Here is a 70,542-nt window from a genome sequence, read left to right as displayed (position 1 = left end):
TGTGTCTATGAGGTCCCTGTGCTGTGTGTGCTGGGTTGCAGCCTTTTCCCCTTTCATTGCATTCATCACTGAGGTAGGAATGAGCCCGGGCTATTCGACTGTGTCTTCCCCTGAAGTAACAGAACAAATAGCTCCCTTGGGCAGCCTTTGGGAGAGCTCCCTGGAAAATGGGAAAGGCTGGAAACAGCTTTTTTAACAATCCCTGCCATGGCTCCACCGCCAGCCTCTTTGACTTCATGATTTATTTCTTTTCAGGGGTGAGCTAGACCATGAAATCACTTTGAAGTTTTGCTCCTGAGACAAAACATCAGGAAAGTATTAATACAACCATTTTTTTCTGTGATAGAGGCAAAAAAGAAAACCAAGGCAGAAATAAGAAGAGCTCCTGCAGAGTTGTTTACTCTAGATTAAACTGTCCCAGACTCTCCAGATTTTAACAGCTTTAGCTGAGGAACAGACTGAAAGTGATTAATTTATAAGGTGACAAATATAACTTGCAGGCAAGAGGCAATTTGACTGTTTGGCTGAGAGTGAAGAGGCTGTAAACAGGTTGTTTCACCGTGTGAACAATATATTTGCTTTCAAGTTGGGAATAAAATTCAGAGGTCTGGATACCCTGAGTTTTGGTATCAGACCCAGAGCCTTTCAGTCATAACTTTGCTGATCGCACTGATGGTCTTTTACCAGCTGATGGTCACTTACAGCTCTGCATGGCCCGAAGGTCACATAACCCCTCGAGAGCTGCCACAACGAGTGACTCAACCAAAACTCTGCTGGGTTGTTCTGCTCAGGATGGGGAGGGGGGTTCACACACACATTCAGAGGGAAGGCACAGCCATGTTGCTCATCCCAGGGGATGCAGCCATGTCTCTGCACCCATCTGCAAATGCCAGGGGCTGGGCTGGGGCTGCATTCTGAGTGCAGGCAGTTACCTGTCTCGCAAGTTACCCACAGAAAGCCAGATCATCTCTCAGGACTAATGACATTAATTGTGCCTGGATGAAAGCAGACACACGCCGCTTAATTTATTCTTCCTGTATTGCAGTTGATTGCTTGTTATTCTATTACCCCCTCACTGGATAGATCTTGTACTCAATTATTACACTGATGACCCACCTTTGCTGCTAATGTGACACTCCTGTTTCCTCTTCACTACAACAACCTCTGAAATAACATAATGCATCAGTTCTGTGCAGCGGCACATGGAGCTGGGCGCTCTGTGGATCTCATGAGCTGATGCCGAGTGATTCTGGCAGCATGAGACACCATCCTTCTGTGGTATCAGTTTAATGAAATATTTTGTGAGTTGGAGTTGTCTCTGCTGCTGTCCCCAGGCCCCATGTTTTGTGCAGGCATCAGAGGCCTGAGAATTATTGATCTGGGTAAGTCGGGGAGTTGTGAACAAGGTTGTTCTTTCCAAAAGAAGGAATGATCTTGCAGAAGATATATGAAGGCATTGGCTCACTCCTTGTAGCTACTGCAGCCTTCCCATATGTTTTCATGGTAAAATTAGCTCTGGCTCAACTAAGATAGTAATCTGAGGAAGGCTGAGGGCTGTAGAAAACACAAAAAGTTGGCAACCCACAACTGGGATGTGGGATGCCTTTGTAGCCCAGCAGATCACATGATGAGGTGCAATACAGAACAAGAGTTGAGCTGTCTCCTTTCAAATCATGTAGACTTGGAAAATCACTCCTTCTCCCCCGCACCTGTGACACGATACCTTTTGTTCATCAAGATGGGATACTGGTCTGCCACCCAGGCCCTCGGTTTTCACCTTCTGCATGGATTAACCAGGCTCAGCAGGGAAGAGGGTCAAAACACACAGACTGAATGAGTCTCAGAGGAGGCATGTCTGCAGAGCAGATGTTCATTTTGCCACAGCGATTTGCCTTCAGAGGACACCGGTCTTGAGCTGTTCACTGAGCACCTTGGGTCCAGGATGGCTTCCTTCCTTTGTGCTCTCTGTTTGTCTCTAATGCCTTCAGTGTCCGGCAGTTCCTGTGCACTCTCAGTGTTGCTATGCCCATTCAGCAGGAGGAACATGCTAGAAATTGCTTTCTTCCCCCCAAAATGTGCCTGGGGCTGCCTGGGACAGAAAGGTATGGAAGAGTGAGAGGTTGGTCCTCCACAGAAGGGTGCAGGGTAACTCTGACCCTGCTCCTGGCAGACCAACAGTCTGTCCCCTCAGCCCGAGTGTACCTGCTGCTCCCAGGTATAGTGCAAGAAGGGCATAGATGGTTTCCCCTTCCTCACTGCCTTCCTCATCACTAATGTATTTCAAAACAAGGGTTTTCGTAGTTCATTTCTACCAGTTTCAGAGAAAAATCCTTGATCAAGGCAGGGATTCAATAGCTTTGTTTGTATAACTCACTGCAAACAGGCTTCCAGAAGCTGGGTTCCAACTTGTCTCCTAATAAAAAACTTTCACAGAAGAAGACTGGTTTGAGGGAGGTTGCTGAAAACTAGTACATCTCCAGGTCTGAGCAATGTTCATTTTCTCTCTGATAAAGCCAATGCTCAGGATGGTTTCTGGGAGCTGTAACCATTGCAGGGCCATTGGACAGACCCCATGCAGGGGTGGGGATTGTCTGCTACCCTGCAATGGAAAACGTAAAAGCAAATTATTCTCAAAAGTCAGCCCCTGAATGGCAGTTAAAAGCTGTGCTGGGGTAGATCCTTCCAAACTGCAGCCAAACCCCATTAACTGAGCCTCTTTCTGCTGCCTGTGGCATTTGTCAGCTCTATGAATTCACAGTCAAGGGCTTGCTCTTGGCCTTCAGCGATGACTGCCTGTCTGGCTGCTCAGCCCCTGGGGCATCCCTACTACTCTTCCAAACTTTCTCCTGTGGACCAGCCAATAAAACATCCCTGGTGCTAACAACTGATCTTGGAGATGTTTTATTCCTCCTTCACATAATGTCCTAGTTTCTTATAAACACAGGAAGATGCAGCCTCCAGTTCTGCGTGGTACAGAAGTGCCATTAGGGCAGCTGGCGCGAGCGCTGAGCAGCAGGCAATTTAGGATGATAGTGTGCTAAAACAGTTGAACAACCCACAGTCAATTCAAAAGCTTTCTGGCAGCTCTCCGTTCATTTTGGAGATTTTTATCTTACAGAGCTATATAGGAATGGATTAGTGGAGATAAATTGGATAGTAACTCGGCATAATGTGTCAGCAAGGCTAGATTATGGCTCTCTGATGCTCTGTGATGCTTGGTCATGCTGTCAGAGGTTTCTCCTATGTCCTGAAAAAGGCTTTTGTGAGGTTTTTCCCAGAGCACAGGGGCGAGAGGGGAGCAAGCAATGCCCATGCTGAGCTTTATTGTGGTGGTTTACTGCTGTTATGCACCCAGGTGCTGCCCTGTCCTTGTCCGGCTATGCTGGCTGTTGGGACCCCAAACTTCTCCACGGGCATTGGAAAGAGAAAGGGGGTCTGTTAGAGCATGAAGAGAACTTCAGGCTTGGTACTGTCTGCAAATTTCTAGCTGGAGATGTTGATCCTTCTCCCTGGCTGCATGCAAAGCTGAGGAAGGACCCCCTATGAATTTATCCTGTTTGAAGTCCCGAAAGGCAGCAAGCCCTCCTGCGTGGGCAAACCTGCTTTGGCACTTCTACAATTCCCTCCTCTCTGATCTTGTCCAGATGCCACCACCACTTGTTAAATACAGCAGATTTTGCATCTTTGTATCCAGCTGCTTAGCATCACACAGCCTTGACACCACGAGTTCACGGTGGAGGATATCTGTGAGCACATTCCTTTCTGCCCATAAATACAGATCTTTTTCCTTTTAAATCCTGACTATATGAACTCCATTCTATTTACTCCATTACCCACAGGCAAATTGTAAAATGATAGCCCTGTACTTTGTCTGTGAGGCTGTGCTTTAAGCAGTCTCTGCAGCTCAGAAACTCTTATTAATGCTGTGCTATGAAGGGAAGGGTTGGAGATCAGGGAGCCTCTGATTACTCAAGATAAAAAGGATAAGAAATCCTCCAAGAGGAATGTACTAAAAAGGCTCCCCAGTCTATTAACCACTGAGATTGGGGTGTGTACTGAAGCTATTCTGTTTAAACCTTACTTGCCACTCTAGGGGATTTTGCTCACTTTCCTCATTTAACCCACTTACTTTTGTAGGCAGACAGGCAGATGGACAGGGACTTATCCCTCTCTCAGTCCTTACCACATTATCTTCTGACTTCCCTCTGCCTGACACCATCATTTTGTGGCCTCTGACTGCATTTCTTTAAGGTGTTCAAAGTTGTTCTTTAATAGATAAATCCTCCTGCAGCTTAAACTGACAAATCTGAAATAGTCCTGGCTGGAGCAGGGATTAAGCAGCAAACCACTTATTTATTTTCTTCTCAATGCTCAAATCAGACCTTTCCTGCTGTTCCTACGAGGTGTTGCCTGTCCTGCCCCTACAGCCCCATGCTCTTCAGAAGGGCATTTCTGACACCCACCCACCCTGGGGATTGAGAGAGAATCCCCTGACTGAGCAGGGGATGCTCTGGGGGAAGGCTGGGGACCACAGGGGATAGGGGAAATAAAATGACCTCATCTGTCCACAACATTTTCCAACATCATGCTTTTTATCTACTTCCATTAAAAGCACTCACATATCTGGATGGAAACATCTTTGGGCATAGTTATTTTATTAATAATGCTGTTTTTTAACAAAAGACACTACATCTGAACATTAAATTGTGCTCACTGTACTTCTGGAGAGGTTTCGGAAACCAACTAGCAGTAATCTGGCCTCTGACTGTAATCAAAATGGGAATCCCCAGAAAAATCCATGAAAGATGGTATCTGGGGTCTGAACTGGCAGGTAATGGAGTCTTCAGAGCTAATAACTTCATGCCCTTTTGTTGACTGGCAGCTGCAAAATTGAATGTCTCTGGTTGTTGCTCTTGGGAGCAGAGCTTCCTGTGGCTGTTCCTCAGCAAACAGTGATTAAACTGTAGCTTTATGCTGCCAGAAAAAAAAAGAAGAAGGAAAAGAAGTAGCTTTGTAAACAAGCTCTCAGGAGAAGCCCTCCAGCTTGCCCTGCTCACCTTGTACATTCTCAAGATGAACATAACCCTCCTTCTTCCAGAATCTGAGGTTTACTTAAAAATTTCCGGACTGAACTGGTTGTTGTATTTTTTAAAAAATATTATTATTTCAAACAATGCTGGGAAACTCAGTTTTCTTTTTCATTTTGCTACTGTTCAGGTTCTTATTTTTCCACCTTGACTCTGATCTGCACTGGCAGAGGAGAGAAGCGACAGGGTACCTGGAGGCCTCGCTGCACAGGACAAAGATTTGGGCATCACTCCTTGTCCAGGCAAAACAACCTACACCCCAAATGGGAACTGCCTTGACCTAGTAGGGTGCTAAGAAATAGCAAGTCCATGTGGTATTGTTCCTGACACATGGAGTTATGGCCTGGATGCAGCCATTGCTCCACTCTCAGCTGCTGCTTCCCTGTATTTGCCTGCTGAGTAAATCTTTGGACAGAACATTTGAAAACGAGACACCCCTAAACCCCTAAAAACCATAAATGAACCATCACCTTTTTTTTTTTTTTTTGATTTGCTATTCCCTTACTTGTTTCTTCTCTCTTCTCCATTTTCACTTATTGGTACTCAGGGTCAGACATAACTGCAATGGGTGCAACACATGAGCCACCTCCAGCTGGCCCCTTCCCCTGCTGGGGCTCTGGAGCAGGCGCTGGCTGTGAGATCAAAGCAGATGCTGATAATAGAAAACGCTGAGATTAAATCCAGAAAAATCACTCATTTTCCTTATGTCCTTCAAATAAAACCCACTCCTGTTGAACGGGGGCTTATTATTGCAGCATCTTGAGAGGAGGGATATTACCGTATAGCTAATGTGATGATTTCAGGTACAGTTACTGATGCCTGATTAAACATCTCTGGAATCGAGCAGACTGCTTGGATTGAATGGGCCATTTTTCTATCCTGCTAACAGCAGATTCACAGAAGCATGTTATAATTAAAATCAGGATAAATGTCATCACTAAACTTTGATGAGAAGAGCTTCTGGCTTTGTGCATACCCAGGCATGTCAGGTGAAATGCAGAGGACAGATTCAGCATCTTCCTCTGTTTTGGCACAAGGGAGCACACTGTAGTTGTGCTGCATTAGAGAATTTGGGGTATAAAGTATAAGGTAATTGCAGAACTTGAAGGACAAGACTAGATCAGTTGCTATTGCCTGAGTTGATGATAGTGCCTGCCATGCCCTGGGTTAAAAGAAGCTGTCACAGGAGGTGGGTCGTGGGACCCTGAGTCACAAGTCCTGCTATGGGATGGACTTGAGCATTGTGGACAACCCTGGTCTTTGCACTGATGTAGGATGAAGAGGGTTAGAGGGACTACAGAGTAGACTGAAGTGATGCAGGAGATGGGAGAACTGCCTTATGAGGAGACAATAAAAAAGCTGAGATTCTTAGCAGGGAGAGGAGAAGGCTTGAGGAGAACGAAATTATGAAGGTTTTAGGTAAGGTGACTGCAGACTTGTTCACTGCATCGCACAGCACACTCACTGGAACTAGCAGGATACCAAGTTAAACCAGGTACAAGGTGGCAGGGATTTGCACAGAGGTAGGACATTTGCTAAACATGCTGTCTGGAGATTATGGAGTCTGGCAGGGTCAGCAGGATTGGTGCAAGAGCCCGTGTTATTGAGGCTGTCCTCCAACGAATTGCACAGGGCAGAACAGCACAGAACACAGCACTACCCTGCTGCTCAGTGCTCGGCAAACTCTCCTTGTTTCCCAGTGTAAGCTATTCAAGTAAAGGCTGTAAAATTCCTGGGGCTGCTTTGCATGTGGGATGTTTGTCATGATCAGCGTGGGGTGTCACTTAAAACCTGATTCATCCAGATCCCCCTGGAATGGCACGTTTAATATGAATTATTTTTTATCCTCCAGCAATTTTCTGACTGCTCCTCTCTATAGATCTGTGAGTTATAGAAAATGGCATATATCTTCTTTCACACAGCCAATGTGGAAATTAAACATCTTGCTTCCTCAAGGGACAGAATTTCCCCCAGGCAGGAGCCCAGGTAGCAGAGCTGGCAGGCTTGTTTGGTCACTTCTGGTTGCAGAGACACTGCCCTGGTCACAGCCTCTTGGTTACACAGGCTGTTTGTGCCCGTCAGCTCAGGTAGCACCCCTCTGTTCAGTGCAGCTGGCTCCCACCTCTCTTTCCTTGAGATAAAAGCCTGCCAGGGTTGCTCCAGAGCAGTTCCTGCATCATGAGATACCTGAAACTCTTTGTAAAGGTGAAGCCCCCAAAACTGTACAGATGAGGCATAAGAAAGGGATTCCATCCACACCTTCCTGACCCACACAGCATGGGTCATTTCCTAGAGCTTTTCCTCTTAGAAGTGTTTTCCATAATTTCTCTGGGTTTTCCCCCCCAGCCTCAGAACCCTGGCTCAGTACCATTTCGTTTTTCCCTCTCAGGTTTCCCTCTCTGAGCAGGATACACTGCCCCAGCCCCTGAGCATCAGGGAGGTTGCTGTGTTCCAAAGGCCCAGCGGAGAAGGCAGCCCTATGTCTGGACTGTCTCTGGTGCATTTGCAAATTGCAGTAGACATGCATGGAAAAATCCCTGAGCAGGACCAAGGCTATGGGCTGAGCGATGCCTGGCTCTGAGTCTGGAGCAGGACCGCTGGCTGCTCCACAAGGCTCAGCCTCATGCTCCTGCATGGGTTGCTCAGGGCACAGCAGCCACGTGGTACCAGTGTACAATGAGTGCCCGTGAGTCCCTGCATGTGTCCAACCCATTTCCTTGCCTCTGGGAGTACACAGGTTTGCAAGCACACGTGTGAGCCTGCATGTCCAGACTCCTCACCCCATTTCTTTGTGAAGAAGCCACTCAAGAGGTCTTTCCAAGTAACGTTTCCAATAAAGAGACCTGCGTAAATGATGCGTAAGGCTTTTATGAATCAAGTCCTTAATCAGAACGTCGGGTTTCTGAGCACATCCTTCAGGCCCTACAGCCCTTTAATGCATTCATCACATTAAGAGTTAATTTACAACACGCGGTTTGAGACGAGCACTCGGCCCTTCGGTGAGGATCCGCCTGAAGTGTGAGCCACGCGTTAACAACCCAAATGTATTCTGCTCTCAGGAAAAAAAAATTACCCCTGATATTTTTGCCCTTCAAGGGAGACTCTGGGCTGTGGAACAACATAGCAATGGTGTGACGGGACCACCACTGCGTTCATGAATTTTTAGATGCCTGCAAGAAATTATCTATTTTTCTGGACCCTTGCTGGGCTCAATCAGTTCCTCTGTGGTTGGTGACAATTAAAGGACCAGTATGATGCAAAAAGGATATTTTAGACACTGTTTGACACCAAGGCTCCCATCCCATTAGCTTTTGTCTCTTCCCTACCTCCCAGAACATGCCCCTTCTCTCTCTTTGCCCAAAAAGGTTCAGCACGTTCAATATGTTCCCAGTTTCGAGGAAATGGCCTTTCATGGCCAAAGGTTGTGTGGTTCTATGCAGAAATTGTAATAATGTTGGAAAGAGAAGAGTTCATTGCCTAACACTATCTGCCCACGCAGGATGCTGGGAAGTCTTGGGGCTGGACTGTGGAGCACTGTGGACTGTGCAGCGTGGGTGTCAGAAAGGTACATCTTCCCCTACTTCTCCCTTCTCTTCCCCTCTCTATTTTCTAAGTAGATGACAAATTTAAGACCATTTTTCTCTTTTGAGACAGTGCTACTCCGGAGCCAAGCAACAAATCTGCTAGTGAAATAAAAAGGCCATGCAAAGGCTTTGTTAAGCAACATCTTTCCTGGGGAGATCATGCAGAGCTTTGCAAAGCTGTGCAGATCCAGAGGGTCACAATAGTAACAGTGTATTGTTGTCCCCATGTCCTCGTTTTTCTTCCTTCTCATAGGAACAGGTCAAAAACTGAGACACAGGGGACAGGAAGGGAGTTTTCAAAGCCACACTTCCAGCACTGGAACACTGTCCCCCACTCCTCAAAACCACGGCCCCCAAGTATTGCTGCATGGCACACAGCTCCCTGTCATATCCCAACTGCAGACGTGGGTTCCACTGTATTTAATAAAGTCATACCAGGAGAAAGGAGGTGACAATCAGCTGTGTCCCTAATAGAGATGGCCAGAAAAGCTTTGCAGTTTTGGATGAAAAAAGGCTATTTTGATTGAAATGAAAATCTTTTTTCAAAACATATCAATTTCAGCACAATATTGTCTAGGGAAAAGAGGCTCAAATTATCCTGTATTCATATGCTGGCATTGGATAATTTCCATTTTTCATCTGTTTTGATTCAAAAACAAACCCACAGTTTACAACATGAGTATACCTCTCATATAACTTTAAAGATCATAGCAAAAAGAAGCTTGAAATAGTTTTTACAAGTTAATAACATTGGAAAGTGTAAAACATCATGGTTATCTACTTCAGAGCTGGAAAAAAAAAAGAGGAGGATTTATGGAAATTTAATGAAAAAAATATGGGGTTCCCACACTGCTGCTCTGCTAAGGGACTGTCATGAGGAACAGAGGAAACTTGGGCTCACATCCGTCACCTGCTTGGTTTGGACTGGAGATTTGGATGCCTCTTCAAAAAAAAAAAAAGCCCTACTTGTCTGTCATGGGCTTCTCTTATTTTGTCCCACTCAAATTGTTTCACTTTTTTACAAGGTAAATAGAATAAACCTGTTAAGCTTTGCCTGGACCCTACTTAGAGCAGCATCCTTCCATCAGTGTGTTTTCCTCTGCCTTGGCCTGACTAATTTTCAACAGCTAGAAGATGCCATTGCTTTTTCTAGGTAAAATTTGCTCTATCCTCCAGTTAAAACAAACCCAAAACATTCCTTGGTATGTAGTTTCCTTCCCAGCCTCTGCTCATTCCTGTTGTATCTGCCTTGATGTCCCTTGCTCAGAAGAAAGCCCCTGACTGTGAGCACCTTCCCACCGTTGCCAAGCCTGGCTCACAGCTGGGGACGTGTGCTCTCTTCTCTGTTGTGCAGGGATCTGGGCTAGTGTAATGCCAGCTACTGAACGTTTCCTGCGTTTATAGTGGGTGGTGAAAGCTGTATGGTGTTATTGAGAAAGCTTCAATTTCCCAGCCTGTGCAAATACTTCTTTGACTTTTCCAACAGACCAGAGTCAAGTTCTCTGCTGCACAACAGGCAGACAAATAATCCTCATGCAATTTATTGCAAATCTCTTGATCCAGTCTTTGAATTTGGGAGCCTTATATCATGTAAATATATATGAAAGCCTGTTAGCTCCTTTGATCATATTAACCTGCTGCTGTTCACAATTAGTTTAAAATCTTTGCCTGGAAAGCTCCATATTAGCGTAAGAAGAGGCGCAGGGGAGGCATTCAACCTGTCAGAAGAAACTGATTCCTGAGAAGATGAAAATTTTATATGGTTATGTGATTCAAACACTATTCTCTCTAGTCCAATGTGGAAAACAAATCCACCTGTGGCACAAAGAGCTCTGGGATGTGACTGAGCCCTCTGCAAGGCTTGTCTTGGGGCAAAAACACTCTCTGGCTGTGGGAGGACACAGCGTACTAAATATTGGGGTGACAGATGGCGACAGCACAGAGGAGAGGATGAGGTCAAGGTCTTCATATTAAACAATTTATGATCTAAATAGACAAAGGTTTAGGAGAAATAAGTGTAATGTCGTTCCCATTTTAAAAATCTTATCAGTGGCTGGTATAAAAAAAGTTCCAGGGGAAATGCTGAGTTTCCAGCTCAGTATCTTCCCTTATCCATGGGATGATCATTCCCTCCCTGGAGAGACATGGTTTTGTGTTCTTTGAAAATTTGAAATCCCCCTTATCCATGGGATGATCTCTCCCTCCCTGGAGAGACATGGTTTTGTGTTCTTTGAAAATCAGCTCATCTGATGTAAGATTTTGTATAGTGCAGTTTCACCTTGTCTGTTCATTGTATCAATTTCACTGCCTGGAACACCCCGCTCTGGAAGTCCAAATGCTGCCCGACACCATTCTTTGAGTCAGCTATTGGGGAAGCTCACTATCCTTGTGAGATCTCTGCTGGAACCCATCTCCTCTGTCCCACATAGACAATTGATAATTTATGATTTTTAACCTCTTCAATTAGGTGAAAGGATCAAGGATCAATGGCAGCATTGTTTCTCCTATAAAAGGCATGGGAATTAGTGCTTCTGCTTGTGGATTTTTGCCTTTGTCTTGATCTTACTGCTCGAGGTAACTCAAGCTGCAGCTTCCCAAAGGAGATATAAAAAACAGCCACTTCTCCACTGTGCAATAGCAGCAGTGTCTCTTATCTGCAAAGATCATTTAAGTGGTAAAATACTCCATCTGAGCCAGGCACAGCCAGGTTTCCTGTTTAATTAAATGTGAGGATGAGCTGTAGGGGGAAGGGAAGAAACCTAACCCTGTTCAATAAGGGTATTCCAGAGGGAGCTGGTTAAAGTTATCCGTAAGACTAATTAGGCATTTTATTTTCTTGTTATTTCTGGGTCTTCTGCATGGTATCAGATGTTTATAGTGGCTATACTCCAATCACCAGCAAAATGAGATGAAGGGCATCCTCTAAACACAATGCTGGAAGAAAGTTCACTATACCACGTCTTTGTCTGAGCAAGACCCGGAGAGATCAGCATCTTTACACAGGTCCTTGGTCTGTCAGTGCTGCCAAAATACAGTGGCTCTCTGAGTTTCGTGTGTCTGGCAGTGCTGACACACTCTGGTATTCCTGGAAAAAGCCACACTGCTCCACACTGCTAGAAAAATCTGTTGAGCTCCTTGTTCTGCCCTCACCCTGCTGTCATCCCTTAGCTGACAACCAGTCCACACAATTAGAGTTAAGTGCTTGCTTTCTCAAGAGGGAGACGGAGGCAGACAAGAGAGCTACACATGCTGCATGTTTTGTATTTGCACATATGCTGATTTAGCCCTTGCAATGGTTTAAGCAGAGCAGTGAAGAGGCTCTTATGGCCACTCTGAAGGACCTTGTTGGCAAAGGGACGTGGCCTTATTGAGCCATCTATGAATTGTGTGGGGCAGAAGTGCAACAAGGTGGCGAGAGGAGAGTGTGAGTCCACTTTCAAACCTGACTGGAGTTTGGGAAACCTTCACCTGAATGTGATATCCTGGTTTGCATCAGAGTACAAAATTTTGGTTTATAATACCCCACTCAAACATTTTGGTGTACCGAGCCAAACATTCAGAAGTGGGAGGAAATGGGAATACAGGTCATCAGTTACTCGGCACCCGGCTCTTTCAGGGGATGTGGGACCTCATCGTAAGCAGAAAACATGCACATTACAAATTAAACCCAGTTTCAGACCTGTTCTTGCCCTTCTAGATGCAAACACAGTGTCACACCAGGCAGTGAGCAGCAGCAGGGACAGAGGGGATGGCTCCCCACAGTTGCACACACTTTTGGCAGAAGCAGTACCACTTTGTATGGACTGTGGAAAAGCTGTATTCCTTAGACATCCAATAGAGGATGATACTGGGAATAATGATGGCATCTGAGCATTGCTGTGCTTGTCTCCTAACTGAACTGAGTGACGTACACTTTTTTGGCACTGTGAGGGACTGTTTGCTAAATGAGGCAAGAGCCAGGCATTTCCAGGCTTGTGATAATTTGGGGAATTACAAAGAAATAAATTATTTAGCAGTAGAATACAGAAAAGAGGAACAGAGGATGCTAACACTTGAGATACCTGTTCTCTGGTCCGCTGTTAGTAATGATCGTCTAACCAGTGATAATTCAGGAGCACCCCTTCACCTGATTGAGATGATTTTCCAATTAACCAAACTTTCAGGTTGCCTCCCGTGAGCTCTGTAGAGAATTCACTGATGCATTATACTGCTTGTCATTTCTACCTTTTCAACTCACCTTGCTTTCTGTTCTTCAAAAGCCAGGAGAGCCAGGAACAGGTTCATACCTGGACATGTTCTGTATCCAGGAGAAGGCCAGAGAGCTGCTTTACAACAGCTGTGGCAATAAGAAAGAAATGAAGGTAAAGGGAGCTCTGCTGATCTCTCTGGGGTTTATCCTGAGTGCTGGACCCTTGCAAATGCTACTGGATCAATGCCAGTCTTAGGCACTGCTGCAGTAAAGAGGTCAGGTTCAGGGAGAGGATCTGCTTGTCTCCAAGCAAGCAGGCACCCACTGAGCTCAGCTGTCCCTTGAGCTCAATCAGCTCCTGCAGGACTACAGAGAAACCTGGCTGTCCAGGTGAAAACTAAAGAAACCCCCTGCCTCACTCACCACAGTGACTCCTTGCTGTTGGATGCAAATCACCACAGCCTCATGATTGGATCTTGCTCTGAGCACAACCTGTTCTGTGAGTACCAGCTTATCTAACACATTTTCTTCCCTGAATCTCAGAGGCTTACACATGGCTTTTCCAATGCAGCCTGCAGGATCTTCTGTGCCCATCAACGTACCCTGGCTGAGGGGATTGAGGTCTCCACACAGGCTGAGTTAGTACTGAAAGAAAACAGGAACTTTTCTGATTTGCAGATGTTCAACATCCTGAACACTGATGGGAAACCTCCCTAAAAATATAAGGTCCATCTAATCAGGAGTGCTCATTGGATTTCTGGGTGGAGCTTTCTGAACTGTGCAGTCCAGAATGTCAAAAGAAATGATCAGGTTAACATTTCTAAACTTAAGAATTTACTAAAATCCCCTTCTTCTCTGTTGCTTGGCTTCCCCTGACCAAAGACTAACATGCAGCCAGACTTTCTACTGGCATTTATCTTCCTGAGACTCAGAGAAATAAAATTCCAGGAACTGACTTTCACCGTTTTCTTTAATACGGACTCAAGCTATCCCTTCCTTGGGGTCTGTGAGGGTGCTCCCTGCGGTGACCTGCCTGGGCAAAGGAGAGTGCTCAGGACAGGAAAAGAAATAACCATAAGGAAGCAAGTGTCACCCAATGAAAAATGTTGCTCTCTTCTGCCAATCTTTAACTTTCCAATGAAACAGCCATCTCTTGTGCCCTGCTGACAGGTGGCCCTCAGGCAGTCTGCCTGTGTCATGGGCTCATGGGGCTGGAGTGGGGATATTGCTTAGAATGTGATCACAGAGTGAGGACACCAGTTGTGTGCTTGGTCTACAGTCTGCTTTCATCATTGCTGAGAGCTTACACAAGTGGCAGCAGCAGGGAGAGGAATGTGTCAGGGGTTCCTCTCCTCGGGCACTTGTGCTTTAGTGAAGATGTAGTCATGCGGAGTGGCCTCTCAGCATGAGGCATGTACCTGTTACTGAAGCATTTTGTTCTCATTATTTTCTGAGCCTACTTCGTCTGAGACTGTTTCTTGTGCTTCTGAGGAGCTGACAGGAGCCTACCCACTCTCATTTAGGCAGGAGAGCTCCTCTATAAGCACCCTGAAGCTGAAGCACCAGCTCAGGGCCCAGCCTTACAGACCAGGATTGTATTCATACCACAAACAAGCAGCCATGTAAGGAGGGTCTGGAGAATATCCTGGATATCTAATCCTGGCTAGATCTGTGCCAAAGATAAACTCACAGCCCACAGTAGCATCTCTAGCCCAGGCAGCCTTTACTAAATGGATCCTGGAAGGCAAATAAAGGTGGCAGGGAGAAGCTGGAGGCAGGGAAAGACCTCAACTATAAGATCAGAGCTGTCTTGGTATTTCCTTTAGGTATGGAAGTTGTAATGAAATTTTTCTATTCTTTCATCAGTGGGTTTTGGTTAAAAAACACTATAGGTCACTGCTGAAGACACAGTGAGTAACAAACACTCAGAGAGTAACAGACACACAGACCTTGGAGAGTAAATGATGCCTCTGCTGGACTATTTGCTGTAGTGGCATTTAGTAACATTTCTCTCACTATCAGACCCGTCAGAAGAACATCACTGCAAAAATACTGTAAATCCCATTGACCCCAGCAATAGGACTTGCAGGGTTGGGTGTGTAGTATGGGAAACCAGAGTTTGAGAGAGACATTGGAAAGCCAGGCTATAGGTTGCTGGTATGCTAAAAGTCCCATTACTATAACCTTTGTTTCTTGGGCATAATGGCATGCTTCCCAGTCATGACCCCTCCTTTCCATTGGCTCCCAGAATTTTAAACCATGCCAGGTACATAAAATGCTCTCAGATCTGTGTACTGAAGTGTCTCAGAGATGAATTGCCACGTGCAATTACTGTGATGGATAACACAGCAAGGTATTGAATGGGGCCCTGGAGTCATTCAGGACCTACATTCGCCCCTTTTGTTCAGATGGAAAATTAAATGATTCTTAAAATAATAAATGTGCACCCTGGAGAGAAATACTCAGCTGCTCCCTCAAGAGGTGCTGTGCTGTTCTTGTGTTGAGCAAGGAATAACGAAGGTAATTGAAAAGTTATTACTTTGGGGGCAAATTTATCTTGGCTTATATTGCCTTGCAAATAGACTTGGCTGGTGAAGCAATCCAGGTACTGCAATGAGAGAACAGCCATGCTTCAGAAAACCAGGCCATCGCATCTGGGGTCAGATTTTGCATTGTCTTGTTCTTTGTGTGGTCACAAAGGTCTTGACCTAATCCCAAGCCACAGCTGGTTGTAGGGTGCTGCCTGATCCAACCAGAGTGAACCTGTGCAAGCTGACCACTGCCATCTGGGCTGGGACAGGCTAAGACCAATGCAGGCCAGGCCACGGGGCAGAGCTCACTATACTGCAGGTGACTGGTCAGGGAAACAGTGTGCTTGGATATAAACAGCAGGATAAGTTCTGTATGGGAGAGGTTGGCCCTGGTCAACCTGTTGGCATTATTGAATCATGTCAAGGGAGGCCACAAGAATCTGGCCATGCTTCCTCTTGCTGGTACCAACCCTTCTATCTCTTCCATGTAATTTTGTCTTCTCTGTGGTTGCAGCCAAATCGTGGATGTGAAAGCGGGATGAGAAGACCAGCTGGTGTGGGGAAGACTGGCTGGACCATCTGGCTCAAAGCTCAGTGAGCTGGAGAAAGCCTGTGAGAAGCCACTGAGATGGTGGAGGCAAATGTATGAGGTAGGGTGAAAGGGTTGAATTTGTTTGAGCCTGAAGATGAAAAGGACAAGGAGGATCTCACTGTTCACTTCAGCTACTGATGATAGAATGGAAAGGATGGAGTCAGGATGTCCTCAGTGATGCACTGGAACAGGACAAGAGACCATGGGCACAACAAGGTACGATGACATAACACCTTCATAACATGCAGTGTGGTCCCAAGACAAGGCAGCAGTTGTGGGAATCTGCCTTTGGAAATATTAAGAACTCAGCAGGATGAGACACAAAGCAACATGATCTAACTTTGATGGTGACCTCTTTGTGCAGGGAGCAGGACCAGAGACCTCCGGAGGACCCATCCTGCCTCAGTTGTGCTGTAATTTTGCTGCTGGTTTGAAAAGAAGAGAAAGTAAACCTCGCTAGTTCTGCAGAGGCGAAGAAGCTGTGGGAGCTACACTCTACCTCACTAGAAAGTTATGTCTCACACTAAGGTACAGCTGATAAAATGCTTTACTGGTTGTGCTAAGGGTCTTAAAGGGCTTTTCTTGTCTCTTAGATGAGGAAATGGCAGTGACTTTGTCCCCTACAGCTCAGAGTAGGGTGGGAGTCTCCTACAGAATGTGCATTGATTCCTTGAGATATTTTCAGTGGTAGTGCAGCAGTGGCTGGCTGAGCATCCAGCGTGCGACTGGTCACCCCTGCCCTGCACACCATGAAGGGAAAAAAAGCAAGAGAAAAACAAAAGGGAAGATAGGTCCCAGGTCTGTCTGGGACCTGGCCTGGCTGCAGGGAATTGGAAAGCAACACTTTAAAAAGGGGCTTTTGCTTATTTAAAATTTGTCTGGCTTTTCCTGTTTCTTTTTAAAAATTAATTCAAATGAAATTGAAGTTTTCACATGACAGTTTTCTGTTTTTAAAAAAGCTCTCAAATAATTAGGCTACTCAAAGTAAACAGGCTGTTCATGCTTTATTACCTGATGTGTGTTATGGCTCCATTAAAGCACTGTTGCACTTCTGCCATTTTCCGTATTTCAAAATGCTTTAAAGATGGGACTCAGATCATCAACATCAATTGCTAGCCAAACAGAAATGAACCTTCTAAAAGGGAAATAATTTTATAGCTCTAATTTGATTAAGTAGTAAAGCACATTGTTTCCATCTTAGGTGGACATTATAAACATAAGTAAAGTTAATATTTATTAATCTTAATGTGCAGGCCAGGTAATTACATAGCCCACAGCAGTGGTGAGGGCTGTGCGACTCTCACTTGCTCTCTCGCTGTATGTTTGCACACCCTTTGGGTAAACAGGAAAGAGAGGAGGGTTTGGTGCTAATGAGATGAAATTGTCTTTCCAAGGAGCTCTGGATTTGAATCGTGTTCTCAGGACTATGGATGCAGCTGGGAATTGTGTTTGGTGAAAATGGCCAAAACCCAGGGGTGGATGAGCAGCCCTGGAAGAAGCTGTGACTTACACACACAGAAGTACATGTGTAGGCATGCACACACACAGAGACACACACATGCTCTCCCTGTGGGTCATTTCCCACCCCACAGAAATTTTTCCACACTTCCAAAATATTTTTTTTATGTTGTTCCTTTTAATTCTTGTCCCTTTCCTTGCAGTCTTCAAGCAAGCCCAGCTGAGATGAGCATCCTAATGCTGTGAGCAGGACCAGCACTGCACTGTCACCAACATGAGCTGTGGGACAGACATGCTGAGGCATTGCTGGAAGCTGAGACTTGAGTCCAGGAACTTCTGGGTCTGTTTCTGCCCTGCTGTGACTCTGCATGTGCAGAGCATGACACAGGGCCAGAATGAAGGGGGGGTCAGGGCAGAGCCATGCATGTTGGCTGGCAAGGAGGAGAGGCTGTAGAACAGTGGAGCTTTAGCAGGCACAGGAGGATTGCCTCTACTTGGCTGTGGATTCAAACCCATCTCAGGACAGCTGTGTCTGAAAGCATTTGCCTTCAGCAGTTTTACTTGCCACATGTCTGTAATTCTGCTTGCTTCCATCACTGCAGTGAGCTCCTGTCAGCACCTTTGCTGGTGGACACTGGGCTCTTCCATAGGAAAGGTGCTTTTACAGGGCAGGTGGAGATACACGTGTGGGAGAAAGGCTGTGACAGTTGCCCAGGGCAGATCAGACCCCTTGCTTTGCTAAGCCAGAACCATGCAAGGTGCAAAGAACTTTCACGTCTCTGACTTGCCTATGCCTGTATCAAGCCCATTCAAACCATGTGGGCTTCCCAAGGCAAGCTGAGTGTTGCCTTCAGCCAAAACATCATGGCTGTTTGAATACCAACCTGCCGGGCCAGGGCAAGATTGGTCCCACAGCCCTGCAGGCCAAGCCAGTAGGTACTAAACTTGTGACCTCTGTCTCAGCACTGACCCAAAATAACATGAGCTACTTCCAAGACCATTTGTGCTGGGCAGAAGCAGATGTAGAAATTTTCTAGCCTCCTCTCAAATAACTCAGTTGAGAAGAAAAGAGCCTCAGGGCATCACAGGTCTAACATTTGATTTCCCCACCAAGCCTGCTCAGCATCTTGCAGGATTTGCCCTTCTGCATCCTGCCTTTTAATTGCTGACTGATTGTAATATAGGATTTTATTTTCCCTATAATGACTCTTGGGGCCCCCAGATGTTCTCCTCAAGTGTGGTTGCGTCAGCACTAGAGATTGAATGACTGATACCAGCAATTTTTACAGCTTGAAAGAAGAGAAATATGTGAAGGGGATTTAATTTAGCTCCAATATTGTGTCTTCATCTTCAAGACTCTACAAGAAAATGACACCAAAAGGTTATTTTACAATGAGAGGAGGGAGAATTAGCCCGAGAGAGGGAGAGATCACCAAGCTAGCTTTCTAATATCAGTTCATTACAGAGAACACATTTGCGCAGCCACTTTGCTGCTGCTGTTAATTTAAACCTGGATGATTAAAAGCTGTAATTGCACCATTTTAAATAAATGTCCACTATCTTGATTATTATATTTTTAATTAGTGTGACTCTGTCGAATGTTTTTATCCCTCTGATTGATTTGTTTATACTGTATTTGTTTATAATTTCTTGATCTCCCTGACCCTGCTATCTCCTGAGCACACAGTTTGGTCGTGATTCCAGCAAATGGAAGGAGACTGAACCAGGAAAGAGCAAAAGGTACCAGGTCAGCTCTCCCTTATGAGTTCTTTGCAGCTCTCCTTCTTTGCCTCCTGACCCAGCTGCTCTTCAGCTCTTTGCTCTTTCCCAGGGCTGTGAGGGAGGATGAACAGCCTGGAGGACTGGCTGTCTGGGAGGCAGGAGTGGGGAAAATTGAATTGCCATCCAGCAAAGCTCAGGCTGTGGTGCTGGCAGGAGCACCATCCTGTGTGTTAGGACCCATTCCTTAACCATTGCTTCACAGGCAGGAACCTGATCCTCTTTCTCTGGGGTAAGATCCAGAATAAGTACCTAGACCCACACTGGCCCATGATATCCCATTACATGCTCTTCTCTGCCAGGGGCAAGGAGATGCAAGCAAGAATGGCTTGTAGATCATCATCTTGATGCTCAAGGCACTCCTGATTCCTGCTCAGGGGCTGTGCTGAGGAGCACAAGTGAGAACATGCTGAGAATATTCCTGTAGGACTCCAGGGCATCTCTGCTGATGTTCTTATCTTCTATCACATGTAATATCTGCAGGACAAGGACTGTCACTTGCTCTGACTTTGTTCTGCACCCACTACAGGGGGGCTTCTGACTGCTGACAAGGGATCTGAGGCACTCTGATAACATGATGCATCATGATGCATAGACTGTCTGCCAGGCAAATATTGCAAAGCTTCCAAACACTTGACTTTCCTCTGTTTTCTACAGTGCCTGAAACTCTTAGCTAATGGATCAGGCCTTCAGCATTGTAGAAAAGGAGTCTTCCTGTGTCCCCTGGCTACAACATAGTGTGTGGCCTCACCATATTAGCTCTGTCTGCTAATTAATGGCTTTTTCTCTAGCAGTGAGCCAGATGTATCACTGCAGCCTCTGTGGGGTGGGAGGACAACATGGTGAGAGCATATGGTCAGAGAGGCTTTTGCAAGAGGAATGAGATGGGTGGGCAAAATTCAGTGTGGTCTGAGTGACTGTACATGGACAGCCTTCTCAAACCTGTACCATCAGCCATGTTTTCATCGTGAATCCTCTAGCTACAGAGCCAGAAAATAAGGTAGAAACCTCACATGGCTGTATCAGAGCATGGTTTCATGGGTACTGGAGCAGCCTATGGACAGGTACAGCACTGGATAAATGGGGTAGGTGAGGGGGTGGCCTTGGCTTTATAGCAGCATTAGAGAGAATTATAGTCTTCAACAAACAAGTCATTTTGGCCATTCAGAAAGGGTAATTACACTTTGAGATCTCAGGGTTGTAATTTTCTTGTTGGCTAGCAATCAGCCTGCATGTTCCTTTTTTCTTATTTTAATTAAAAATATTGGTTTGCCATGTTCACCAGGCGGCTAACTCGCTCTGCCTGAGCACAAACGCTTAATAGCATTTTGTAATTGACTGAATTGTCTATTAGTAAAAAAGCCTTGTAATTTAGTAAGCATCGTTGAAGTGCTTACTTTTATACCTGACACAAAGCTAAGGACTCCCACCTTAAGAACTCACAGACAACAGGGGTGTTAAAGACAAAACAAGGCTATTTTACATGAGAATAGCAGGTACTCCTTGGGAAAAGTGGAGTGGATGGAAGGGGCTTGAGGCATTGGCATTCTGCAGTTGTCCATAGCAACTCTGCTCTCTCGAACTCTTTCAGTCTGACAAGTGGAAGTGGCTTTGAAAGTCTATGTCTTATTGATTTTACCTAAGAGAAAACAGAAGCCTGTACAAATCACTTTCCCTAATGAATTTCCTCTTGCAACCTTTGTCTTTGGCAGCTCTCTGGGCAAAGAGAGGGAACTCACACGGTTGTTCATTCTGGAGTTTATTATTCATTAGCTGGTGGTTCACACCATTTGCCCACTGATGTGAGTGTGGAGGAGGCCTGGATGATTCTGAGGTCCCAGTGCTATTTCTGCTGGTGGTTCCTCATGCCCCCAGTGAGGTCACTGTGCAGCCCTGGAAAGGAGGGAGGAAGCATGGCATTGGCATCCTTCAACTCTGCCCTGGGTACCTCTCCTCCTGCTCCTACAGCTTTTTCATTTGCCCTGTGCTCGGCAGTAGGACTGACTGTGTTTTGGAAGTAAGCTTCCACCTTGGAGCCAGCTGCATTCTTAGTCAAGGTCAGGTTGTCCAGAATCCTCGCTTCTTTCACCTTGCAACAAGTTTGCAACAGTTTTCAGGGTCTGCAGCGGGAGTTTGTTTGTGTGCTGCCTCAGTGCTTACTTTGAGGAAGTCTTCACAAGCATGCGGAAATCCAACAGAGTTTCATCCAGATTGATGGTGTTGATGGTGCCTGGGAGAAGACATGTAGTTCTCCACAGGTATTACGCCAGCAGGTCAGAATATTTACCTAGGCTGCCCTCAGCAGTCAGGCTGCCTTGGATCACCCAGCAAGGCACAAAAAAAATCATCATCTGGTCAGATTTTTCTAACACCCTCTTCATGAGGGCATTAATCGCCATATTAGCTTCTGATATTTCTCTATGTCTCCATCCAGGAATCCTAGCATTAAGGTAAAGAGATTGTTTATTACATCCTTAATCCTTAAGCACTTCCACTAAGGCCTCTTGAGCCAGTTTCTTCTCCTGGAAGACGCAGTTACAGGACTGGATGACACAGTTACATCACAGAATGATTTGTTCCTTCCCTCATTTCTTATCTGCTTCCTGTTGCTGGTTGATAAACTTGACTGATTGAAAGCAGGCTACAAGGAACTCATTAATGTGCCCAAACATGGCTACTTCTTTGTTCCTCTATCTGAGGATCTCCTCAATTTCTTTTATTGCCTGGTTGTGGTGTCAATATCACCACTGCTAATGTGACAAATAAGGGAATTGATGGCGAAGGTGACATTATGACATGTGTCATCATTTTCTGGGGAGATAAGTAGGGTTTGGAATTCAGGTTTCATATCTAGATGAATGATATCCTTCAGTCTAGAGATGTGCTTTCCAGAGATCAGCCTGCTCACTTGTTCACCTACATATGGAGGCAGTGACTGGAAAGCCACATCTGCCACACTGAAATTTCCTCCTTGAGAGCAGGTGGGCCCTAGCTTTGAGGATGCACCTCCTGCATGCTGGCAGGAGACTTCAGATGTTGTGTTTGAATCATGCTGAGGTTTCTCACTGAAACACATTGTTGAAGAAACACTTGACCTGCCAGGTTCCTGTTTTGCAATATGACCCAGCATCCTCATATGTTCTTCAGGAAGAACTCCAACTGTTCTGAACAGGACACTTCCTTCCTCTGCCACTGCCATTGCTGCTTCAACTGTGAAGTTTCAGAAGAGCTGAGTGAATAAGAAGAGGATGAACAACAGCAAAAAATACTGGGGGAAGAAAGTTTGCATGGAAGCAGTTTCTTGCAGGTTGCCATTAGTCACTGCATTTAACCCCAGGCAGAACACTTAACTTACTTTCATGCTATTCAACTTTCTTCTAGCTCATTAAAAATTGACAACTTCGACATAAGAAATGCCCTTTAGAAATTAAAAGCAGCACTGCTTGCATCCTGACGTAGCTCTGGTCCACAAAAGTGCTGCTCCATGGAAAGCCCCTCTTTACAAGGCCCGTGACTCCGGCTCATCTCCCTGTGGTGAGGTCGTAGCCAGAGCTCGGAGAGCCCCTGGCACAAAGGACCCACATCCTGAGCATCTGCTTTTACACAGACCGTGGACTGGGCAATCTGTGCTCTTTGGCTCTCTCTGCTGGCTGCAGCTCACCCCAACCCAGGGCTTGTGCTCTGCGCTGTTCCCCCACACTTCACCCTGACAGGAACAGGCTGGCCTGGGGGGCAGAGACACAGGGAAAGCAACACTGTGCTTAAGCCTCTGGGAAGAACCACAAACCCTGACAAGTACAGGAAGTAAAACAGGGAAGAAAAGAGGTGGCAGAGAAGATTTATAAAAGAGCCTTGCAAATGTGACAGCCCATTTCCAGGGGGATCCTTTTTCTTCCTAAACCTTGGTCCTGAGCATTGGGAGATATTTTCTTTCAAGGCAGAGCAGAAAACAGTGTAAAGGAGCAAATGCTCTACCTTGGGGGAGAGCAGCACCGGATTTATTGCCGAGCCAGGAGGGATTCACCAACTTTGGCTCTGTGCCCAGGACACCTCCTAACAGGGCTTGAGGGAGGTGGGTGCAGGGCCTGGAGCATCTCTCAGCTCAGCTCCTGGAAATGCTTTGCCAGGGCTGCAGGTCAGGAGCGTTTCATCCCTCTGCACACAGAGCACAGCATCTGCTGGCTGCAAGAGCCAGTTGTACAGGAGGGGGAGGCAGGCAGCGGAGAGCATTGGGAGGGATGCTCTGTTGCTGTATGCAGGACTACATCCCCCTCTCTCTCGTCCAACAGCCAACCCAGGTGATGAACAAATTCTGGATTTGCATTATTTTATGCTTTCTAAGTGAATCTCTTTGTAGGAAATACTGGGGACTTTCGTTAAAATAATTTTATTAATTAAATGACCATGTGTGTTTCTTTATCAGATCACATTGGAAGTAATAGCTCATGGCACAAACTGGCATTTGTACTATACATATGAGGAAAACAGAACTCAGACATTTTTTGATGACCTTGTTAATATTTTTTGGTGTTCTACAAGTTGTTTATGGGTTAAGTCTCCTAAGACTGGGATTCAAAAAGTCTTCTGAGGTACTCACAGCACCTGGCCAAACAGCTATTCTCAGAAGTGGAATTGGTTGTTGGGAAAAAGTAACAAATAATTCCCTAATAAAACAATGACAAAGGAGAAGAAAAAAGAAGAAAAGTGTGCTTTATTGCGTCATTTTGGTGAGAAGCTGTCAAAGAGTCAGAAGGTATTCAGAGAGCAGAGAGTACAGTCTGTTCCTTTATCATAATAACTTTTATTGCCTAGGTATAGCTTTTCTCACCCTGGTCAATAAACACCCTGCTGCTTTTCTTGCTGAGAATTAGGGCTCAGTTGCATCAGTGAGTGATTCTTTCCAAACAGTTGGTGCTGACCCATACAGGGGTTGGGGATTGCTCTGGTGCTCTCCAAAGATTCTGGAGTTGGGTGGGATGAAAGGGAAGAGGATTGCTGTGGCAAGAGCAGAGGTCTGTGAGTCTGAGATGCTCCTGGTGGCTGCAGTCAGAGTGCTGGTGTAATGCTTGCTAGGAGCCACAGAGGCAGAGTAAAGGCAAAGGCCGTGCAGAGCATCTTATGGGCTGTTTGGGGTGGAGGGTAGTTGTGCCCTTGGGCCCAGGCTCTTGGTCTTTTCTGCAGAGCCAAAAGGAGTGAGTTGGTGACAGAGTGAATCCAGGCTATGAAATCTGGATCCCACAGGTATTTCCTCTGCACCACAGCAAGGATCACTTCAAGCTATCAGTCACCAACAAGCCTTCTGGAACAAGGAAGACTTGCCCTTTTTACTCATTTGGGCTGCACATTAAAAAAAAAAAAAATCCTAGCCTGCTTGCTAGACTAAGAGACACCTCCTGGCATCACTGGATGCTTTGCCTTTGGGGATGGCTGAGAAGCTCCTCCCTGACTTCCAACAGAGGATGTGTGTTTCCAGGCCTTAAACAACTTTTTATGGTTTTCAAAAAAACAACTCTTCAGGCAGCAGATTCTAGCCCTTTTATGTAGTTCCTCACAGACATTTCCCTGCACTGCCTCAGATGAATCACGAGGTTGAAGGTACCTGCTGGTGTGGGATTGCTCTGGGTCTGCCTGTGGCACCAAGTGCAGGAAGGGAGATGAATCAGCCGAGTGTGGATCATCACAGCCCCTAACCTCCCTCAGACCCTTGCTGAGGCTGTTCTTCTATGGAACCTCAGCTCTGACCTGCAGAGAATGTCACTTGAAAACCTCTCACGAGAACTGCTCTCCCCTTTGGCAGGTCTGGCCTGTAGGATCTGACCATACCTATGTGCTCGCCCCAGATTCAGCCTTGCCCAGTAAGAGTGTTCCCAGCCTGGAACACTATTCCATGACTATGTGTCTAGGGATAAAATATAGTCATTTAATCTCTTTAGCCCATAATTCCCACCTATCAAAGGGAAACAATAAATCTTTGTCTTTCTAGTCTTTCTAGCTCAGCATGGCAAGGCTGTCTCTTGCATTGTGTTTGTACAGCTCCCAGCACCTGGGATTGCTGGAGCTAACAGAGTGCAGTTACACGTGGTGATACTGTATTTAATGCCTTGGAAGCCATCTCCCCAGACTCCAGGAATTCCAGAGCTGACAGAAAGTGCAGGTTTGTCTTTCTGTCTCTGAACTGAGGACATTTGCACATGCTGCCACCAGTATATCTTCATTAAGCTTCCCAGAATCTGCCATGCCGTGTTGTGCCGTCAGCTGTATTGAAACAGGCTGGTGTAGCATGTGAATCACCACTTTAATTCCTACTTGTGCTTGAAGATCATCCTCATCCCTGTTTGGGATGTTTCACTCCAGCAATTGGCAGGATTAAATTCCCTTCAGAAGCACTGGTTGAGCATTATGAACAAGGGGAAAAGCCTCAGGCGAGTAGTGGTCTATTTATAACCCATGAAAGATGGACTCAGTGCATAAGAATATCCAAGTCCCTGGCACCTCCACCCCCTTACTGTTCCTGTAGCCGCTCTCTTGAGGCTGCCTCAGCATCGAAAAATCAGCTGGGTTTTGAAAGCTAAAAGGAACCTCAGTCAACAGAGGACTGAGCAGCCAGGAATGAAGAGGTCTCTGCTTTACTGGATCCCTTGGCACTACAGAGCAGTGCAGGAACCAGATGTGAGCTAAGGCTGTTGCTCGCTCTTCACAGAGTCTGTCTCCACACTTTCAGATGGGCTCCTATTCTCACCCTTCCTGTTTTTAGGACTGAGAATTGATCTACATTACCTACATTTCTCAGATGTTTTTTTGGAGGCTTTTCCTCGCACAGTGCCAGCCCTGTCCCTCTCCCAGGAGTCCAATAATCCTGCACCCTCCACAGCTGCGCCAGCCACAGAAATCCAGGAGGTGAAAAAGAGGCTCTCCCTCTGACCTCCTGAAGTGCCGGGAGGATCACCGTTCCCTGCCCAGTGTGCAGTGCATCCAGCTCCGGCATAGAGGGCAGAGCCCTTGACCCCACGGCACTGAGTGCAGGGCAGGGGAGGCTGAGGGCTGAGCATTTCCCCAGGTCACACCACAAAACCTATCCTGCCTACAAGGAAGGAGGAGAGGAGGTTCGCAGGAGCTGGGGAGACACAGAATCATGTCACAGCAAGTCTTCTCTAGTGGGTCTTAGCCCAGCCTGCAGCACAGGCGACAGCCGCGGCTGCCCTGCTCCGGGGAGGGAGGGCAGCATCCAGTCCTACCACTGACCCCCTCAGGGTTGATACCAGCAGCTCCCCTCCCTGTGAACATTCTCGCTGCTCTCGCCTGCTGCCAGTCGGCTGCAGTGCAGCCCAGCCGAGCTCTGCAGGGAGTGAGCGTGGCAGGGCTGGGATTTCCCGCTGGCACTGCTATAGTTCCCAACAGCAAAGGATTCACCTTCCCCCCAGCTGGAATCTAAGAACCCCCTGCCCACAGGGGGAGGAGTGCAGGAGAATAAAAGCAATGGTCCATATGAGCCATCAGGAATGATGCCCCACAGAGAGCTACACTCAGTACAGACCAGAGACAATTTAACATGCATTCAGCTGGGTAATCCACACCCACTGGGGTCCTGCTCAACCCTCCACCCATGAACGTCTCTCAGATACTCTATTTTTCATCCACCTTTCACATATGATGGCTACAAAATATTTGTTACCTTTAATCCTGAAGGATGAATTTCTCATCAAAGTGGCACTTGTCCCCTGTGCAGGATGTATGGCTCAAATTCACCTGTGAGTGTATGTCACAAACCAGCATGGCCAGAAAGCAAAGGCTCTGCAAAAGAACTAATAATTTCTCTTCCCTTAAGAGAATTCCTCCATCTTTCCTCTGATGCTATTTCCTACCCTGCTGAAACTCATAATATTGCCTTTAATGATGATGAGGTGGGTAGAAAAACTAGTCACTGCTGTGACTAGTTTATTAGTTTATTAGATGAATAGGGGATGATGGCACAGAGTTAACATCTCAGCTTTACAGGGATGCAAAACCTCTTCCTGCACAGCAGAACAAAGGAAAACTTCCCTGAGGAATCCCAGAAGCAGAGTTTGTCAGGGATGCTGCAAGGAGTAATATATGTCAGGTAAGAAAACCTTTTAGTGTTTGTGGCTGAGGAGGGAGTAAGATGTGTGGTGTAAACTTCTATCATCCCTGTCACTTGGAATGCACAGCTGTGATTTATAGTGATGCCTCTGGTGATGGTGTAAATCCTCTAGACTGACTTGGAGTACCAGTGATACAGATTTGATTCAGCCACAACTGCAGGGATTTGATATCTAAAACACCACGATGACTCTAGATCCTTTAGTAAGACCACAGAAAAAATATCGGATTAAGAGATACCCTGTGTGTGTGCCTAAGTGTGGATGTGGATGGTGTTTGCTGCTGCTGCCCTGAGACAGGCAGCATTTCAAAAATGAGCAGCCTGAGAGGTAACTTGGGTTTTCTAATTGACACCGAGCCTCAGCATCACCATTTGAAACATAAACTTTATTGCAACAGAGAATTAAAAATAGTACATTTGAAAGAGTTGCAGAGTGCATGTCATTAAAGAACTAGTCAGAAATCACAACTCAAGCGTATCATGTACAATTGGAACAGAAAGTTTTATTAAAACAAGTGGAAATCAAACTCAAATTTTCCTTGTTTGTTTAATTTCACCATAACCGTGGATTGTGTATTTACAGTCTTCGCCTCTTGTGGTGAAGGTTCTGCTTGGGACAAGGGGCTAGGAAGAAGGCAGGGATGGATGGGGTGGAGAGGTGGGCTTCAAAAGCTAACAGGATGTGAAAGTTTTCCAGAAGAAGTTCTTGCAGCCTGCTTTGCGTTCCCGGGGTGCCAGAGCGGGGTTTGAGTTAGCCGAGCGCTCTAGCTCCAGTCTCACTTCATCCTGCTCAGCCCCTCGGGACAAGTCCTCAGACTCCAGGGCTTCATTTTCTGTCTGACTTGGCTCTGAGAGCAGTTCTGCCAAAAAGTACTTGGCCAGTTCCTTGGGAGACAAGAGAGAGAAAGGGAGAGAGAGGTAGAGAGACCACAATTACTCCTTGGCTTTTGAGGGCTCACAACTCTGTCCCTCTAAGACACCTTTGTGCCCAGATTAGAGACATTCAGGGTGCTGGAGGAGAATAGGAGCCCTGGTTTTCTGAAGAGCCCAGCCCGACAGCTGTTGCACAGCAGCTGTGTCTGTGATGGAGCAGAAGAGCACTGACATGTACCTGGTGTGGGAAAGAGACCGCTGTCCTGGCTGTGACAGGGAGCAGACTCATCCAAGCCCCACATCACTTGCCCTTCCCTTCCCACGTCTCCAGCACACAGTGCCCTACTCAGACAGAATGCCAGGGGGCTGCTGCTAAAGTAACACGGGAAAAGTCTTTGGGGGAGCTGGCAGGGGAGGTTGAGCCAGATCACTGTCTCACTGAGACTTAGTTTTCTTCTTGTCCCTCTAAGCCTTGGTGGTCCCCTGCCAGGGATATGGACATGCTCCTCTGCACTGGGGCAGCTGCCTTAGTTCAGTGACCTGGAGAAACCCTGGAGAGCTTCACCAGGGGCTCTGCCATCTACCCCAGCAGTGTCGGCTCCTCATTCCCCACCAACTCCCATCTGGGCTGTCTCACCTCCCAGCCCCAGCTACCCAGCCTGCCACTGGGTCAGCCCTGGTCGGGAACCAGGGGATCTGCCAGAGAACCAGGATCTGCAGCAAGGAACTGGGTTTCTGAAAAGGGGACATTGGGTAAATCTGCTGAAGAACTGGAGGTCTGCACTGAGGGTGCTGGGGTGTCTGGTGAGGAACTGGAGGGATCTGCAGCAGGGGTGCCAAGCACTCTGCAGCGGGGAATCAGGGGGTTCTCTGGAGGAGAAGTGGGAATCTGCAGCAGGGCCGTCGGGGTGCCCATCGGGGTGCTCGAGGGGTACCCGGGGTGTCCGTTCCGTCGCGGGACTCTCACCTGCTTCCCTGCGGCGGCAGCCAGGGACTTCTGCAGGAACTGCCGGAGCCGCGGGTCCGAGGGGGCGGCCGAGACGGTGCCGAGGGCCAGGGCGATGGAGAGCAGGGCCAGAGCGCACTGGAGGCGGCACGACAGCATCTCGACGGCGGGTCGGGCGCGGGAGGCGGCGGCGGGGAGGCGCTGACGGCTCCGCTGCGGCTCGGCTCCGGCGTTGGGGATCTCCTCGCCTCCCGCCGCCTTTATAAACCCTTCTCCTGACGTCAAGGCGGGGGCGCCCCCCTCGCCCCACGCCGCCGGGGGTGGATCTCTGCCCGGGACCGGGCGGGGGGTGGTAATAGGACTGGGGGTGCTCCGCTCTGCCCGAGGCCAGCCCAAGCGTCCACGGTGCCCCTCAAATCCCCCCTCTCTGGCCACCCCCCGGCAGCCCCCGTCCCCCTGCGCATTTTATCCCCAAATCACCACCCCTCCGGAGCTCCCGACTCTGCTTGTCGGTTCCCTCATCCCCAGCCACAAGCCCTCCGTCGTGGCGACGGTGGGTCCCGACTGTGCATCGACCACCCCAGAGGCAGCGATCTGACCCCCCCCAGCAGTCCCTCTACCAAAACCCCTCACCCCAGCGCAGCGTCCCGCCCCGTCGGGTAAGGAAGGGCTGCGGAGTCTGGGGAACTGGAAAGGGCCCCCTTAAGGGTAGATTGTCCCCGGCTCCTACGGGGAATGGCGAGTACTGAGGTGCTCCCGGGTGTCCTTTCAGTCTCCCCAGCCCCTGAGGATCTCTCTGGCGTCGTTCCCTGCCCAAACTCCCTCCGACGGGCAGCTCCGGGGGCAGCGGGAGCCTCCGGGAGAGTGCCCTGGCTCTGCCGTGGTTCTGCAGCTCGGGGAAGCAATGACAAATCGGTGCCTCGGTCGGGGCGTGCTGGTTCCTTGCTGAGCCTGCGCCCCTGTCTCTACCTCAGAGTCATTGGGCCTGCTGGTCCCGTGAGGGATGCACCTGTCCCCCTGGGATGGCCAGCCTCCCCCACTCTTCCAACTTTTCCCCTTTAGCTGGCTGGTGCCCACACCAGGAAAAGTGGCTTCAAACCCCCCGGCTGGCAGGACCAGAAGCAGGATGTGCAAGAAAGGGACTCTACTTCTACCTAAAAAAGGGATATCAGGATTTCTCCCACCTCAATTTCCAGCTGAGGAAAGTCAAAGATTTGTGGGGGCAAGAATTAAAGTGCTGCACGAAGGTCTCTAGAAATCTCCAAAATGACATTTTGCTTCATGCTGAATTAACGTGTGTCCCCCTCTCTTCCTTCAACCCTGGTGTTGGCTGCCTGGGTTTGCTGAGGCTGACCTGGGAGCATGAAGTATAAACCAAGGTGTTTCTGCTCTGCTTTACAGTCAGACAGGAGGAATTCATGCTGGTTGCTGGTTCCAGACCAGGCAGAACTCTGGGCTGGACTGCCACTGCCCTCTCCGGATGGTGCCTCCCTTCTTTTGTGCAGACATCTGCAGCCACGCATAGGCTTCATCATCTGCATCCTTCCTAAATCGAGGAGCAAAATTAATGAGAGCCATGAGAGAATAAGCCTTCATTTGTATCCCAGGAGACCCTGAGGGTTGGTTTTACTTTTGCTGCTTTTACAGCCAGTTTTTCCCCAGCTGCCTGATTCTACAAGGCCAAACTCTGCATTCCTAGGACCCTGTCTGTCTTCTAGCACTGGTCTTGCTGTGGGGAAACTGGTAGAGAAGAATCAGCCCTTGCTCTGCTTCAGACGCATTCCTTGCTTTGAGCACAGGACACAGCCTCTTGACAAGGCTAAGAGGAGTAATTTGGACAAAAAAAGAGCAGATTATCCCCAAGGGCCATGAGTCCTAGAGCTTTTCTCTCCACCATGTGCCTGTGTTAACAGCTGGACCAACATCTCTCTCCTTCTGCAGTCAAAGAAGCAGAGCCAGTCCTGGTCATGGCAAATGGCCAAGGCAGCAGATGCCAGGGCACCAAACCTATCCTGGCCCTCTTGCCTGCTGTAAAGAGAGGTTTCCTAGGAAAGGTTTCTGCTAGCAACAGTAATTTTCCCACTTTTTCCAAATGTGCCAGTAGAGCAAGCTGAGCTTTCCCCATTTTTTTTTTTTTTTTGCACTGGGAATAGACTTTTTTTGTAGCCCCCAGGATCTCCTCCTTGGCACAGCACAACCCAGCTGTGCCACACTGCAATGCAAGCCTGGACAAGCTCTACTAAAGGCTCCAACTTCCCACCAGCTCCCACAGCCCAGGTCAGTGCAGTCTTCTTGGGTTCCTTATTGGAGAGGAGCAGAGATGGAAATGGGAGGTAGCACTGGGTTGTTTCAGATGCCCCTGTGGCTACTGGAAGTTGTTACCTAATGACCCCTTGCCACTCCAAACAGCAGGTAACTGTCCAGCCTGGCACTGCTTTTGTCATTCAGCTTGTCACCTCAAAGGGATGGGGGCACTGGGAACCCCCATCACTCTTGAGTGGCAAGGAATGGCTACCAGTTCCCTAGGCTGCCACAGCTATGGATCTGCCCTGATGTGCCACAGGGATCAATTCAGCATCTGTATTTCCCAGGGTATTGCAATGGGCTGGATGCAGCCTTGGGCTGCTGCATGGGATGGAAAACTGCTACATTTCAGCACCCTTAGAACCCACCTGTGCACCAACATGGAGATGAGAACTGTACGAGCTGGCACAGTGCAGGAACAACCTCCTTGGTGAGTTCTCCATTTTTCTTGTTTCTTGATGGTTTTGTGTGGGGCTATCAGGACTCAGACACATTTAATGGGAATTTGCAGAGTTGCATAGTTTAGTCTGAGATGGGTGGGTTCCAGGCAGGTTGGCAGGACTGGTCTTAGGAAGTTGCTATGGTCATGCTTTCACAAAATGGGGGAAGATATTAGACTTGAGGATTTTAGGGATTTTGAGAGGTCATTCTTGATGTCCTGCCCAACCCCAGGCTGTTCACAACCCCATTCTTCTCCCGCTACCTGCAGCATCTCTGTGTCCATGAGACCAGCCCTATTAAAGACTTTCAGCCCAGAGCTGTTCCTTCCTAGCCCCTGTCATCACCCACACTATTTGTCCCACTGAATTTCAGAAACTCACCTGAGGGAAGCAAGGGTGTGCTTGTTTTCTGCTTCCTGGTCCTGTGCCCTACCAGGAAATCACTTGGCTCCTGAGCCAGAGCAGCATCAGAAATCTCTGACATCCATCTCGTCTGTTTTTCCCATCTTGGGATTTGGCTGAGATTGTGAGGCTGGTGGAGGCAGGACCAGAGATAAGGCTTTGGTGGGAATGTTCCTTTGGAAACATCTCAGCCTGTTTAAAGAAGAGAAATTGAATTCCTATTGTGTCTGAGCCTTGTTGGTGGATAGAATATTGAATGGACAAAAGTTCTCAGGTAGTGATTTGGAGAATCAATCTGATGTTCTCTATTTGAAAAGTTTTTATGTTCCATTTCAAAGAAAATCCAGAAGAAAAATACCACAAGCTATGACTCAGAAAACCACCTTGTGCTGACCTGAAGGAACCAACAACTAGGTAGTGGAAAAAGGAAGTCCATCTGGTCCATACAACTTTGGATTGTCTCCCACAAAGGAGTCCTGGGGAAGGGGTAAGGGCAGACCTGCAGACATCCTTATGACCCTGGTTTCCTCTCCCCCAGATCCTCTGTGGGATTAGTGTGCTCTGAATTTTTTTACATTCATTCCCCAGCCAGATAAATCCATCATCCACTCAGCTGTGGTGAAAGCAGTTCTGTTCCTTTCATTCTGCCACAGCACTGCAGGGCATGTGGTTTTGCAGATGCTTGAATTGCACTGAATTCCTGTGACTGATTCCTTGCCCCCATGTTTCCAACTTGCTCCACAGGTCCAGAGTAACAATGCCCTGGACTGTGTGCACAGGCTGTGTGCTCAGCACTGTACCAGCGAAGCATGCCCTCTGCTGTCACTGTCGCCACCAGCCTGGCTCCCATCGCACCTCACCTCCCTCGCCATCACCTACAAAATGCTCTCCACACTCTCTCAGCTAAGCTTTCACAAGCAGAACAGCTTTGCCACAGATCACTATCTTGTCAGCAGGGAAAACCCATTTTCCTTATATTCTAGCACTTAAACTGGTAGAGCTGAGCTGTGATCTGGGAGCCAGGGCAATGACACGCCTCATTCTGGCTCTGGACATGCAACTGGTGAGGCAGGGCAATGCAGAAGTTGCCACAGCCCCACAGCTCTATCAGCTTGCTGAAAACCTAAAAGAGAGGTTCCTGCTTGCTTGGGGGTGATGCTGTCCCAGGAGGTACAGATGAGTGGAGGAAAAGCAGTTAGTCGTGACCGAGCAATAATGAAAAACAAGAGCTCAGTAAGGGAGAGAGACTCACACTGTGTACCATGTGTCCCTGGAATGGGCAGTGCTTAGAGCAGAGGTGTTGGTATTGTACAGGGACTTGCAACCTGAGAGGTTTCTGTTTTTATAATAAAACTTGGGAGCACAAATCCAAAAGAATTTGACTCTCCATTAATTACAGGCCTCTGGGATTTCTGCTCCAGGTAGCAAAGAGGGAGGGGAGTCAGGCTGTGGAGGTTCACTTTTTTGAAATGTGTCTGCCTAAGAGCCCAAGCTGTATTCAGGATTTCTGATACCTGAGACTCATTCCCATTCTCAGCCACTTCCATGGTGTCTGTAGGGCTGAGGGAAGCTTCTTTGAAGGGAAAGGAGAAGGAGAAGGGAAGAGGAAAGGGAAAGACAAGGAAACAATCAGCACAAACCTGTGCAGAAACAATGTTGAACAGGCTGATCTAAGAGTTAAATCCCAGGGTTTACTACTGCAGTGGCTTCCGGGAGTCAGGGATGGGGCTGTCAGAGAATGCACAGACAGGTGCTGCCCCTGCTCTAAGGAGTTAAAATTATAAGGTTAGAGATGATGGGTAAAGATGGGTAAGCACACAAAATCATGAAATCCGGAAATAACACTGGAATATGCTTTATCTCTGAGTGTAACTGGAAGAAGAAAAGGTTCTGGTGAGACCTTAGGGCACCTTCTAGTAACTAAAGGGAATTACAGAAAGTTGGAGAGGGACTTTTTTACAAGGATGTGTAGTGATAGTACAAAGAGGAATGACTTTAAACTGAAAAAGGGTTTATTTAGATTAGATACTGGGAAGAAGTTCTTTACTGTAAAAGAAGTGATACGCTAGAATAGGTTGCCCAGAGAAGCTGTGGATACTCCACTGCTGGAAGTATTCGAGACCAGGCTGGATGAGTCTTTGAGCAAACTGATCTAGTGAAAGGTGTCCCTGCGACAGCAGGGCTGGAACTGAATGATCTTTAAGGTCCCTCCCAACACAAATCATTCCGTAATTCCAGGTCTCATTACTTAAACTCCATCTTCCACTGCCCTCATGTGGAGACTCGGCAGAATGCAGTGGAACGACCCGGCCAGGCCCTGGCCCGGCCCCGGGGGTCACAGACTCACAGAACACTCTGAGTTGGAAGGCACCCACAAGGATCAAGTCCAACTCTTAAGTGCATGGCCTATACAGGGATTGAACCCACAACCCTGGCATTATCAGCACCAGACTCTAACCAGCTAAGCTAGTCTCAGGGGGGATCATCCGTCAATGAAGAAATAAAGCATCCCTTCCTCGAGCCCTGCTCAGCCCCCTGCAGTTTGAACCCCCATTGCCCTTCTGGGCCTTCCTGGCAACCAGCTATTTCATGGATTTGGTGATGACCTCCCCTCTGAGGGCTGTCAGGACTCTGCCTCTGGAGCTGTTTTTTCCAAGGGCAAACAACCCAGGAGTACCTGCATGGGCAGGGGTGAGCTGTTCAATGTTTGTGGGCATAAAGCAGACATAAAACAGGTGTAGGGCAGCTGTGGATGTGATGGCTCCCTTGGCTCTCCAAACGCTATCTGTGCCAGATGCCTGCAGGTCTTTGACCCTGAAGATTGCTATCGCTTCAGCTGAACTGCGTGGAAAAGCCATGACATCACTGTTTAAAAAAACCTAAAATCTGTCACGAGGAGGAAACCATGGTCCAGGAAAATACAGTATTTATTTTGCAAATGCAGCTGAGTAAGTCAATGGGAAATAGAGGTCGTGGCTACACAGCTGCTTGTCTGGGGCAAGCGGGGCTGTCAGACCAGCCCAGCAGCTTCCAGAAGTGACAACTGCTGTAACCAGAGAGGTGGTGAGCTCAAAGGCAAGCAGCTCCTGACAGAGAGGGGAGAAACCTAAGTATGTGTGTCAAATGAGAGCAGTATGTGTGTCAAAACCCCATTGTGAGGACAGCCAGCTTTACTAAACATTAAAAACTCCACCAGGGAGAGGTGGAGAGAGGAAGCAAGAGAGGAAGCAAGGTGGGAAAGAAAGTTTTTGATATTCTCAATGCTTTGGTAATGCCCCATTTGTGGTCATTTTTCCACCATTCTTTGTCTAACACAAATAATCTGGTGAGGGTTCTTGCTGGGCTCTTCCTGTGGGGTGAGCAATAGGCTCCTGTCCAGAAGGATGCTTGGGAAGACCTCACTCCATGAAAGGTCTGCCCCACAGCAGGCAGGTGCTTGCTGCAGGCTGCCAGGCAGCTGCCCTGCTGGGCCAAATCAAACAGCAGGAGGGAGATGCTGGCTCCAGCTTGGTGTTCAGCCCTTGCCTTTCTGGGGGGTTCTTCACAAGCCAGCAGATCTGGTCTGCTGGGAGACAAGCCAGACGAGCTGGGGGTCATAAAATCATAGAATGGTTTAGGTTGGGAGGTACATTAAAGATCATCTGGTTCCAGCTCCTTGCCATGGGCAGAGACACCTTCCATTAGTCCAGGTTACTCAAAGCCTCATCAAGCGTGGCCTTGAACCCTTCCAGGGATGGAGCATCCAGAGCTTCTCTGGGCAACCTGTTCCAGTGTCTCACCAGCCTTATAATAAAGAATTTCTTCCTAATAGCTAAGCTAAATCTACCCTCCTTCAGCTTGAGGCCATTTCCCCCTTGTGCTATCACTACATGCCCTTGTGAAAAGTCCCTCTCCAGCGCTCTCGTGGGCACCTTTTAAGTACTGGAAGGTGCCGTAAGGTCTTCCTGGAGTCTTCTCTTCTCCAGGCTGAACAGCCCCAACTCTCTCAGCCTGTCTTCACAGGAGAGGTATTCCAGCCCTGTGATCAACTTAAATGTCTCTCCTCTGGACTCATTCCAACAGGTCAGTGTCTTTCATTTTATGTGGGGGCCGCAGAGCTGAATGAACACAAGGGACCCACAGGTGGAGTCTCACAAGCGCAGAGTAAAGGGATTTTAATTTTCTGCCTGAAGCAACATGTTTACTTGGAGGCAAGCAAGAGAAGGCAATTGCTTTGCCTTTAGATAAGTACCTAAAGCAAGAGCTCAAAGACGTCCCTGATAACAAAGACCAAGGATAACCAAAAGTAGCAAGCTCACAGATATGATGACCAGACACTCTAGGTCATGACTCCAGGTCAGCAGCCTGTCCAGATCCAGAGGCTGTGTTAAGCAAGACAGTTCTTTAGGAGAAATATCTCTAAGAACATCATAGCCATTATTGGTCATCATGATCCCACCCATGAGGTCCAAAAGCATCTTCATAGTTTTTGGTCCTAAACATGTTCAGATAGTGCCAGCAATGGTCATCTCTGCTCACTGCAACCTCCAGAAGGCTGAGTCAGAGCAGAGAGGGTCCTGCAAAGCAGCACTGCCAACTGGCTCCCCCTCTTCCTGGCATTCCCCTCCCATACAGGGCTGCTTTGGTTGTCTCATGTTCATCTCTGTCCCATGGTGCATTGAAAAACTCCTCTTCATCTCCAGCTCCTCCTTACTGCAGCCCCTCCTGACCCTGAAAACAGGCAGGCCGTTCCCTTCCTGCTGGTGTTTCCAAGTCCCCCCATTGTAAAACATCCCCCCTATCACTGCACCACAATTATCCATGAATTAATGAAACTAAAAATGAAAACAGCCCTGTGCAGCTCAGACGCCACCCTGGGCCATGCTGAGCTGTGGCTGGACTCCACACACTGGTTCCAGCCAGTCGTGCCTGTGTAATTCAGAGAAACTTTTTGCATGAGGCTCTTTGGTTTTTTGAAACTTGCAATCCCTCATCAGCACTGAGCTTCTGGGTTGCCTGCACAGAGAACAAGGCCTGGTCGCTCTGTGGCTTCACCCAGCTCTGCACAGGCATGCAAACGGAGCAATCCTTTCCTATTGGGGGTGAGCAGAGGGACTCCCTCAAGCTGGGCTTTCTCAGCTCTGGCCCAAAGCCAGCATACAATGGCTGGAAGCCCAGAGATGCTATTGGCCAGTGAGTTCCTGGAGGGTGTTTACAGACCCTGCTCCATTGAACTGTCTCACAAGGCAGGCAGAACAACAGCCCCCCACCATCCCAGGCACTGGAAAGAGAGAGGAGGAGCAGCAGGCAGGCATCATCCCTGAGCAATCCTGAAAAGTGAATTTATTTCCAGGAAATATAAATAACTACTTAACCATCTGTAACTGGCCCTGGGCTGGTCAGCAAAGGTCTCTCCCAGGCTCTGTCCCGTTTCTGCTGGCTACTTGGTGCCAATGCAGAAAGTACCAAGCAGGTGGCACAGTCCCCATCAGGATACAGAGCAGCAAGCTTGAATCTTGCTCAGACCTCATGCCAGAGACCATCTTCACTCAATGCTGGAACAGGGTCCTGCTTTTAGCACAGCACCAGAGCTGCACCAAGCCAAGAACTCACCCCAGGGCTTGGGTTGAGTCCCTTCCCAGGGCACCAGCCAGTCTTCAAGATGCTTAAGGGACAGGCAAGAATAGACCTCTCACTCCATCATATGTCACTTTTCTTCATTTTATTCTTTTATTTGTACAGCTATATTTTACAGAATGCATTAATGCAGTTTAGACACAGCCCAAACCCTGTCTCCCGAGATTGTTTATAACACAAGCATGTAAAATAAGACAAAAAAAAAAATCCAAACCCCCCAAAAAATAAAACATTCCCCCACTAGAGAGTTCCACCAAATCTCCTTTTGCAACATCAGGCTGTACCTTGAAGAAACTGAGCTCAATATAGTCCATACATTGAAAACCTCCATTGAAAAGAAAGGCACCGTGCGAAACCACATTTTACATATATACAGACTGAGAACTAGAACAAAAAAATTACACTTTATTATTATTTTAAATTCCTTCTGCAGCTTTGTTGGTTTAATACACACTTTTTTGTAAATTGTAAACCTTCACTTGCAAAAAAATACAAATACACTGATGCATTTAGACAAAATATTTTCTTACTTGTACAGATGCAATACTTTAAAATATCTCCTTAAGTGCTCTATCATAATAAAGATTCTCAGAGTGGCTTCTGCCTGCAGAGTCCAACTGAGCCTTTAATGCATTTTATATATTTTTAATATAGTTTTTTTAAAGGTCTATATATATTTATTTTATATATATATTTATATATTTATATCTATATATATTTACAACTCTGCCATAGATTCCTTCACCTTTGGTTAAAAAAGTTAAAGCCCTCTCTTTAATAGCATACTTTCTCTTTAAAAGAACACACATTTTGCATACAAAAGAAAAAAATCTGTTCCCATAAATCAACATTACATTCCTCATCTTCAAACGGCAAAGGCTGTGAAGGTTAGACTCCAGAGTTTATCAACACTCCACTGCACAGACATTTAAAATGACTATTTTTATTTTTTTAACGTTTTATATACAGTAAGATCTGAATAATTTTATTTTTTCTTTTTGTTTCACATAACTGGGAAAAATAAAACCCGTGTATTTGTAAATTGTTTTTTTTTTTTTTTTAATTTCTAATGTTTATCCACCTATCTGTACTATGGGTTTAGAGGCACTCCATCATGTGACAAATTTTTTTTCTTTCTTTTTTTTTTTTTTTTTTCCTTTTAAAAGTGTTGCAAGTATCCTTTGGACAGCTTCTCCCCCTCTGGCCCCCCCAAGACGACCTCCTCCTGGGAAATCCTGAGCCTTCAGCAGGCCTTGGGGAGCTCCGGAGGCACCTCGCTCGCCGAGATGCGGTACTGCACCTTGGTGTTGGTGATGGCCCCGTGCTTCTGCCGGAGGTGGAGCCGCAGCTGGCTTTTGTGGCGGAAATGCAGGTTGCACTTCTCACACTGTGGGGCAAGAGGCAAAGGGAGAGGGTGTGAAACGTGACAGCAGGGGACACGTCCTTCCCTTCGGGGCAGGGGGCCCACAACAAATGCCTGTCCCCTGTCACCAGTGATCCCAGGATGCTGCACCCATTACACAGGTGGACGAGGGGAAAAGCGGGAACGCGGTGGGAGGAGCAGCACCTGATGGCACTCCATCCCAGGCTTTCAGTAGCACATATTGGTTCATGGGGTGAACAAACAAAGCCCAGAGTCCCTTGGGAGAAGACCCTGGCTTTAATGGACATAGTACCAAGCTCCATATCTATATGATCAAGTCAGCTACAGGGCTATTTCAGGAGCTGCTTTTGACCACTGCCAAGCTGGATGGCTCCAGAGGGATGTTTGGGTGATAATCACTACTTTGATTCCCTCTCCAGCAGGTGGTGAAAGAAAGGAAAGAAAGGAAAGCCCCAGCAAAGAACTGGGAGCCCACAGGGCTGCAAGAAAGGTCAGGTTGGCTGCTCACTGGGTGCAGGTATCACCAGCAAAGGGGAGCTCAGGTCAGGTTGTCTGCTCCTTTCCCCCACCCCTGCACACTGCAGGCAGCTGTAATTTAAGCCACAGCTATTTGAAGAAGTGTGACCTTCTTCCAGATGGGATGGAAGAAAAGAGTAGCTAAGATGTACCCAGCCTGGGCTGCATGTCAGTGTTTCCAACAGAGCCACTCCTGACAAAATACTGTATCAGCATCAGCTAATGCACAAGAGGGAGATGGGGCATGTGGAGCAGGGATGTGACCTTGGCCTAGGGCCTCAAGAGGCTGGTGAAGGGGACTGGGGTGCTGCAACCAGCCCATGTGAATGTCCTCCTGTCTTCCCAGCCCCCCAGGTTTGGCAGCATCCTCCTCCAGTCCTAGCTGAGCCACTCACATGATACGGTTTCTCTCCTGTGTGGATTCGAAGGTGACTTTTGAGGGTCTGCAGGTGCCGGAAGCGTGTGCCGCAGATCTCGCAGGGGTATGGCTTCTCCCCGGTGTGGATGAGCACGTGAGCACGGAGGTGGGCCACCTGGAGAGAGCAGCTCTGGGTCAGGAGAGCACCAGGGATCAAGGGCATCTCCATTGGAACAGGGGTTCTGCCCTATTAGATTTTGGCTGGGAGTCAGGGCCACGTGTGTCTGAGGTCTGGTATCTCCAATCCTTAAGAGCAAATGGAGCAGAGCAGCTACAACCAGCAGTCAGGCTTCCTACTAAGCCAAACTGGCCCCCGTGGATCCTAAGGTCCATATTTATCCTACAACACCATGGGAAGAGCTTCCCAAGGTAGTGAGCTGGGTCATTACCAGCCTTCTCATTACCTGCCATGAAGTATCACCAGTCTTGGGCAGAAGATCCAGCCACATCCCACCTCCCCAGAACCGCAGATCCCAGAGGCCACACGCACCTGGACAAATCTGGCCCCGCAAGTCTCACACTTGTAGGGTTTCTCTCCCGAGTGGATGCGTGTGTGGGTTTTCAGGTTGGCTGGTCGGTTGAACTGCGCCCCACAGATGTTGCAGCGGTACGGCTTTTCTCCTGCAGAGCCCAAAAGAAAGGGTGAGGGCTTAAGTACAGGTATGCTCAACACCCAGGATCCATAGTGCTCCCCAGAGCTAAGTCCCTTCAGATGCTGGACTCCACAGCATGAAGCACAAGCCCTGACTCCTGTCCCTTCTGGAGATGGCTGTGGAGAAGCAGCATTGGTTAGGACAGATTAGGTGTCTCCGGAGCAGGGTGAGCTCAGGAGAGCTTTCTTTTTTGGACTGGGAGCTGCAGCCTTCAGGGCAAGACAAAGTCAGGCAGCTCTGCCAGCAAGGATTAACAGCATCATTGCTCGTGGCCCTGGGATAGTGGCTGGCACCTACATCTCCCTACAGCTGTCAGTAAGCATCCTTGAACCCTGCCCTGGCACTTGTGTTGTCTTACCCACCTGTGCAGCCCTTCTGGAGCTCAGCTGAGACTGCAGAAATTTAGGTCTAATTTAGTGCAGCAGTACTGAGTCGTCAGCCCAGATTTCCCTTCCCCAGCTAGTGAACTGGCTGTTGTCAAGTTAACCATTAATAAAAGCATGAAATAAAATAAGCCTTGGGTTTGTCAGCAAATGACTAAACCCTTAATATCCCCTTCCTTTCTCAGCTTTCATTGTGCTGATTCACAGAGTCCATCCATTCACAGATTTTCCCATCAGCAGAGTTTTATGCCAAGCTAGATATGACCTGGATTTCTAGGATGTAAAAATAAATCTGAGACTTCTCCCTAAATGTTCTTTTGACTATTTTTAATTTTTTTTTTTTTTGCTTAAGTTTACCACAAAGTTACCTGGAAGTCACACATCTGCTCCCAGTCATTCATTTTGTGAGACACTTTTAGAAACAGTGGTGCCCAGTGCTTCACAGCAGAGAGGCTTGAGCTCCATCCCTACTGCAGGGCAGGTATCTCCCCCATTCCCAGGTCTGGCACTCTATCCAAGGGCTCCCTGGCAGTGCTAAGAAAAGCACCTTGCTCTTCCCATCAGGGACAGCTTGGGACACAGAGCAGAGGATGCTGCACCTGGGACAAACCCAGCCATAAAGCCCTGCACACCAACCAACACACAGCCTCCCCAGTAAGTTGTCCCCATGGCAAACACTGTACCTGTGTGGACGGTTTTGTGGCTGGCGAGGTTCCCCTTGTAGCGAAAGGAGGCCTGGCAGCGGTCACACTTGTAGGGCTTGTCACTGTGGACTTGCAGAGAGTGTCTCTTGAGAGAGGCCTCCTCGGAGAACCGGCAGTCACACTCGTTGCAGAAGAAGGCTCCATTCTCTGGGAGGGCAGAGAGGAGAGCAATGAGATGGGAAACGCATGGGTCACCCCTGATGGGCCACGGGATGGATTTAGGATGGAGGGGAGGGGCAGCCAGGGCAAGTGTTGGAACAAACAGCCAAGTGCTGATGTTCACAGTCAGTGGTGTTTGCACTGTGCTGTCACCTCCTGACCTTCTTGTGCACACAGCAACAACGTGCACGGTTTGAATGAGCAAAATCATCACGAGATATCTCTCTCCTTTCGTGCCACACAAGCTGCTTCCAGGAAGCCAGCATGTCACCTGGACATCTTTCAAATAGGTCCACGAAAGCACCCAAGTTATCAGGCATCCTCCAAAGGATGCTCAGCTCTGGAGCTACTCCAGCACCTTTAGAGGTCTTAAACCTTTACATGTAGAGAGGTCTGCCTTGAGCATGGGAAGACAATCAACACCCAAATCACAAGGTAGGTTCCCTCAGTAGGAGGGTGCCCAACTCTTAAATACTGTGTGTAGCTTTGAGTGTCACCACAGAGGGGTTCCCTCCATGGATCTTTGCCCACGCTACAGGTGGCAATCCTGCATTCCCCCTCACTAAGCTACAGGTAGATGAGTTCACAGATACCTGTTTCTGAGCTTGTGGGGTTTTGCAACAAGATTGCAAGCCTCATTATCTGCATTTCCCCAGATGTGTGCGTTGGGCTCCCTGATAATAATGGTACCATGACAGATGCATGAGACATGCCATCTTGCCCAATCTCCATTAGGGTCATTACATCTATAAAGCTTGTTCTCCTGTGGTTCTGGTGGGGTGGGGTGCACTTGTTTCCTGTCCTTAGCTTCCAGGTTTGCAGCAGGTGACTAACTCCCTGCACAGGGTATCTGGATGGTGCTGGGGAAAGGGAGGAAGGAAGTAATTCCAATGTGCATGTGTCCCCCCCCACATGCATGCACACAGCTGGTCAGAGAGTTAAGAGAGGACTTCAAAGCACTGTGGGATCCACCAGCATGGGGATAGGTCTGCCAGCCTGTTTAGTCACAGAGCACTGGGCCCCTGGACTGCACAGCCCTCCTGACTCCTGGCTGAAGAAGATGACCAGGGATGCAAGACTCACCGCAGCTGGAGTCAGAGTATTCAGACTGGGTTTCCCCCATCTCTTCTCCAAAGTTTGAGCCAGGGGTATGAAGGCACATCTCAGTATGTTGTGGGGACTGGCAGCCACAGGAGCTGCACTTCGACGAATGCATGTACAGTGGGGACTGCCCTTCGCTGCTCCGAGGGGACCCATCCCGGGACCTGTGGAAGGACAGCAACATGAGAAGGCTCTTGCTGTGCTTGAGCTACAGGACTCTTATTTGCACCCCTCCAGACACAAGGGACAGACATGTTTTATAGGGACACCTCTGTGGCGAGATGCACAGCATAGCCCTGATCAACAACAGGTCCTTGAGCCTCAATCCTTCGGTGCCCATCACCAAATGACCTCAAAGTTCTCTAGGAACATTCAGGTCCAGATGATTTTGTTCCTTGATACTTTGGCCACTCCAACGCTTAGAGTCAGCCAAAAGCTCAAGGCACAGTGAGTCTGGTGGAAACCGGGGTAAGTAAATCCACGCTCCAAAGAAATCATCTGGAGCTGCCAGAGCCAGGGATTCAAACCTCAGTGTTCCCATATCCATTGCCAGTCCCCACTACAGTGGGGACAGTAGGTACCCAGCCAATGTCACTAGTAGCACTCCACCAAATGCAGAGGCTTCCATCTGCTCAGGACTGGACTTCCCATACCAATGCTACAGATACTTCACAACTTCCAAACTCTCTTCAACAACTCAGGAATACCTGTTTCTCAGGGGAGAAGGGTGTGATGGATAAAAATATTCTCACCTGTTAACAATATTGTTGAGTCTGCTCGCTTGAGGGATAGTAGAGTCTTCTCCATTCACGCTTATCTTGGTGGGAGATTGCACATTGAGATGTTCTGGCTCCATGGACTGCTGGCAAGTGGACATGGGCACGTAGGTGCGAGGAGAGAGGGTCCCCATCTCGTTCTGGTCAGCACTGTCTTGCTTGGTGTTCTGATTGAGAGAGTTGAGGACAATGAACTTGTACTTCTTCCAGTTGCAGGCTTTGGGGTCTGTGGGGCTCTTGGTGAAGAGGGAGCTGGAGTTCTGACCGATACGGGCGTTCTTGCTGCTGCTGGACTCAGTTGGTGAGTTGGGCTGACAGTCTGACTTCTGTGGGCTCTGGGGGCTGATGAGTCCCTTGCGGTCCAGGGGGGGGTTGGTGGGCTCAAAGTGCTGGCTGATCTCATCCTCTGAAGAGGTCCGCTCCTCCTCTTTGGCCACTTTGTCACAAGGGAAATAGGGATTGTTCCGGACTGAAGGGATAACAGGTTTGGGGCCAGAGGCTACGTTGTAGTGCATGTCACTCCTGGCTTCTTCAGCAGCACCTTCTTTTGGAGCATAGATGGTAGCGTGGCACATGTTGGCAGAGATGTCGGTGATGGTTCTTACGTACTCGGTGGGGATTGTCCTGGAGCTGTCGCACGGCAGGATCCTCTCCTTGGGGAAGGCACCTGCCCTTGAGAGTTCAGAAATAGGCATCCTCATCTCCCGCAATTCATCATCCACAAGGAAGCTATTTAGAGGGAGAGGGCTGTATCCATGGTAGGAAATGGGGGATCCAGACAAACTGTTGATCAATCCAGGTGCAAAGGCCCTCCCATTGCAGAGGGACCCATTTTGGAGAGGCATGCTGTTCTCTGAGACATCTCTGCTCCGATAAGCCATCACCTCTGGGTGGCCCAGCATCCGTCCAGCCAAAAACTCTTCCCTGGGGGTCTTCATAGCAGACACCATCTCTGCTTCACTGGAACCAGGGAAAGAAGGAGGGAGACACAGTCACTTTCAGCCCATAAGAGCACATTTGAAGATACTTTGTTAGTTCTTCCTCTGCCCACCCAAACACCCCCAAAGTTCACCCATGGCACTCACCTAGACTTCACAAACCTTCGGCAGGTATCAACCACATGTTCCATCTGCAGGTAGAGTGCTGTGGCCATCACAGCCATGATATTGTTCTCCCTCAAGTTCAGGCGGGAGGTATACATGAAGTCCAAGAGGATGCAAAACCCCTCAGGGTTAATTTCAGGGTCCAGGTTGATGACATTCAAGTTGCACTTGAGCTGGTCAGTGAAGATGCTGTAGAAGAGGCCACTGCAGAGAGGACACAGTAGAGAATACAAGTTTTATGACAATTCAGAGAAAGAAAGAATTTGTCTGAAATCCCTGAGCACACAGGGGTTCATGAATGGGAAGGGAGGAGGAGGCAATTACAGAATTCCCTGAGCTTCCCCCTTATTATCAAGCTTGGTTTCTCAGCTTAGTAAGCATCTTCTGCACTGCACTTTTCCCAACTGGAACAGCCTGCTTTTAGATCTCACCTGCTCAACAACTCCCCACTGCCTCCATTTAGAAATTCCCCCTTTCCTTTTTTTTTCCATTGTTGTTCTTACCACAACCCCCTTCCCACTGTGACTCATTTCTTTTGGAAGTCTCTTGGGGCAGCTCACTCTTAAACCAGAAAAGTAAAAGAAAAGGGAAATGTTGGCAAAACATTTTTCAGATGTTTCAACAGTCAAAGCTTGGTTTTTTCAAATCTTTATACCTTGTCAGCAAGAGACCCTGGAAGGCATCTGCAGTAATTCAACTGGGAAATGGTGGGATATTAACTAGTGTTCCACAGGAAGCAATTCCAGCAATCCTAGGAGCTGGAAAGGGATTTCAGACCCCATAAGGCTTTGAAAAAAAAATCAACAAAGGTGGGAGCAGGCAGCAGTCTGAGAGCCAGGGAGTAATAGCTCTAAAATTAGCAGTGGCAGGGGACACCTCAGTCACAGAGGACTCTCTCACACCAGAGAGCATTCAGCCCTCCCTCTACTCCCCTCTCAGGGATGTGCCTCACATCTGCTACACTCCTGTTTGTCTCCATGGGCTGTCTGTGGGCAGATGTGGGCACAGAAGGAGAGAAAAGGTCTCAGCTCTAATCCCATTACAGGTACAAATTTCTGGGCATCCCCTTGCACTTTTGCTTCTCTGCCTCTGCTTCCCTGTATGAACCCCATGAGCTGTCTCGGGACTGCAGCAGTGCTGCTGACAGCCAAAGGCTGAGGGAGCAAGGAAAGAGGCAGGGAAGGACCCTGCTCTCACCTGCAGGCCATCAGGACTGTTTTGTGGGCTCTGAACTGCTCCCGGTTCACAATGATGACAACATCAGTCAGGATATCCCGGCTCCTAAGGCGGTTGAGATTGAGGAGGACATCGCTCGCGTGGCGGGTGAACTGGATGCAGCTGTCTGCCGGCGAGGCCATCTTGAGTCTGCTCGGAGCAGAAGCGGGAGGAAGATGAGAATGGAGGAACAGCCAGGCAAGTACTCTAAACCCAGTAAAGAGACAGCTGCTGCTCTGGGACAGGCTCAGACGGCCAATTGCCCCTTGCAGGGGCAGCATCAGCTCCTTGGTCCCAAAGCAATCAGCCCTGCACCACACCACACTCCTGCCAGTCCTCCTAGTGAGGTCCCTTGGCCGAAAGCAAGACCTGGCATGTCTCATCCCACCCTGCAAGCTGGTGAGTGAAGGTGGCCAGACCCTTTTGAGGATTAGCTCATCTCCTCTTTCTCCCTGCCTCATACCCATGGTGGCCACACCCCAGCCCACTCCTCCCATTCAGGTTCATCTCCACGAAGGTCCCAACACAGCTCCTAGCCCTCAGATCTTCCTCGGGAGCCATTCCCCTCACCTGTCTGATGTCTGGCTGTAAATTCAGCCACAGGATTCAAAACAAGCCTTAAGGTCCCAACTGAAGCTGAATGATTTCAACATTTGGAAAAAATCCAGCCCATAGTGGAGCAACAGCCCTCACCCACAGGAAACTACCTTCCTACTCCCAAGTGGTGGCCACTCTGGAGAAGACCTGTCCACAGTTTCCCAATGAACTGGTGAGTAGAACTCATCTAACCTGCTGGGTTGCTACCCACACCATAGCCCAGTCCCTCCCAGAGAGCAAGGCTTGGGTTAGTCGAGGAACATGAAGCCTTCCCCACACACAACCCCTGTTGTCCCATCTCAGAGGTGTCCTCCCAACTAGTACCCAAGATGGTCCATATCTCCCTGCCTGAAGTTTGGGCTGGAATGTGCACCTTCAGCATGAAATTCCTCCATGATCAACCCCCTCCCATAATCCTGACTCCTCCCCCCTCCCCAGCAACATATGAATGTACAGTATTTTCTACAGAGCAGCTGCTCTCCTGAAAACAAATTCCAGCTGGGCCTAATGAAACATTTCATTCCACATGGTTAAAGGGAAGGGGGAGGGAGGTTAGGAGGGAAAGCACAAAATTTAAATTTACATACCCAATGCCTCAATTCACAGTCCAAAAGTTTCTTTCAAACCTACAAATAAAGCACAAGAAAACAAACGCCGCATTAGCTGGTAATTATGAATTGGCCATGGCAGGACACAAACCGGCTGTTTTGCTCGAGTATCAGTTGGATAAAAGCTAGAGATAACCTTACTGGAGAGTAGAAGGTTTGTTAACATTTGTTTCTTCCGGTACAGTACGTTCTTATCGCAACCACAGGCTTTGAGAATCCAATCATAGCTTCTTCCACACCCTCTAGGCCAAACCATGGGCGTATGCCAAGGAGATTTTCATTTCCATGACTCAGGAACTTAAAGGCAGGTGGGGAAGGGAAGTCAAGCAAGAATTTTCTCACCACTTCTTTCAGAGATAACTCTTCCCGTGCCAAGACTGAATTCCTGTCCAGTGCCACATTCAAGACCCATGCCATATTCCCAGCACCTTGTTAACAGGTATGACATACACATAAACATCTGCTGCCACTCTGCTCAGAAGCCTGGAAAGAGCCTGAATACAATCCCTCAAAACACCTTCTGCCCTTGTCAAAATATCCACATGCCCCAGCTGATGCAAACGCCCTGACAGGACTACTGAACAGATTTGGGAGGATATCAAGTACCAAAGTGACTTAGCCAGGACTGCATAGGAAGCCAGTGGCGGAGAAAGATGAGGACCCAGAACAAATGTCTTCCTCTTGCTGCTGCAAAAGCCTTCCCCTAAAACCACAAGCTTTGTCTCCAGCCACTGGCTTCACAGGCAGTGTAGCTGGGGCAGAACAGCAAGGAAACCCAGGAGTTAACTGCCTTCCAGAACTCATACTATTCCTCCTGAATTTACTTAAAACCTAAGACAATTGATCTGCCACCAATGCAGAAAAAAGGTCCTCAGGCAGTCACCCCAGCAGACAGAAGCCAAATAAATAAGTGAACAAACAAACCCCAAGATCTTCATCACACTACTTTGAGGACCAACCCCCAGAAACTGGACAGAGACTCCAAGACTGCCAGCACTTGCAGAAAGTCCATCCAACCCTATGAGGACAAGTGTCATCTTCCCTGTTCCCTGTGGGAGATGTGCAGACCTGGAGCTCAAGCTGCCCTAACATCCCCAGAGACACCACGATGAAGAGATGAGATTTAAGGCAAGGTATCACACACAAACCCCAGAGGGGTGTGTTACAGCCTCATTCCAGCCATCAAACGCAAATCTTCGGAGCCGCCGTGAGCCTGGCCAGTTTAAAACTTTACGCACATACAAAAAGTGACTCATTTCCCAAATACTGCAGACTCTGACCTTTCTGCACACGCTCACTGCCAGCCACTCACTGTAATCAGCTGCAAGTCAAGGGACTCACGCCGCTCTGCAAGGAGCCCAGCACACATCCGTGCGTCCATACGAGCAGATCTATGCGTCTGGGGCAGCCGGGTGGCATCCCGGCCTTGGATACATTGGTGGTTGTAAACTCCCAGGCTCCAGGGAGCCACCTCAGTGTCACAGACTTGAGGAGGTGACCCATTTGTAAACCAACAGTTACAAACTGTGAGATGAACTCTGCACCCGCGAGCACCATGTGAGAAGCTGCTGCTATCGCCAAATTCTCTTACCCACAGTGAGGCCACAGCACTGCCCGGGCAGACACCCAGCTTCTCTCCCAGAGCTGGAACCCCAGCACAGCTGCCCCCCCGTCCTCCCAAATTACCCCTCCCAGCGCAGTGCTGCTGAAACACCCAAAGCCCCGGGAGTCAGGCAGGTGCATCCCAAGCAGCTCCCTGCCGGAGGATGTGGGCATGCAAAGGGAAGGGGGCTTTCCTTCCCCTCACTGTGCTAAGTCAGGTTAACCCTGCCCCTCCCAGTCTCTGCACAGCACCAGCTCTGTACCCCAGCATGGGAGGATGCTTAGACCAGAGACCAGCAGAAAAAGGGACAGAAGGGAGCAGAGACCTGACAGTAAGCAGGAAAAACCACTGCAGCCAAACATGGGTTTTGCCATCCACACTCCCCTCAACGACCATGAGGCTCCCCCAGGCTCAGTTTGGGCCAGAGCACTATCCCATGCCCCCCCTCCAGTTTTCCTGCCCAGTACCTTGTAGGTGTGGACTCTCCTGCAGTGCTCGAGGCTGCATGCCAGGGCTTGCTGTACCCATAGAGGAAGGTCCGGATTAGGCATAGGGCCCATTTTCAGGGTGGTCACACAGGACTGCTGCTGCCTTCCAGGAAGGCAATGGGTCTGCCCCAGCGGTTCAGCGAACAGCCCTTCCCTGCCGGCACCTCCCCGAGAAAACCCATTCCTGGAAAGGAGCCCAGGGCTGGCTCTGCCTTCCCTGCAGTCAGCTCGGTGAGCATGGGGAGGGTGCACTTTCGGGTGGCAGAACCCCTTTCAGTTCAACCTCATGCAAAGGGGAGACCCTCTCAGTTCCCTCACCTCAGGGCAAAGGGGAGAAACAGGGACTTCCTCCCCAGTTAATCTTTCTGCCATGCCTCTCCCTCCATCCACTCTCCCAGTTATAGGGAATTCCTTTTCATCCATCCTCCTCACACTCCATGCACAGCAGGGAACTCCATGCTCCCCTGTCCTTCTTTGGACAGGGGATCCCCCCGTGGTCTTAACCCTTCTCCCACCCCCATGCATATAGCCAGTAGGAGGGTACCAATCACTCCCCCTCCCTGGGCCCCAATCTCCTACCCCTCCACAGCCTGCAGCGCCGATCCACACCAACTTGGAGGGGTGGTTGGGTGAAGTCTTCCTTCCCCACAGCCTCATCCCACACAGTGCTCCGAAACTGCCCGCCCAGGGGAAGCTCCATCCTGCTCCCCCTCCTCCCCAGTCCCCGCACCCTGCAGGGTCCCAGCCCCATGAGAACATCCCCTCTGCCCAGGGCACAGCGCCAGCTGCCTCTCCACCTTGCCAAGGAATGCCTGGTTTCTACCGAACAGGGACCAGGGGGACAACCATGAAAACAGGGTGGGGTGTGGGTGGCTTTCCTCCCCTCGCCCTCCACCAAGAGTCATGGGTGCTACATGCTATGGTGAAGAAGATGCTTTTGGTTGGGGGTGTGCAAGCACTCAGCTCAGCTTTCCTAATACCATGCAATCCGGGGGCACTAAGCGTCCTTTAGCTGTCACAGCAGAGTTTTATTAATTTAGTAGCTTCTGGTTGGTGTCTAGGCCAAAACGTGGCTGGGTTAATAATAACCCAAGAGGAGATCGAGAGAAGTCCTAGTGCATAGCGTCAGTACAGATCAAAAGCAGCATCACTAGTGCAAGCCCTGTCGTATTTTCCACCATACCCTTTCCGTGAGCGGATTGCACTCGCTCCATCGAGCGGTCTCAATCTGATCCAATTTCCTGCCAGCAAACAAATGTTTCTAGGAAATGCAATACATTATCTGGACGGGTTTATTATCAGCATTTGGAACCAGGAAAACCGCATATTTTCTCGAGCACTGCAGGAAACTTTAGTTTGTACTTCAAAAGAGGATTTAAAGGATTGCCCTTGAAAGCTGGCCCGGCTCAAGTCTCCACATTGTTTTGGTCTTTGCAGAAGAAAATGCAGAGGAGGGAGGGGGTAAGCACGCTAAAACTGCCTCCAATGTTTTCCTACTAAAAAGGACTCCCCTGCCCTCTACGAAGCCAAGCTCTGCTGTGAGGTAGAGGCAGTGCGTGCCCTTGGGGAGTGAGGACTCCAGCCTTCCTCAGCATTTCAAACGACCCCAGGCAATTTGGCACATAAATTTTTCAAGGGAAGGCAGGAACAACATCCCAGCTGAAGTTGAGGGAGCTACTCCAGAGAACAGGAGACAGACTTTGTGCCCTGTCAACACCCTGCCGACCTGACAGCGGGGTGCAGCCGGAGCGGAGTGTCCCCAGCAGCCGAGCCGGATCCCTGGCCCTGCTGGGCTCCAAGGAGGTGTCTGATCATTCCTACCCCACACCAGGGCAGAAAATCACCAGCCAGCACCAGCCTGACTCTCCCTGTTTCTGTTCTCCTGGGGCTGAGGGTGGCAGAGCTCATTTTTGGCACTAAGGAACTGCTTTGGCATCCCGCCTGGATGGGACGAGACATATACACAGCTTGGGGTGCCTTGGCCAGGGGAGAGACATCCCCTTGCCCCTATATTTAGCCAAACAGAATTAAGGAGACCAATTTTAGAGGGTGCCTGGTCCTACAGTACACATTCTTCAGGACCCATTGTCCCGCAGCGCACTTGTCCCAAGCTCTCCCCTCCATAAACAAGGGTCCAATATTCCTCGTGGGAATGCAGCACACAGCCCAAAGGCAGCAACTGACCGGGAGAAAGAGAGGGAGGAAAATGATATAGACCAAAAATTTCCTACCCCTCTCCCACTGCCCTTAGTTCTCCCTCCGGTTTAGATGTGAAGTTCCACTGAGATGACCGGGGTTTTAAAGCAGTCCTGAAGACTACATGCTTGCTCTGATTTAGGGGTGTGTGTCTTTTGGCTGCCAGCATCCTGCAGCAATGAGAACACATAAGATCTAGCATGGATTTAAAAAAACAAAAAAAAAAAAAAAAGGAGGACTACAATTGTAGTCTAAATTTGCAGTCTGAAGGAGCTTACTGGCCAGATCCTGACTTTTGGATACTGATCTAACCAAACTGCAAACTGTGAACTTCTGAGGTTTGCCAATGCCTGCTGTAAACATGGAAACCAAGTGTCACTTTTTGCCAAACAGAAGAATGGTTTAAAAATAGATCTAGAGAAGAAGGCACTCGGCATACAAGGCTCCCGTTTATAGACTCCCATGCTACTATAAAATGGAACAAGAGGTTATGAGCACATAGGCAACTTTTCACCAAATTTAGATTTTACCAACTTCTCAGAAACCTGAAAACAACATTTCAGGCTCCAACTGAACCAGTAAAATCTCTTTGAGTGAAGTTCACAGCCCAGGTATTACAGCACATAGACTAAAACAGGCATGAAATGGCTCTTCAACGTTAACACCATAAATATATGAAGGTACATAAGCTGCACACTGAGAAATGCACCTACTGGTTAGAGCTCTGTTTTATTAATCTATAGACTTTGTAAGAAGGTTTTCTTTTTCATGGCGTATGCACATAAAAATGAGAGGACAGACCTACAACATAGGACTGCCTCTCAAAGTTTTACCACCTATATTTGTAATGGGTTTTTGAGGATAACATTGCTGCTTACTATGAAAAAAAAAAAGTAATCGAAACCCAAACACTATTCTTACAAATTAATATTGGGCTGCTGCCATTAGAGGCTGAAAGCTTTCACTTACCAAAAAAAGAAAAGAAAAAAAAAGGAAAAAAAAAAAAAGAAAAAAAAGATGCATGCTTTACGATGCATCCTAAATTAGGCAGAAATTCAAGGGCAGATTAGCACCACAACTCGGAAAGATTTTCACATGTGATTTCATGACCAGATCCAGAGAGAACTCCATATGGAAATGTCAGTGACTTTAATAAGTACTCGGTGTTTCCAATTAGGCTCCTTAAGTAAGTTCAGTGGCATCCAGAGTTTCCTCTGCCACCTTCTTCCTAGCTGGCAAGCATTTTTTTTTTCTTTTTTTAACGAGCAGTTAATAAACATGTTCCCACTCTCCCGAGGCTGCCGGCCCCGTCAGCCCCGCGCGGAGCGGCGAGAAATGACACTAGATGGCACCAGTTCGCTTTGCTGCAGGAGCAATTTTTCCCCTTGGAAAATAAAACACCCCAACCAAACCTGGAAAACATATAATTTTGTCGATGTAATTCTGTTCCTCTTAAAACGCGTCTGAGCAACATTATTTTTATGAGCTTTTCCAGCCTTGTTTTGAAAAACCTAATGTTTCTGCTAGGTTTATTTTTGTCTCATCCAACAGCCAGCTGAATCCTCCCTGCCCTGCAAACAGAATTGTCTAAAAAGTGTCACGAAGACTTTTGATGGATTCCCCCCCCCCTTTTTTTTTTTTTTTTTTTTGGGGTGGGATTTGTAAGAATCACTTCTCATTCTGACTTCTTCCTTCGCAATAATAACTAACCAGTTAACCTCTACTTCCTCTCCCAATATTGACTCAGACAGTCAGAACTGAGGGGGATTGGAAATTGGAATTGAAATGCGTCTCGAGAGATCTTTGATCTGTTTTGCCAGTCAAAATTGAATGCTGAGAAATGAACTCTTTTCTTACCAGAACAATGTAATAATCCATTCTCGTGGAAAATTGCTAGACACCCTTTGAATATTTTAATGGTTTGGTGATTTGTTTCATGGGGGAACATTTGCCATCTAATGCAAGTTTTTAAACCTGCGTTCCTACCCTTAGAAGAAAAATAACAGAATCTCAGGTTCTGCCTCCCTACGTATATATAAGGAGAGCTTTTTCCTAAAATATTTTTAAAGAAATTTTTGAACTGTAACCTCAAGGTTACAGAAATTTTTGAACTGTAAGTCCTCAAGGACTTCAGGAAGGAGTCTGTATTTGCTCCTAAAGCTTTCATCCTTTAAACCCTTGAAACAATAGCCCAAACAATAATTTTAAAAGCATTTAAAAGTTTGAGAGAGGAATCAATAAGCATCCCCAGATCAAATAATGGCCTGATCCAAACCCAGCCCTGCTGACACGTCCACTGGCACAGGTACGAATTTGGCTGCAGCCAGAGATGTCGGACCAGCGCAACACTTCTCACTGAGCCTCATCCATCTGGCCCCAGCCTCTCTTCGCACTGATCCTGCACCTACTGAAGTCGGTGGAAAAAAATAACCGGGGCCGTGTTTGTTTTTATTGATTTTGACTCATGATTTTAAGCCCAGATTTGTTTCTTCCCTGGAAATGCAACAGGGGGGTCAAAGGCAGCTTTTTAGGCACATCTGAGAGGCCGCCGTGGATTTTTCTAAACAAACGCCTTGCTTTCTGTTTCCCTCCTTCCCAAGAGGCGATTTCATAACATTTCATACTGTGACTTTGCAAACTACAGGCGGGGGGAGAAGAGCGGGGGGGGAAAGGGGGGGGCGACCGGGAGAGGTCGCTGCCGCCCGACCACGAAAAGTTTTCATAACAAAGTTGGGCTTTTTCGGTTTTGTTTTGCCCTTTATTTTTAAAGGGGGGGGGGTGTGCGTGCGTAAAAAAAAAAAAATAATACATACACGCACAGAAGAACGTGCACCTAACACCACCACCAACCAAAAAACCAAAGGAAACCAAACAGCCCTCTCCCTTGCTTTCCCGCTTTCGGCGGTTTGGGGGGCGCGGGGGGCGCAGCGGAGCGGGGCGGGGGTTGCGGGGCTCCCCGCGCCGTTCGCTCCAGGAATAGCGTGTGGCCGGGGGCCAGCCCCGCCGCTGCCGGCGGCAGATTTACGAGCGCCTGTCTCCGCGCCAAGTCCGCCGCGGTAGTAAACACAGGGGAAGGGCTGCGATGGGGGCAGCGGGGGGCTCCCCCCGCATCGCGCCGCGGACCCCATCCCTCGTACGGCCGCGCTCCGCTTGTCCCGCCGGCCGCCTTTCTCCCGGTAGGGCCCTCCCACTCCTCCCCGCGGGTGTTGTTGTTGTTATTATTATTATTATTGTTATTATCATCATCCTTATTATTCTGAGCCCTCCTCGTCACATTCAGAGTCCTTCCACACACTTTTCCCCCCTTCCCGAGTTTTGCATCGCCGTTTGTTCCCCAGACGGCAACCGCCCGCCCCGCACGCCCCGTCGAGATGAGCGTGGTTCTTCGCCGCCCCGGGCCGGCGCTCCGCGGTGCTCCGGGGCCGGCAGCCGGCGGCGGCCGAGCCTCCCCGCGGGCTCCCCCCTTCCCCGGGCAGGGAAATGCCGCAAGTCTTCTCCATCACCGCCCGCTCTTAGCCCGGGGCTTGACAGATCGCGGCGCAGCCCCGCCACAGGTTGCAAAACGCACCAGCCCTTTCGCGGTCGCACCGGGGAGGGGAATAACAATAATAATGATTTAATAATAGAAACAGAGAGAGAGGGAGGACGATGCGGAATGGCCGGTGCCCGGTGCCGCCGAGCCCCCGCGCCGCCGCCAGCCCCGCTCCGCGGAGGCTTCGTGCGGTGGCGAAATGACAACAGCGACACAACGCGCTTCAGAAAAAATTAAAAAAAAATTAAAAAAAAAAAAAAAAAGGACGAAAAAAAAAAAAAAAAAAAGAAAAGAAAAATAACACACCCCGACCAAGGGATCCAGCCATTGAGAGCGGACCCCGAGTCACGCCACAAGTCCGGCGGCCGCCACCGCTCGCCGCCGTCCTGCACCCGCGGGGCGGCTGCAGGTGCAGAGAGGAGCCGCCACCGTCCCCCCAGTCCCCACCCGGCCGTCACGCGTGCGGGAAAGCCAATAATCCCAGATAACCGATAATCCCCGGGAGAGGACGGCGAGGGGAGACACCCCCACCCCCCCCGCTCCCCTCCCCTTATGCACGCTCCCAGCGTTAAAGACATGCAGGCACCCCTATTTCCCTAATTTTTTTCTCCCCTGACAGCCGGCAAGGAAGGAAGGGGGGAATGCGTGTGTGAATTAAATAAATAAATAAGGCAGAGAAAAAATTTAAATAGAGAAGATGACAATAATAATAATAATAAAAATAAATGGCACCTGCAGCGGGAAAGGGGGGGGAAGGAAAGAGGAGGGAGAGAAAAAAAAACGGGTAGAAATATATAGAGGCGGCTCCGCGCCAAGCGTCGGAACGGGGCAGGGAGGGAAAGAGGAGGGAAAAAAAATGGAGAAAAAAAAAAAAAAAAAAAAGCGAGCGAGAGAATTAAAGGGTAAAATCGGCCGCGGCAATAGAAGCAGCAATCACCTGGTCTCCGGGCTTTCCTAGAAACTCCTTGCATCACCACTTCTAAGAACCCCAGTTCTAAGAATCAACAGAGCCCAATTCTCGGAATTTGAGCTGCGGACTCTACCACTGCGCTCAGCACGGGGAGGGTCACGGACCTCCCCCCTCCGCGCCTTCCCCGCCGCCGCGGCCCTCCTGGGGTGCGCTGCCGCCCCTCGCCGCCGCCATCGGGCGCCCAGCGCGGTGGGCGCGGACCCCGTGAGGGTGGCGGCGGCGGCGGGGGTCTCTCCGTGCCGCCCCCCGCCCGTCCCCCGCCCGCGCCCCCCCTCCCGCGGTGGTCGCGCCCGGCCGGCGGGGTCACGTGGCGGCGGGTGCCGCCGGTGACGTGGGGGGCGCGCGGGCGCGGAGCAGCGCGCGCGGCGCGGATCGAGCGGCAGCGGCGGCGGCGGCGGCGTCAGCGTCAGGAACGGGAACGGGGAACGGGGAACGGGGAACGGGAACGGGGGGTCCCGGGAAGCAGCTCCGGGCGGTGCAAACACACATCCCACCCCCCAACTCCCCGCTTCTCTTCTTTTTTTTTTTTTTATTTTTTCTTTTTTATCCCACCCCTCTCCGAAAAAGAGCGAAGGGATCTAGCCAGAAAAACATCCCCAAAAATGCGCCTTTTAATTTTTTATAATATTTTAAAATAATTTTTAATTTTTAAATATTTATGCTTTATTTATTTTGGGGCGGGCGGGTCACTTTCGCGTTTCTAAAACACCCTTCCCCCCCAAAAAAAACCAAGAAAAAACCAAACCAAACAACCCAGAGAGCAAAGCCAGGAGTCTCCTGCATTGCAATGGATTTTTACTTTTTTTCTTTTAATTATTTTTCCCCCTCAGCCAGTTGGGGTTTTTAAAATAATTTTTTACAAACAGCCACACTCGGCTCAGGGTTTCCAACGGGATTTACTCTCGGGGAAAGATACTTTTTCTTTAAAGACCGTCCCCTATGAGCTCCCCGTATTGCCTTTTGGGGTTATTTTTAATTCTTATTTATTTATTTATTTACTTGGCAGAATTCTCCAGACAAAAAAAAAAATGATTTTGATTATCTCTTCTTCTTTTTCTTCTTTTATTTTTTTCCCCATCCGTTTTCTCTTTTCCTTTCCAGGACTCTGAAGTGGTGGGTTAATTCTGTGTAGCTGTTGTTGTTATTGTTGCAAAATAACCTGTAAGTCTATAAATATTTTGCTTGTATGGAAATGTCGGACTGTGCTGGGGATGCAAAATCGCTTTGGCTTTTCTGGAAATGGGTTTTATTTCTGTACTTTTTGCCTATTGCTGGGCAAAGGCCTTTGCTGGGAGGTGGAGGGGGGAGGAAGAATGCAAAACCTTGGCAATCTGTATTTCGGGTGGGTTTTGCAGGGGGTGCAGAGGGAGGGGACCTGTAACCCCAGCCTTCCCCGGTCCTGTATGGAAATGTATCACCCTGTATGTAAACCTGTGGAGATTTCTGCCTCTGTCTCCCAGCCTTGTGTATTTATTTCCAGGGGGGCCTGCTGCGAGGGTATGGTTTGGGGATGGTTCAGATCGCTCAGTTTTCTTTCCTGGTCGGCTTTTTGGGCTGCGAGGGGCCGGTCGGGGTTGGGGGGAGTAGGGAAGAGCACTCTCTGGGCTGCGATGGCATTCCCGGGCCCTGGTGATTAATAGAAATTTGTTTACGAGAACAACCACCGCAGGTCACGGTGCCCTCGGTCCACTCGCGCAATTGCTCGGAGCTACTGATTCCACCACTGACGAGCCCACGGAGCGGCCACCGTGGACACAAAGTCCCCGGGTGCTGCCTTTATTTTGATTTCTCAGCTGAGCTCTTGAACCGAAACGCTTTAAAGCAAGGGCGGGAGGGAGCGGGAGGGGGGGAATAAATTAGGAAGAAAGCCCTTCTGCTAATACGACTCGTCATTAAAAATAGCCCGGTGGCAACACAGGGATGGTACTCCCGAGACACTTGCGGTGGTACAGATATGCTGGAGAGACGACTTTCCTGTAGTTAAAACGCACTATGTAATTCCCAGGGAGTGAGCGCGGCTGGAGCTGAGTGACTTGTGCGACTCCGATCCCGGCCCCGGGCAGGGAGGGGTCTCCCGGATCTGCAAGTGGCAAAAGGAGGGACAAACCCAAGAGTACGAACCTTGCTCCGGGATTTTGATTTTCGTTTTCCCCCAGCCACGAAATTCAAAGGAAGGGGGTTGTTGGGGGAGGCAGATCCGTGCTGTTTGCCGTTTCTCTGCAGTGTGTGACGCTTTCGCTTTAGCCGGAGCCCAGCGAGCCCGGCGCCCGCGGGACGCTCGGGAGCAGCGAGAGCGCTGCCGCTTCGGGGATTTTTGCTGGAGACCCGAGGTCGAGCACGGCTTCCGTTCAAGTAGCACTTTCACGGGGGAGATTTCTCACTCCGCCTGATCACAGCCAAGACGGGCTTGCATCAGAGTTTCCATTCTAACTCCCCTCGTTACGGGGACATATAGAGCAACTAGCAGCATCCCCTTCGGGCTGGCGGCGGGGCGGCCTGGGCGCCTTTGCTGTTTTTTTGGCCTTTCTCCTCTGGTTTCGAACCTTCTCCCTCTCTGACACTCAGGGCCTGGCTGCAGCTCCCCAGGGGCTCCTGCCACCTGCCTCCACTTCCCATTGCTTCCTGCTGTACCCAAAAGCAGCAGTGGTTCCTGTAGTGTCTCATTGGGGACTTTAGGGTGCTGGGGATGGGGTTGTTTCCCTTGGAACCCTCTCACCCCCTGAGCCAGAGGGATTATTGCCAAGTGAGGCCTTGTCATCCTCTTCCCTTGCCTGTCCCGTCTGAGTCCCAGCTCTGGGGACCAGCGTGGCAGCCAGTGGCGGTGGTGGTAGCTACCAGAGTGGCAACATCCTGGCAACAGCCTCCCTTGCCTCCACTAGCTGACAGCAAGCAGCTTCACCCTGGGGGGAAAGGTGGCCTCATGGTGGGGAGGGTCACTGGAGGAGTGTGGGAAGCCACCAACAGCCCTTCTGTTGACTGTGGGACGTTCCTCACCGGCCTGGGGCTCGGGGTGGTTCCTCTACACCCATGAGGTGCCTGTGTAGCACATGGAGAAGCAGCAGCTTGGCCCTGCCTTTGGGGTGCTGTGGCAATCCCGCTGAGGGGTGGCCAGCCCCACACACTCCTCTCTCAAAACACCCTCTACGCTGTAGAGAGCTCCTCACCCAGGCAAGGGTTTGAACCCTTGTGTGCCACCTTGCAAAGTGGTGGCGATACTGGAACAGGGGCAACGCTGCTGGGAAATGGTCCCCTTGGAGTTGGCAGGGGTATTTCTGGTCACACTGGAGCAGCTGCAAGGAGCAGGAGCGGAGGCAGGAGCAGTGCTGGGCATCACCATAGGTGCCTCACACGCCCCTGCAGGCTGTCCCTCTCCAGCCTCTCCATGTCCCCCCCGGCAAAGCTCCTGGGATGAAAAGCAACCCCTCTGTCTACCTGCTGGCGTGCAGGGCATGAAGTGGTGTGAAATTATTCAGCCGCCCCTGAGAGCTGCAGTTGGATGTTGAAGGCCCTTGGAGCTGGAGGTGCTGCTTGGCAGCAAGGGGAGCTCCTGGGTTTGGGTCGTTCTCCCCATCCCCCAGGAGACACAGAATAGGATTTTAAGGTATATTGAGGCCAGTGTGTATTTTTCCCAGGTGAACTGCACCCCTGAGAAGAAGAACCTCGTCTTTTACAAAACACTACTTAAATAAACAGAACCCCACTGTAATTTTTTCTTTTGAAATTAACTCCTTCAGGCCATGAGGCTTCTCCATTCCCACACAACTGCCAGGACTTTTAAAGGAAAAAAAATGTGTCTGGGAGAGAAAAGTTAGCCTGACAAAAGAGAGCCTGTGAGCCTCTCCCCTTCTCCGTGGCCCTCGAGGATGGGTTTTGGGAACAGCCTGCCCATTTCAGATCTGGGTGCCGCCGCATGAATGTTACTTAAAAGGAGTTTTGTGCATATTAATGCGTGTGCAGCGAGGCCAGGCTGCACACTGTGCAGGGACAGCCGATCCCCTGCCTGAATTCAACTATCTTGTTTTCTAATCTAACCTACTTTTTTTCTTTTGCCTTTTTTTTTTTTTTTTTTTTTTTTTTTTGTCAGAGGCCAGTGCTTTGCAGGAACCTGTTCTCAGTGCAATCTCAGAGCTTTTTGTGGGTGTCTGATTTCTGTAGCACATTTTGGTTTCCAGTATGAATGTAATGTACAGAGAACATCATGACACTGCTCTAGGTGAATGTGATCTTATCTACCTGACATTTAGGGTTTTTTTAACCGTCCGATTCATCTGATTTGCATAAAAATCACATGATTTTACTTTTTTTCCTCTATTTTCATGCATCATCATAACAAACTACTCAGGTTTATCACACTGCTTTCTGCCTATCAGCATGAACACAGGGCCTGTCTCTCTCCCCTTCATTCCTTCCACATGGAGGTTGGGGATATTAAAAGTGGCATTTGGAGGGGACCCGTGATCTCAGAGAGCCACTGAAATCCTTAATAAGCAAATGTGTACAGTTTAACTTCCAAGAAAACAAAGCAGCTGAACATGCATGCCATCAGGTTCTTGTTAATTTAAATAGATGAGACTTCTTTTTATCGATAAGGAAACTCTCCCGGAACAACCCCCTGGATCCCAGCAGGCTCCCCCTGCCACAGCCGTCCTCATTACAAAACAAGGCCGCAATTAAAATAAACTCCAAGAGCTAAACAAACTGCTGCCTCTCGCTGGTCATGTGTTGGCTTTAGCCTTTAACGCGGAACAAAATATTTTCCTGGGTATCGGAAGAGACATGGGCTCCGGCTGGGAGGAGAAGAGGGAGCAGCAGCCGGGTATATGGGAATGGCAGGGAGTGGGGTGCTGTGATGTTCATCGGGGCTCTTTTCTGTTTCTTTCTTTTCTTTGTTTTTCTTGTTTTAATTTGAGTGTTTCTGATCTGACTCGGCCTTTACTGCAAGGGAAAAGGCTGGAAGTGGAAAAACTTGAATGTTATGGTAAAGCCTGGCTGTCCCAGCACGCCCTGGGCACACCTGACCGTACCTCACCCCCGCCTAGCCTGGCTCCCACTCAGTCCACCATCCACTTGCCCATCTGCAAGCCCCCAGCCCAATCTGTGTTACTCTCATCACACCTCGTGCAGAGGCTTTAGATGTCCATAGATACCACTCGGCATCTGGAGCTGTACTGGTATTGGGAGGGGGAGCACAGGGTGACCAGGAGGACAAGACCAGAGGGATGGAGAGATGGCTGGAGGGAGGGAGAGCCAAAGGCTGCAGCGGGGTGTGCGGCCGACCTGCAGTGCCTCCATGTCACGATGCGGCTCCTTGCTCTGCCTGAGAGCACGTTGTCACCTCCATGCCATGTGCAGACACCCTGTTTGGGGTAACAAATCGCTCTCAGACCAACACCCTGCAAGAAGAACTGCTCTGATGATGGGGGGTGTGCATCCATGCCACGTGCAGATCAACCCCCAGGATAATATTCCTGCAAAATTGCCCAAATAACTGGCATATCTGCTTGGCGCTTGCTGCCAGGAGTCAGTGCAGACTTGCCTGTCAAAAATGACTTTCCTCCCACATAGGAGCAAGATATCTGCCTGTCTGCCTACCTGATCTCCCAAACACAGGCTCTGCATAAACATCAGTTACCATGAGGTGGGTAAGGACCGTCGCCATCCCACTGAGCACCGGCAGTCCCGTGTCAGTTTTGCCCCATCTTTGATTTAAAAGGGAAACTTCATCCAAAAGTTTTCCAGCTGCAGATAATTACCTCTCCCCCCTCCCCGGTCCCAGTCAATTTTTAACCAGTTATGGACCAAAGCCTGTCTGTGGAGCTGTTCTGGGTGGGAAGCCTCCTGGCAGGGCACGTGAACCTTCACCTGGTCAGCATCCCCAGCCCACTCCCTTACTTGTCCCCAAATCTTGTCATCCTTGGCACCCTCCAAGTTATGAAGCATGTGACCTGTGGAAGCTGAAAATCCCTGGCCCGTGGCTGAGCAGCACCACTGACCTCCTTCCTTTTCAACAGATCTGTTAGCTCTCAGCTGTCAAGATTGAAAAAAAACTCACTAACCCATACAGATACTTTTCTGATAAGGAGTTATGCTGAGGTAGTTCAAACCTAATGTGTAAGTTGCTTTGTTGGGGAAAAAATAATAAAAAGAATAAAAGGCAGTGCTTACTTTGGTTCGTTTATAGTATTCTTTATTACTCTTGTGCCTCAGAGAATCTTGCAGATCCCTGATATTAAAAAGCAGCAGAGAGCCTAAGAGGAAGGATGATGCCTCAAACTTTTACGGACATGAGCACATTATAATTAAAAGAGGGATTTGCATTGATCCTGATCATTTTCGAACAGGCCTCTAAAGTTCAGGCTTAACTAGCCTTGGTTTTTTTTGTTGTTGTTTTTTAATAACTCCCCGGACATCTCAGCCAGTACAGTGCTATGTGAATTTCAATTTCTCTCTTCAAATAAAACATCGACGTAATTTTTACATTCTTTGAAATGATCTGTGCAATTTTGTTCACGGAAACTCTTTGATTTAGACTTAAAGGATTTAGTGACTGCATAGGAGGGTATCTGGAAGTAATGGTGAAAATGGTAATTATTTGTTTTACTGCCTTCTGAAATTCTTTTATTTCTCTGCACTATCTCTAAAAGCATGTCTGGCAATAACAATCTGTCTCTGAAAAGAATTCAATTAAATGTATTGCCAACAGAATATTTTATAATTTTTTATACCAGTAGTTAGAGTGTTAAATAATATATTAGTAGATTTATAGACTACATTTAGGTACGACTATGAATAGCTACAATAAAAACTCAGAGTATTCATGTGAAAAAGGAGGGGGGAAAGTTTGTATTCTGGGTTTTAAGATTTTTTTCTCCTCGTCCTTCTTACTTGAGTTTCAGTTTTAGGACTTAAAAAGAATTAGATTTTCATATCTTTTCTCTGTTATTCTCGAATGACAAGAATAAGTTAGCTATTTTTTGAGACAAAAATTCCCATGAGATTTCTCCTTGTTTTAAATAATTAAATATTAAAGGAATAAGAAAGAAGCAGGCAGATCCTACGATATGAACATGAATCAAATGGGATATTTATTTGCATAGGTACATGGCAAATAGGAAAGGATCGATCCCGAAGCTGTATGAAATTGCCAGTTACTCCATTACAGTGTTACAAATAGATTATTACCCATAAGAACGTAACTCTTAATGTCCTAAAAATAATTTAACTCTAGGATTATTTTTATTTAATCTGGTAAATGACAAATATATTTTTGATTCCTATAAAGCAGAAATGAAAGGTCTCCCAGGAGCTGGGAACTAAACCCAACTGCTCCCCCCCACCCCTCTTATTTTTTTACTGACATTTCTTTCCTTTTTTTTTTTTTTTTCTTTTCTTCTTTCCCTTTTTTCTTTCCAAAATCTCATCGGCTTTTCTGAATTTTGCAATTCTTTTCTCCTTCCTTCTCCCTCAAAAAAAACACTTTTCATCAGAAAACATGATACTTTTTTCCTTCCGAGACTCCCTGCAAATTGCCTCTCTCCCTCCAGACAAGTTTCGAGGATCAACAAGTTAACCTTCAGAAAGATTACAAAGGTACAAGTGGGCTGCTTAAGAGGTGAATCATTAAACATAAGGTGAAGTATACGACTGCAGAAGGTTTCAATTAAAGTGACAGTCGAGGCAGCCTTTGCCTGCCCAGGAAGGTTTGCTTTTATCGTCAGAGTAGTGCTGGGAGCTGCGTCCATCCCAGGCAGGGAGGATTGGTTCCCACCGGCTTCATTCTGCATTCCCAGGGCTGCTGCTGCTACAACCCTCACTCCTGCAAACAACTCCACCGGTTTCAGCATGATAAATTCAACCGTGACAGCATTAAATTTGGGAAAGGAGCCAAATCTCCTTTATGTCCCATCCAGGCTGAGATCAAGGAGCCCCCCTAGGACCTGCCTTCACCCAATGCTCCTCATTACCCTGGCCCGAGGAAGAGCAGGATGAGGCCCACAGCCTTTGCCTTTATTTCCCCAAATCCTACTCACTCCTACATTTTTTCTTTCTTTTTTTTTTTTTTTAAGGTGGCTTTGTTTTAATATTACAGCATATTTAATAAGCCTCAGGGTGGAGGGAGAACTGTCAGATCCTTGCTGAGTGGTGGAAATCCCGTCTGAGTGCTGCCTTGTCCCCACATCCCCACGTCTGCTTCTGTGGGGCACCTTTAGCCCTCTTGCCAAATTTCCCTTGGGTGCCCAGGGACTGTTTGCACTGACACAGAGTCTATATCAATGCACAAAGGGTAATGCATGGACGATGACCAGTCCACGGGCAACTGCCCCACACGGAGGTCCCACATGCTTGGAAGGAGCACCTGCAATATTGGACTTTTTTTCCTGTCTTTGTGGAGTACAGGCAGTACTGTAGTGAGGTAGGAGGTAGAAAGGGGTCAGGCTAGATATTCTCCTGTCATGAAGCAATGTTGTGACATTTTTTGCACTTCTCTGATTTAAATTTTAAGTATTTCTGGGTTTTATATTTTGCCCTGGCGTGTTCCCGTGTGTCACTCCCCGAGTCCTCCACAAGGATGCTCCAGCGATTGGGTTAATTCCCTCGTGCTAATTCCTTACATAATCATGTGGGCTCAGATCCTCAAAAGTATTTGTGTGCCTGTGTCCCTTGGAAATCAGACAGTTTAATTGTCTGCTAAAATTATTGTGTTTTGTTTTGAAAGCAGAGCAGGAAATAACAAACTTGGGGTTTGTGAGATTTGTTTGCTGCTTTGTGGTCACAGAGCATTTTACCTACCTTCACGAATAAATTTCCAGTTACATAGTGGAGTGCCCAGATTACAGATGGATTTTTAGAGAGTGACCAGCGGAAACCTGGGTGCCGGCATAGGTTAGGGAACCTGGGTCTTCTCCTCTTGATACTTCTAGTCCCGATTGGTAAAATTCATGTAGGACAATGTCATAGTCTCAAAAAGATGCTGGAGGGAAGAATCCATTAAAGCCTGTGAGATGCTGAGATAGGAGGATAATAGAGATCACGTCAGTGAGAGATGCCATCTATTACAGATAACGATTGCACAGCTGACTGCATCTCCCCCTCTGGAAATGGCTCCTTTCTTAGTTTCATTTTTGGCTATACAACCCAAAAGAATTTTTCTCACTCCTTGGCATTTGTCCCCTTCAGATATTTCATGCAATACGGAAGAAGGAGGAATCAAAATACCATGACATTGAAGTTTATTGCCGATTCTGCTCACGTCGGTTGAAATCAGTCACTAAAACCTCAGTCTGCAGGACCCTGTGCTCTGTATTTTTCTTGTCTAGGTAATCACGATGGCAGCAGGGGGAGGTAAGTAGAAGGAAAAAGGACTGATTTTATTAGGTGTTAGAAGAGCTTATTAGAAAACAGGGGGGAAAAAAAGCAATAAAATTATGAAGACAGGAATTAAAACAAGTGATGAAATCCAGTCCCTGCTGACTGCAAGGGGACACTTCTCCCGCACCCTTTCTTGGTTTGGAAGATGCCCAGGCATTGATAAACATTTTACGAGAATTCGACTCCACAGCAGCAAGCGGCGGCGAACACCGGGAGAAAATATACTCGTGTGCCAGGATCAGCGAAGCAGCTTCAGAGGCAGCGTTTAACCTGCTGCCTCGCAGCCTCTGGGCCCTGTTTGGGTCTGTTGTCAGCCAGCAATTTGGATCTGCAGTATACCTGGGTTATATTTAGGCCAATTAAATTAATTGCTGGAACAGACAACCCTTTTTAGACTCAAGGCACTTTTTGCCCCCCTTCTTGATACTGTAGGGCTGATGTAGTGATTTTGGAGCTTTGGTTTGGCAATCAGACCATGTGTGTATTTTACATAAGAAACAGCAACAGGGATGGATGCTGCTAGACAAATATTTGGTTAATTTTTTGTAATTATTAGTAATAACAATACTCTGCTCCCTCAAGCACCTTTCATCTCTGAGCGTTTTTGAAACACTGCTACAGCCAAGCAATGAAGCTCCACTCTAGGGGCTGTAATTAGGTTTAGCTTCACGTTGTAGATGTGGAAAGTGAGGTGGAGGGAGGTGGGAGGATCGGACGTGCAGCAGAGATGGGGAGCAGTGCCCTGAGCAGCAGCCAGCAAGGGCTACCAGAAGCAAAGCTCTGGCCACTGTCAGCCTCTTGGTTGACCTGAGCTGCAAGGCAAACTCATTTCATCATGCTGTGATGATATTCAGACCAGCTTCTGAGCCAGGAGCCTGAACTTTTCCTCCAAGGAGATTCAAATACACACCGTCCAGGAGGATATCCCTTGGCCACCAGCCCATGTCATCTCCCCTCATTGTCAGAGGTGATGGGACAAGATGGTTTCATGTGGTTCCCCCTCCCAGCCCTCCTGGTGACTGGGGTCCACATGCCCATGAGATGAGAAGGGTCCCTCAGTGACCAAGAACGGGAGGGACCTGCTTGGCTTTAGAGCGTGTTCACCACAGCCCTGGGCTACCACATCCTCTTTGGCCAGGTTGGCTTTTTGCCTCTGTCTGCCAGTTGCAGGATCTCTTTCCCCACTGGCTGGAGGGTCCTTCCTCCAGTTTCCACCCTATGTGTGCTCACAGACCATTGATCCTCTACCATGCTTAGGTCAGCTCTGTACCATCTCTGCCCTCCAGCTGCAGTATGCTCTAGGTCTCTTGGGCATCTGTGTTCAGGCTGTGTTTGTCTTGCTTTGAAATGGGTAGCAAACTCAAGAATTTGGGATTATGATTTAGGAAATTCAGCCTCTCATTCCAAAATGACTTAATAGATCTCTGCCCACTTCTGACTGACTGATCCTTGCCCCTCTTTTTGGCCCTGGAGCAGAGGTAGCAGAATGCACCATGTGTTCTGCAACTTGGCCACAAACCCGGCAGCCTGACCCATACCTTTATCACCAGGCCCTTCTGCAGTTGTACTTGGGGCTTTGGTTCATGCCCCTGGTTGGATAAAGCCGTGGTGCCTAGAGAGGTTGCTATTCCACACTGACTCATGGATGTATGCAGAGTACACAGATCTCTCAGGAGAGAACCCTCTGAAATTTCAGGACGTGGATCATGATTTGCATGGGCTCTTCCAGTCTGCACCTTCCTTTAGTAAGGAGTGTCATGCCATGTTAGCCAGGATCTAGGTCCAAAGTCAAGATGGGTAAGTTCTAGATCAAACCTTGGTTAAAAAAAAAAAAAAAAAAAAAAAGAGAGAAAAAATTCATTATCTATCATTTCTATTTGATTTCATTCTATTCTGTTCCATTTTGATCCATCACAAATGTGTCTTCCCAGCAAGTTCCCTGGTTCAGGCCTTAAGTACCAGCACAGAGATCCTGGCTGTAATGGTGAAATTAGTTGAGCCAACAGATCGTCAGAGCTTCAACCCGACACAAGGATTCAATCACCTAAGTATATTTCAGCTCCCAATTGACCTGGTACTTCTCTCTGTTATTATCCATGCACAATCTCTCCTGCTGTGCCAAGATTCCTGTGTTCTTCATTTCTCTTCCGTCTCTGATGCTACAAAGTCAAGTGAATGTCTTCAAGGAAATCTCGGTAATAAAACCTATTTCCTCTCCCCAGCTGCAAAGAGAAAGCAGAGTAATAGTTTCTTTATCCATCAGGGACCGGTTAATGCCTCGCTCCTCATCATCACCAAATGCAACTAATAAAGGAGTAAAGGAGATTTGGCAGTTTAATGCAGCAGCTAATTTTGTGCCTGCTGCCCTGCCAGAAAGTATTTTCACTTTTGGGTGATGCCAGAACAGCAGAGCTGATTAATTAGCCTTCTCTTGAGCAGGAATAGCTCAGCTAAGATGCCTGCAGCCCCCAGACATCCCTGGCATTGGCTAACCTTGTAGTAGCCGGCGTTCCCAGTATCTCAATGGTTCATCGGTCTGTCTGTCTGGGTAGGGCAAAAAGACGACAGTGCTGAGCTTTCCCTTGGGAGGGAGCAGGTCTATTATACAGATCAGGTCTGGTTCTGCCAGTGAGAGAACTGGCCAGGGAATGCTCATAGCAGGAAGATGCTGTCCAGGCACTGCCGACGTGGTGGCTCACAGTGGGTCACTGCAGAGCTCAGTGCTACGTTTAAGGGAGGCAGTGCACAACTTGTAAGTCCTTCTGCAGATCCAGCTTTGGAGGGTCAGCGCTGCAGCCATTGCACACAGGTGTGGAGCTCTATGGAAAACGACTCCCAGGAATAGTAAATATGTTTGCGCAATTAGAAGAAATGCAAAACAAGGAAACTCCAGCCTTGATGGGGAGTGCCTCAGTAGAGACATTCAGACTCATTCATTGACTTCAAACAGTTGAATATATGGGAGACATCAGCCACTTTTGAGGGCAGCCCACAGAGCAACATGTGCCCACAGGACCACAACAAGCAGAGCCCCTGTGCCAGCTCAGTAGTGCTCTCTGTGGGTCATTGACTCCTCCTGAGCTCTCCCTGTCCTGCCATCATCTTCCACAAGGTGTTTCAGAACAGCTTAAGCCCACGGAGTATTAATTAAATTTGGGGACAGGAACAGGCTGTTTCTGTAGGGCCTGGTCATCTTCCTTTACATATAATTTCTCAGAGGTAATGCCTGAAAGAGTTTGCAAGACCAGGAACTCCCTCCAAGCATGATGTGTAGGATCCTGCAAAACAAGTCCTTTGGTCTTGGTAGGTCAGTCTAGATGCTGTGACAGTAATGATAATACTGAGAATTTCAGTCTGGAGACTTGAACAGCTTCTGCAGTCTAAAAGCTGGTGAGGAGATGAGCAGTTGCAAAAAGCAGAGCAGGTGGATGGCATGATGTGCTTTTCCTCTGGACCTGCTGCTGGGCTGTAGTGTGAATCTGGCCAGGTATCCCAGCATGAGCATCTTTACTGGGGCTAGATAACTGTTCTGCTCTTGTAATGGGTGCAGAAAATCAGGTGCTCCAAAGAGGCCCTTCAACTCATTCCTAAGGAGCAGTCTATGGTAGGCTGGCTGTGCCCTACAAGTTCCTCTACAGACCATCCAGATGGCTACGTCAGGTGTGAACACCAGCCTTGTAGGTGTTCGAACACTACTCCCATTTGGAGTTCTTCTGTCTATTCCTGCCTCCTTGGGCTTTCATCACTTCTGCCAGCCCCATGTGTTCAGCTGAATTTTCTGACTCAGGTGCTTATTCAGAGAGACACAGTTTAACTCCATCCTTATCCATCAGAAAGCTTGAACACATCCTTAGTAGGAAGCAAGGGCTTATACCCTACTGCAGGTAGGTGAGGTTTAAGCCAGTCTGTAAAGCAATCCTGTCAGAGGGAAGCACAGTGTTGCTCGGTCAGAGACCCAGAACAGCTGATGATGGTTGAAGCTCCACAATTCAATATGCCAAACAGCTGAACTGCAACACACACAGGGGAGACCTTGATCCGGTGAAGAAGATAAGGTGTTTCAACTGGTACAAAGTAGCCAGTACAAAACTAGACCAGAAACACAGTGAAAGCTGGATCTATGATGTGGTGGTGCAGCCCGGTGATGGGGTACAGCCTTCAGGCCCAGCATGACATCATGTATTACTGAGATAAGGGACAAGCACACAGCGAGAAAATGGCAGGAGTATCAGTTTTGCATTTTTCTGCAGTGAAACACTCTTCCATGTAGAATGTATTGTGCAGATGTTTCCTTCTCACTGTATCCAACTTCATGATGAGAGGAAAGAAGTTGCTTTCCTTCCACAATCCAGCTTTGGCATGGTTACTCCAGGTGGTGTAAGACCCTCGTGATTTCTTAGAGGATGCAATGGCAACACAGTTAGGAAGGGTGGCCTTGGCCTTTCCTGGGCATGGTGGTGTGCACAATGAGAGCTAGACAAGGCTAAGCATCCCTGACCTTGCAGGGCAGTCCCCCTGTTCCTGATGAGCTGTGTGCCCAGGTCGGCTGTGGAGGGGTGAGCACTGTGTCAGTGTTCTCAGCACGTGGCACAGACAGGGCTGCAGGGGCCATGCACTGGCTGCGAGCTTCACAGAGATTGACAAATCAACTCACCTTGATTTATCCAGCTTTCCCAGATGATATCTTGAAATGTCTCAATCCTGTTGCTCCGGCCCAACCTGGCAGATAACAGACAGCTTGTGCACTGCTGGGACAGGGTTTAGGCAGTGGGTGAGTCCAGCTGGCAGGAAACTCATTGCCTGACTGCAAGGGGACAGATCTTTCTGTTGTGGCAGTCACGAGATCA

The 70,542-nt window shown here is 48.3% G+C and overlaps 2 protein-coding genes across 2 annotated transcripts; both read right to left on the bottom strand.

Annotated features, from left to right (window-relative positions):
* Positions 1 to 27,704: 27,704 nt before the first annotated feature.
* Positions 27,705 to 29,382, bottom strand: SST (somatostatin). The gene is made up of 2 exons (XM_050308104.1): positions 29,180 to 29,382; positions 27,705 to 28,224 (listed from the first exon to the last, which is right to left on the bottom strand). The coding sequence occupies exons 1-2, from the start codon at positions 29,315 to 29,317 to the stop codon at positions 28,012 to 28,014; spliced, it is 351 nt and encodes a 116-aa protein (XP_050164061.1). The 5' UTR covers positions 29,318 to 29,382; the 3' UTR covers positions 27,705 to 28,011.
* Positions 29,383 to 37,986: 8,604 nt separating this feature from the next.
* Positions 37,987 to 56,388, bottom strand: BCL6 (BCL6 transcription repressor). The gene is made up of 10 exons (XM_050308140.1): positions 56,294 to 56,388; positions 47,517 to 47,555; positions 46,315 to 46,482; positions 45,100 to 45,321; positions 43,991 to 44,974; positions 43,221 to 43,402; positions 41,958 to 42,125; positions 40,729 to 40,859; positions 40,216 to 40,353; positions 37,987 to 39,307 (listed from the first exon to the last, which is right to left on the bottom strand). The coding sequence occupies exons 3-10, from the start codon at positions 46,473 to 46,475 to the stop codon at positions 39,164 to 39,166; spliced, it is 2,130 nt and encodes a 709-aa protein (XP_050164097.1). The 5' UTR covers positions 46,476 to 46,482; positions 47,517 to 47,555; positions 56,294 to 56,388; the 3' UTR covers positions 37,987 to 39,163.
* Between the last annotated feature and the right edge of the window lie 14,154 nt (positions 56,389 to 70,542).

This window comes from Myiozetetes cayanensis, unplaced genomic scaffold, assembly GCF_022539395.1.
Source record: "Myiozetetes cayanensis isolate MyiCay16 unplaced genomic scaffold, myiCay2020 scf13, whole genome shotgun sequence".
NCBI lineage: Eukaryota > Metazoa > Chordata > Aves > Passeriformes > Tyrannidae > Myiozetetes > Myiozetetes cayanensis.
Note: the sequence above shows the minus strand (reverse complement) of the source record. Positions and strands in the feature narration are given on the sequence as shown.

What these genes read in the sequence shown, in the direction of transcription:
- BCL6 (XM_050308140.1), bottom strand. Translation starts at nt 46,475, where the DNA reads ATGGCCTCGCCGGCAGACAGCTGCATCCAGTTCACCCGCCACGCGAGC. An exon ending in ACAGTCCTGATGGCCTGCAG is followed by an intron (nt 45,322 to 46,314) that starts GTGAGAGCAGGG and finishes TCCTCTCTGCAG; the next exon opens with TGGCCTCTTCTACAGCATCT. An exon ending in CCACAAAACCGTCCACACAG is followed by an intron (nt 40,860 to 41,957) that starts GTACAGTGTTTG and finishes TGGGCTCTGCAG; the next exon opens with GAGAAAAGCCGTACCGCTGC.
- SST (XM_050308104.1), bottom strand. Translation starts at nt 29,317, where the DNA reads ATGCTGTCGTGCCGCCTCCAGTGCGCTCTGGCCCTGCTCTCCATCGCC. An exon ending in CTGCCGCCGCAGGGAAGCAG is followed by an intron (nt 28,225 to 29,179) that starts GTGAGAGTCCCG and finishes TTGTCTCCCAAG; the next exon opens with GAACTGGCCAAGTACTTTTT.